General features: G+C 45.5%; 2 protein-coding genes, 1 non-coding gene and 1 pseudogene across 3 annotated transcripts; all 4 read right to left on the minus strand.

Annotated features, from left to right (window-relative positions):
* Positions 1 to 13,733: 13,733 nt before the first annotated feature.
* On the minus strand, positions 13,734 to 18,350 carry LOC123138599 (uncharacterized). Its single transcript, XM_044558559.1, has 7 exons — positions 18,272 to 18,350; positions 16,817 to 18,171; positions 16,617 to 16,703; positions 16,051 to 16,124; positions 14,424 to 14,547; positions 13,994 to 14,073; positions 13,734 to 13,905 (listed from the first exon to the last, which is right to left on the minus strand). The coding sequence occupies exons 1-7, from the start codon at positions 18,348 to 18,350 to the stop codon at positions 13,734 to 13,736; spliced, it is 1,971 nt and encodes a 656-aa protein (XP_044414494.1).
* LOC123133121 (disease resistance protein RGA5) lies at positions 17,961 to 22,831 on the minus strand. Its single transcript, XM_044552656.1, has 2 exons — positions 22,008 to 22,831; positions 17,961 to 18,989 (listed from the first exon to the last, which is right to left on the minus strand). Exons 1-2 carry the CDS (start codon positions 22,820 to 22,822, stop codon positions 18,767 to 18,769), a joined length of 1,038 nt encoding a protein of 345 aa, XP_044408591.1. The 5' UTR covers positions 22,823 to 22,831; the 3' UTR covers positions 17,961 to 18,766.
* Positions 22,832 to 35,238: 12,407 nt separating this feature from the next.
* Positions 35,239 to 35,368, minus strand: LOC123140386 (small nucleolar RNA Z247). The gene has a single exon (XR_006469968.1). It is a non-coding gene; the product is annotated as a small nucleolar RNA Z247 (small nucleolar RNA).
* A 1,690-nt stretch (positions 35,369 to 37,058) lies between these two features.
* On the minus strand, positions 37,059 to 44,313 carry LOC123138600 (putative disease resistance protein RGA1; annotated as a pseudogene).
* Between the last annotated feature and the right edge of the window lie 27,776 nt (positions 44,314 to 72,089).

Below are 72,089 nucleotides of genomic sequence, written 5' to 3' on the forward strand. Positions count from 1 at the left end.
TTAGAGTGAAGCATGCAGGAGGGTAGTCATTTCCGGTCTTCTTGGCCTTTTTGCCTTTGCGACGACTTTCCGTGTCCTGCTTCGCCTCATCATCATCATCATCATCATCATCATCATCATCATCATCATCATCATCATTAGCGTGAAGCTCCTCCCTGATGCCCATTGATTTCAAGTCTGCCCTTGCTTTCGGCCCATCTTTGGTCCTCTCTGGCATGTTGAGCAGGGTACCAAGCCGACTCTCACACACGTTCTTCGTGATATGCATGACATCAAGGTTGTGAGGCACACGGTGGATCTTCCAGTACGACAAGTCCTAAAAAACAAACCTCGTTTTCCATACCTTCAGCAGCGGCTCCGGCGCCTTTCGCTTCTTTCCCGGCTCTGGCGCCTTTTGCTTCTTTCCCGGCAGTGGGCAATCTTTCCAAATTTTTCAACAACTCGTCTATTTCCTTGCCGCTTCTCGTACGCGGGCGTCTTCGGGGTTCGGTTTCACCATCGAACAGATCCTTGCGTTTCCTCCACGGGTCATCGTCGCGAAGGCACCTTCGATGTCCCGTGAACACGGTTTTCGAAGACCCGGGATCTCTATCTAGCTGGCGATACGTTGTGTCATCCATGCACCTGACGCATCCAGAAAATCCATGGACCACCTGCCCCGCGAGATATCCGTAACCGAGATAGTCATGCACCGTCGTGAGCAGTGCGGCTCTCATAGGGAAATATTCTTTCTCTGCGGCGTCCCATGTATTGGCTGGCGTTTTCCACAGCGTGTCTAGGTCCTCTTTCAGCAGCCCCAGACACAGATTGATGTCGTTCCCTGGTTGTTTCGGCCCTTCAATTAGCATACTCATGTGAATGTACTTCCTCTTCATGCACAACCAGGGGGGAATGTTGTACATCCCCACAAACACAGGCCAGGTGCTATGTGTGCTTCTCTGGCTGCCAAACGGATTGACTCCATCAGTGCTCGCACCTAGCACGATGTTCCTTGGATCCTTCCTAAATTCTGGGTGTTCAAAGTTCAACGCTTGCCACTGGCTCCCATCCTTAGGGTGACTCAACATCTTATCTTTTTTGTTTATCTCTGGATCATTTGGGTCATCTTCTCGCTTCTTCTCCTCCTTATCCGCGTGCCAACGCAGGAGCTTTGCTACCTTAGGGTCCGCAAAATACCGCTGCAGAGGAGGAGTGATCAAAAAGTACCACACCACTTTTTGAGGAGCTTTCTTCCTCTTCTTGTATCGAGTGACGCCACACATCGGACATATGGTAGACTCCACGTGCTCGTACCGATAAATGAAGCAATTGTTCATGCACAGATGGTATTTCACGTGCGGTAAATCCAGAGGACACACGATTTTCTTCGCCTCCTCGAAACTGGTCGGGTGCTTGTTCCCCTTGGGGAGACATTCGTGCCAGAATGACATGTTCTTGTCGAAGCATGCGTCGGTCATTTTGTGTTTTACCTTCATCTCCAGAGCCATGAGCGTTACTTTCAGGCGGGTATCCTCGGGCCTGCATCCTTCATACAATGGAGTAACCGCGTATATCTCCAGTTGATCCAGCTTGGCTTTCTCTCGGGCGGCAGCTTTTGCGTTATCCATCTGCTTGAGAAGCAGCTCTTGAATATGAGGGTCCTGCACCCAGCCCATCAATGGTCCATCGTTGTCTGCTCCACCAGCATCTTTATCATCATGATCATGCCCTTCGTCTGCTCCGGCACCTTCCTCATCATCATGTCCTGCATCTTCTACATGATGAATGTGTACAGCATCACTGTCGTGATCATGTCTTGGAGATTCTTCGTCTTCTCGCCCGCCCGAGCCACGGTGGTTGTCTTGCTGCCCTTCCTCATTTCTTGCCCGGCCCCCATGGACGACTTCATAGTCATCTTCATCACCTTGCCACCGATAGCCATCCATGAAACCACGCAAGAGCAGGTGGTCCCGCACCTGCCCGGAATCCGGGTCCACAATAAGGCTCTTCAGCTTGCATCTTCGACACGGACATCTTATCTCCGTCTCGTTCTTTTGAAGCATCTCAGCCTTCGCGGAGCTCAAAAACCTATTCACGATGCCTTCGGACATCGTGCGGACCATGGTCGCCTGCGGGGTAGAGCAAAACGATATTTTAGAACCAAGAAAAAATTTGGCATGACTTTCCCTAAAAATAGGACCAATAAGAATGCATAGTACCAAAATTCTCGCCGAAACGGAAATGAATCAACAGTCCGGCAAAATATTGGCAACTATCGCATTTCAAATACCGGTACCTGCAAACACAAACATATATGCAACACCACAAACATATGCAACACCACGAACATACATACATCTAGCTAGGCCATAAAAAGTGCATGTGCACGTTGTTCGAGGGAGAACAGCATAAAGATAGCTTCCCCCTTACTTACCTATCAAAAAAAGGTAATTTAACCACTTAATTTGGATGAATCTATGGTGCAAATGAGGTGAGGAGGAGGAGGCAGCCGATACAAGCTTGGAGGAGGAAGTGGAGAGAATGAAGTGGGGAAATTGAGTGGGTAGGTGTGGCTGTCCAAAATATCTAGCTGGTACCAGGTTACTAATGGCGCACCACCTACAAATGCGCCATTAGTAACCCTGGTTACTCATGGCGCACCTGCTGGTGGTGCGCCATTAGTAGTTTTGCAAAAAAGAATAAAAAATATATATATAGTAGTGGCGCACTATGTGGCTGGTGCGCCATTACTAGTTAGAACTAGTAATGGCGCACTGTGCCCTGGTGCGCCATTAGTATGTTTGGAAAAAAAAAATTCACTAGTGGCGCACCATGTGTCTAGTGCGCCATTAGTGTCTTCCACACTAATAGCGCACCAGCACATGATGCGCCACTGCTACATGGTAGTGGCGCACCACATGTCAGGTGCGCCATTAGTGGCCATTTCATCTATAGCCCTTTTCCTAGTAGTGGAGAGGGAGATCGAGTAGAGCACCATCCATGGCGATGGCCAAATCTGCCTTGGATGCAACCACTTGCACTTCCTCGTCGGGACAGAGCCTCATGAGGACAGGAGGTCCTAGGAAAAGCAGTAGTAGGTCACCTGACGTCGTCTAGGGTTTCGGGCGTCGGCTCCAACTGCAGCGGCCACCGGTGAGTTGCTGCTCCTACTCCTCTCTATCTCTCTGTTCCTTTCCTAAACCTTTTATCTATTTTTGTAGAAGTAGCAAAGAAGAGGTGTGGGGAAGAGTTGGATGGGGAAGCACTATCACCATGGACGACTTCATCCCCTCCAGGATCAGCATCAGCAATGGATGGAGAGGACAATGACGCCCGACAGGAACAGCCATGGCTTGATTTTTTTTTTAATTTTAGTAGTAGCAAGGGTCCAGACCCAAGCTACAGATAACTAGTAGTAGTGCGGGTGGCACTCACCAAGTATTAACAAACGTAGTAGTAACGCGGGTGGCACCATGCTACTACTACCAGTTAGCTATAGCGTCCTAGTAGTAGTTGGGCACCCGCGCTACTATTAGTCTGTTGTTCCGCGCTACTAGTAGGCTTTTTCTTAACCGTGGACCTTTGTACAGTACAGGTTCGCGAGTGTCTTCAAACCAATCAGCGCTGCACTGACTTCGGCTTCTTCCACCGATACACAATCATTCAGCGCTTACGCCGAGAGAAAATCACCAAACCTCTATGGTTCCTCGCGACCGTGCCTGCAGTACTCCTGCCGGTTTCACCGACAAAGGATGCATCTGTATTTACTTTAGACCACGCCCTGGTCTGGGGCTAGCCACTGTTTGACTGAACTGAGATTTTATGGACTGCCTCCATTGTGAGCCATCTGTATTCTTAATTTATTTTATGGACTGCCGTACGTGTGAACTAATTGTTGTGTGAATTGCTTAAATATAAACTATCTTGGTGGAGTAACAGGATATTAATAAAATATATGAGAAAGAATATAAAGCAATGAAATTTGCTTGCCCTGCCAGACATGAAAGATATATAAAAAAGAAATCATTCGGAACTAGCTATACGGGGATATGGTGGTTGATTGCTCTGCTGGAAGAGGGCCTCGAGTGGGCATCTTGGAGCCCTTTCCAAAGGACTCAACACCGCATGTGACTGTTTCTTTCGTTGTGCCTCCCATGCTTATTGGCTCTAAAAGATTCTCCCTTGCAGAGACAAGGAGACCAACACCATGCCACCGAGTTTCTTGTATAGTTTGAGCATTGTGTATTTACTAGGAGAGTAGAGTGTTTTTTTGGCACAAATAAAGATGAACAATGTTTCCTTTAGGATGAATGAGGACCCTCACATGTGTGTAGTCACCGAGTCCTCTTATACATGCAATGGATGTGGTGCATTCAACCCCTAGTACTACTAGTACGTTAGTAGCTATGTTTGATAAATTGATGGAGCTAATTGCATTTGCTAGCTGCTATATTAGTACCAACTCGATGATCATTTTTTTCTCCATCTTATTTCTGCATTGTTAAGCCCTGAAAAATGATGGGTGTGCTTCCAAGGTGTCACCCATTTAAACAACCAAAAGCTAACATCGAGTAATTTGTGTTTGTGTGCCAGGCATTTATCCTTGTATGATCCTTATTGTGTTTTACTAGAATACAAAGTAATTTGTGTTTATGTGTCAAGCATTTTGCCTTGTATGTTCATAATTATGTTTACTAGATAAAGGAAGGCATTTGACATGATGTACTGTTGTAGTTTTAAAGGGGAAAACCCCCATTATATTGTTGTACGAGATGCATCATTTTTATTTCTGTATGCACACAAAATTTGATATTTGGATTCTTAATGTGGCAAAGATTTATTCCTATGCCTAATTATGGCATGGCATAATCTTTTATCACGGCTAGATTCCATTAACCCGGTATAAGGCCGGGATGTGTTTCACTGGAACCTCACCAAATCGGGGTCTCAGACAATAGACTCTATGTACCGTGCGCTTATGCATTCCGAGGTACCAATGAGTAGAAGTCGGGAAGTTGAAATTCCCACTTAATGTAAAAATCTTTATGTGGTATCTTTGTAGGGGAGTTCTTCTAACGAAAGACAACCTTGCACGGCGCAACTGGCCAGGGAGTAAGAAGTGTTGCTTTTTTGCTCATGACGAGACAATCAAACACCTCTTTTTCCAATCCAAGTTTGCACATTCTACATGGTCAGTCATCCAAATAGCGTCAAATTTGTGTCCGCCAACAAGTATTGCCAATATATTTGGTCATAGGTTGGACAGAATTCCAAATAGTTTCATAATGCTAATAAGGGTGGGGGTGTATGCCTTACTATGGTCACTTTGGCTATATAGAAATGATTTGATTTTTAATGACAATCTTGCTTCCTCTGCAGGTTATTTTCCGTTGTACACACTCGCTTCATACGTGACCTACACTACAACGGGCGGAGCACCAACAGTTGTTCAAGGCGGTGTGTACGCGGTTGGAGCAGGCGGCTATGGAGGTTTTTCCCAACATGGGTGCTAGCATAACCTCTGGATTGATCCGTTGCCAAGTTCTACATAGGCAAAGTGTCGGTCCATAGGACTCTACTATTGTCAATTTAGTCGGTTTTCTTACATTTTCTAGTGTCCGACTTTTGGTGTTTGGCTATGTGCATCCTAATTATGCAGAGGCCGGGTGTTATTCATAGTGTTTTGTATCCGTTTGACGCTACATTTGAGATAACAAAATCGCCCTTTATCGAAAACCTAAAACAGAAATGCCACGTGCAAAGAAAAACAAGGATATCTTGCATGGATAGTCAGTTGGTCACTAACAAGTGAGCTTAGCTTCACTATAGCTGCGCTAGCTTAAGGTCGAGCCATTTCTAAGTGGCACAACCTGCTATTTAAAACTGTGATTTCTCCATTTGAATTTTTCTCTCTCTTCAATTAGTCAAGGATATCTTGGTTGGATGGTCGCTGACAAGTGAGCTTAGCTTAGCTCCACTAGCTTCTGGTCGAGGTGCCATTTAATGGCATAACCCGATACTTAAAACTGTGATTTTCTCCATTTGAATTGTGCTCTCTTAAATTAGTCAGGGATATCTATCTGGAAATTTGGGGTAGATCACAACTGGTCTGTAAATTCAACATTGAATAAAGCTCTGCAATTCAAAATTAGCCAGCTTGTATCTCTGGATTGTCCACAAGCGTCTACAATATGATATTCTCATATTATTGAACAAAATGGCATTCCTTTGTTAGTTAATTACATAGATCAAAATCCAGTTGGTGAAATCAGCAAGTAAGTACCTTCCTTGGAAGGGTCTCCTCGCTTGAGGCCCGACACACAAAGAAGGAAGAGGATATCTCATGGTCAGAGTACACATCAGGTATCCTCCATTTGCATCTGCACTCTGTCCTCGTACTTGCACATGATATTCAATCCTAGAGTGTCGCACAGTTTGCAGGTGGCTTTGACAGCAGCACAATTCACGTGTTTCGGGAGATCAAGGAAAGAGAATGGCATTTTCTTCCAGTGGGATCGGCATCATCTGCAACAAAAGAACTTACCGCAGGCAGGAACTGATAACCGCTAGTCAATGTACAATCCATTATTATACATCAGTTGACATGTCTCCTTGACCAAACACGACTCGGTTCATCACTGATCAGTTTTTATTGTCACATAATTGTCCTATTCTGATCACTCGTCTGTATGTTTGCTCTAGTGTCCGATATTCAAATAGCTTAGCTTAGGATAACATTGATCAACCATGCCACAATCACATAACAACACATTGTAGCATGGAAGATCAAAGGGATTAATAAATGCATCTATGGAGCATAAGAATTTCAAGTTGCCTGAGTTATTAGTACTACTACTACTTTGGGTGGTGCAATGTCAGTTGTCGATGGTAGTGGTTATATGAGATCTGTGAGAAAATATGTCATCTCTGTGGTTTGTTAGGAGTCCCAACTTTGAATTGTGTAGCTTATTCGTCTAGTTTGTTAAGAGGCTCAACTGTGAAGTGTGTAGCTTTGGCTAGTATTCTTGAATTGTTGGCTGTGAACTGTGCCAATGTACATGTGAATAGTGTTATGAAAATTAATGTGCAAACTAATGATTACGCTTATGTATTGTGTTCCTATATTTTGCTCAATTTTGAATAGAAGAGAGATAGTATATTTCGTGGCTGATGCTGGGGAAGCCTCTGTTTCACTGAATTGTACATCTACGTGCTTGTTGTCGTAGAATTTGAACGGCAAAATGGTACTCCCTCCGATCCAAAATAAGTGTCGCTGGTTTGAACTAAGGTTAGTTTAACCTTAGTTTGAAACTACGACACTTATTCTGGATCAGAGGGAGTAGCATTGGCATTCATTTATTCGGAACGTGAATGCGCTGAGAAAAGTGACTATCAAAATAGGAAAATCTGCGAGAATAAAATTCTTGCCTGAAAAAAAAATGATTCAACATGTTTCTTTATTGACGCCACTCATTGGCTCATATTGATAATTTAACAAAACAATATCAGGAACAAGTAGCTGGTAATTAAGAACAGCCTGGCGCAGGAAACCAAACAAAGCTGAAACTGATTCATGCAACGAATAACACCCTAGGTGACTCCAGATTGTTGAACCTTACAAAATTTTAAAAGAAATGTGTAGATATACAACATTCATTTTGACGAACTGGTTGCCTATATATAGCTGGTCCTTCCTTTCCCTATGTCTCCCATACCTAGATTAACTAGAAAGGGATGAAGATAGCACAACTAGGAGTAGTTAAGAACATGATTTACTTCAACTGTAGCTACCATGCGATGGAAGGATAAGGAATGAAGAAAGTTGGCTAGAATGGAGAGGTTGAGAAGCTGCAAGGAAAGTATACAAGGAAGTATAATGTGGGGCCTATGATAGGCGGGGGCGGGTGCGGGGGCGGGGGCGCCAGCAGGGGCGCGCACAGGGCAGGGGCGCAGCCGCGTGCAAGCAGGGGGTGCGGCACTGCGTCTGGACGCCTGGACCTGACCGGGCGGGTGGGAAGCCGGGAAGGGGAGGCGGGAGCGGGGAGCCTCCTGGGCGGCTGGGCTCCGGGCTCCGGCCGGCCGGAGACCTGCGAGGACGAGAGGAACGGCGCGGCGGCTGGGTGTCGGGGTGGAGCAGGGGAACGGCGAGGCGGCTGTGCACGAGGGGGATGACTCGTTCTGCTCGATCTGGACAGACAAGCCGTGGTTTGTGTTACTCGCTGATGCGGTTATTGGGCTTTTTTTTCTCTCCGGCCCAGATAGAGGCATAAGTATATAAGGTGATCCAAAATCCCAGGGTGGGCCGCGGCCCACCCTGGCCACCCTGTACATCCGCCCCTGGGCCTATCCACTTGTTGTCCACAACCAACATCAATCAGACCTATTGCATGCAACTATCTCTTCTCTTGTGTTGGATGATACCATTACTGCTCCATGCGTTTGCTACACTAGGCCGATGCTCCATTACTTTTGTTGGTGGTTCATCAACCATCACAATTTTCGGTATCCTATGGAGGATACACCAACATGTGTTGCCGCTGTTGGCCAACAATCGTTGACCAGTCTCTCCTCTAGAGCAACACAACCACTATTCCCGGTCAACGAGTACTTCCACTGACCAAATCCCCAGGACCTAACACACGAGTACTTTCAAAGGTAGCACAGGAAGCAAGCAAGCTAGAAGCTTGATTGACTTTGCCTGGAACAGTGCAAGCTAATCCCTCTGATCAAAGGGAAGTAACGCTTAATTGATCTTATCAGAGGGAAGTAGCTCTTGATCAATAGGATCTAGTCGATCTCGATGGAACGTTTCAGCGAGTGCTCCTCGTGAACTTGCGAACAACAAAATTGAACCGAGGTAATATTTTGATAGTGCATATAACTTGCACCTTTTCGTCGGTTTTCTAGCTAGTTAGTTCTTGTGTGTCTTTTGTGAGGACAAAATAAAAAGGAAAACAAACAAAGCAGCAAGTTGCATTCCTCCGTAACACGACACTATCTTTTGTGTCCTTAGGTGCTCGCCAGTTTACAATACAATGCACTACTAAGGCCCTGTTTGTTTGCACTTTTGCTTCTGCGTTTCCAGCATCTAGCCCCCTAAAAGCACAAGCCCAAATAAACACCCTAATTTTACAGTTGCACTTCCTAAAAGCCCATCCCGAAATTGCACTAGCAAGCAAAAGAACCTCCAGGCCAGCTTCCGGCAACCCCACTGGTTTCTCATCGCTCCGGCAGAAGCATGCCATCGAACTTCAAGTTATTTATAGCCAAAATGCCACCGCCATATAACAAGGCAACGCTTCACAAATTCATCTAGTCTCTTACCCCGACCTCATTTTCCCCCTCCTACCCGATAGGGTAGGAAAGACTAGGGCGCGCTACGGTTTCGGTCACATTGCCGCTGGCACCATCTTCGGTCCCTCCCTGGGTCGGATGCCGCCACCCTGCCGGCCGAAGCTTACCTGCCCACCCCCCCCCCCCCCCCCACAACTCGTCCCCGCTCCCCGGCCTCCTCTCGGTCCCTCCCGAGTGAGGGCCGCCATTTTTGACCATGCTACTAGACGGATCCGACGTCTCCAGCCTGGATCACGCCACCGTCTCTCTTTCCCGCGACATCCAACCATGTTACTGCAAACCAGGATGTGGCCGGCGTGGCCTGTGTGTGCTTGGCGTGCGTTTGACTTGTGTGTGGCCGGTGTGCGTGTATCCTGTGTCTGCAAGTTGTATTCTTGCTTTCCCACTTTTAATTTTGTTGCTATTTATAAGGTGCACAATTACTACAAATCTGGACGTGGTTGTGTATAAAAGGATGATTAGTATGAGTATTTTGATGTGTGTATGTGTATAGAAGACATGAATAAATTTGACTATGAATAAATTTGGTTCCTTTGCTTCATATTAGTAGTTCATGGGATGTGTATACAAGGATGGTTCCTTTCCTGTGTAAAATTTCATTGGTTATGTATAAATTTGACTCATGAATGCGAGCATGACGGAGAGGATGACTAGTTTGTGCACAAATAATTATATTAGCGACTGGTTTTAGCATTATTTGAGCCAATTTAGATACATTAAAACCGAGCATTTTTTTCAGCCCTCTCAGACCATCGGCGTTCTCGGCCGTCCGATCGTCACTTTTGAGCCTTTTCAGTCATCAGATTAGCTATGAATCGCGTCTAATCTGACTCAATTCGCTAACAAGGATCGCTAACCGTCCTGGACCGCTACTCTGGTAATTTTTTTGGGTGTCGATGGTTAAGTTTGGCCTAATGGGCATGTAGCCTCCTCATACGCGTAGGGCCTCAAAAAAAATTAACGCACCGGCGTTTCCTCCCATTCCACCCCGACCTTTTTCTTCTCTCGTTTAACTCCCATCCCAGATCTCTCGTCTTCTCGTCGGTGAAACAGGTTGCGCCGCCACCGGTGCCATTCCGTATGGCTTGCAGGCAGCTGCTCGCGGTACTCCCTTCATGGTGGAACAAAGCCTCCATCTTAGCCCAATCATCGATGTCCTCCTTCTCCGCTATTTCCCTGAAGATGTAGTAGGGAGGGACCCTGCCTCGTGGCAGAGGCGAGTCCACTTTCTGACCAGCGGAGGCACTACACTGCTGCAGCCTGGACCAGATTTTTTGTACGAATCCTTGGGTTCGCCATCGCCATCTCGATCTCCCTATCCTATGATCTATATAGTCCTCGAGCACGACACCGCCAGATCGAGCACCCTCCGTAAGTACTCGCGGACATCAGGGAAGTTTTGGCCAGGGCATGCATCATTTTGCTGGACAGGTTTGTTAATCTATGCCGACCAATTTTGTACATCACAATAAATCTGAACAGGAAGTTTTCAAACTTGAGTAACTGAATTTCATTGATTCAAATGATAATCTTGTAATCTATACAGATTTCCTGTGATTTCTTACCCAACTCATCTCCATACAGACGTCCTGGACTGATTGTGATTCTATTTCGGAAGAAAATATACAATCCATTGTTTCACTATTAAGGCTAGCATCAGGAGGTTGTTCTTGTCATCAAAACATGCAATAAGAATCCGGGCCCAACGGAAATCAGTTATTTTTGCATTAACCGAAAGTGTAACTAGACTGCAGCTTCGAGGTATGAAAAGCATGTCGCCTCATACACGCAGTGCTTAATCGATCTATCAATTATATCCTAAAAATATGGGTTTACCAGTGTACGAAGTTCATCTTATTGGGATTTAAAAAGAAGATCATCTTAGAGTGTTAGCCCCCTAATTTATTCTCTATGGAATCCTTTCTTCAATTAAGGGATGGTATCCTTTAAATGAAATGTATGACATGGAAGGTTGAGTTTGTGTTCTTTATGGAAGTATCATCACAAATGATAGGGAAAATTGATATTGCCAGCACGTAGACCAGAAACCGTACCCACTAAGAGAGCCGCCCTTAGATGTCAAAAAATTATTATTGTCTTTAGTGTGAATGAAAATTGCCTTCTTACCGGAATCTTTCCATTCTGCAATCTGTTTCCGCTTAGGTTCATGTTACCTGCACATATATCATATTCAGGGCATCTACAAGTGCAAGCTGCAAGGTGTTCAGAATACAGCAATAAATAAAGGGACACTTAGAGAGTAAAAGTCCCAAGAGCAACACAGGTTAAGATATATGAACAGGTTGATCATTTTGTAATAAATTTTTGGTTCCTCCCTTGTAGTTAGTCCGTAATGTTTTGCCTGTCTTGCCCATGACATACCAGAAATGATTATTACCTTGGATATACTCTTTTTATTTCATCCTGTCAAGTGAATCGAAAAAGTTTATACTATATGTAAATTTTATGGTTCTTTCCCTATTTGTAGGAAACAATAATAAGTTGAATGCAAGGTAATAGAACATGCATTATTATTTGGAATGAAGGTCCCCTTGATTCTTAAGACCATTAGATGAGTGCTTGTTCAACATTTCATGGGCCTTCATTTCTAGAATGGTCTTTTCCTTACATTATATTTTAGAATAAACAGTTGCTACATTTTATCGGAATTCATGCAAGTTTAATGCTTGAAGTGATCGACATTTCTACAGTTGTTGTTCAGGAACCCATGTTTGCATTTACTTGACTGTTTAATGCTTCCATTCCAACATGGATGATATTTTGGCTAGCTGAAAGCAGATAGTGTATGCCCCATGGAGAAGTTCCTTTTGCTTTTCTGGATCAGCAAATACTATTAAATAATTGTGCCTACCTTCTTTGTGATAGCTCGCTATCGGTTAGACTCAGTTTGAACATTTTATGCAAGTTTTGGTAGACATTTTTCTTATACATTGTATATTTTTGGTAGACATTTTTCGTATACATGAGAAACATTTTATCTATTCATATTTAACATTTTTCAACCACTTGGTTAATTTTATTTCTAAAATCTTATATGTAAAGTGTTTTGTACAAAAAGAAAAAAAACGAAAATGAAACACATAAAAACCCTGAAAAAAGAGCAGGTTGTGGACTGGCGCCTGGGCTTCACGCGAGGCTGACCTACGTCTCGATTTAAGGGGTGTTTGTTTCCAGGGACTTTTTGGTGTAGAGACTAGAAAAAGTCCCTCTTAGAGACTTTTTAACCAAACAGGAGAGACTACCAGGGACTAAAAGTTGCTTTTTGAGACTAAATGAAGAAGACTCTTAAGAAGAGTCTTTCTTGGGACTTTTTGGGACTTTTCCAACAATGCTCCTCCCTGCACCTATTGCCCCGCTGCCCCATGGTGTTGTTTGGTTGTTGTTTTTATATATACTAAGGGTAACATGGTCATTTGATAACCTCTAGGTAGGGACTAGGGATTTTTTAGTCCCTAGAAACAAACAGGAAGGGACCTTTTAGAAATTAGGGACTTTTTAGTTGGGACTAGAAAAAGTCCTAAGACTTATGAACCAAACAGGGCCTTGAGCGAGAGATAGGGTCGCCCGTCAATGTGTGTAGGTGTTGTTCTCTGTCTCTGCCACCTGATGGGCTCTATGAGTCGGAATGTGATAGGCCTTCGTTGTCCGGCGAGGCGGCTCAGTTTCACCTCAACCCACTTCACCCAGGTGGCATGCCTCAGAAGAACAAATAAACCTTCACCCAGTGGCCGGAAGAAAGGAGCGGCGCCGGCGACCTCAAGTGCCCGTCCCAGGCGGCGGCCGCCGACACTTCATCGTCGCCATCTCCCGACCGAGGTCAGCCTTTCTCCTTCCCCTATTTCTTCTCTTCTCTCGCGACAAACCCCTCAGCCCTACCTAATCTTTACCTGTGGCGGCAGCGGTAGGCGGTAGCTCAGATGAGTGGACTCCGACAGACAGCCGAGGAGATCCCCCACCGGTAAGAGTAAGACCATCCCTTTCCGTTCCCCGCCATCCTGTTCCATCTCGTCATGCTACAGGGGAATGCGATGTACTGAACTACTGATGTTCTGAACCCTCTGTCAGTTGTCTGGTTTGGTAAAACTGTGGATTGATCCCATGGGCGATTTCAGCAATAATGAAAATGGAAATATGGGATATGAATATGTACACATTTTAACCTGTAATGCTGTAGCTTAATTTCCTGTAAAGCTTTTGCTATTTGGACAAAAAAACACATATTGCTGGACCAAATTCAGTATTTTGGACCAGTTTGTTGCCTTGTTAGTGCATTTGATACCGACGCACACTCAAATCAGACGGACATGCTTGTAGATTTACAATAACAAGCACAAAACAGAGTATGCTACAGCTCAGACTTTATTTTTCTCATTGTCGTCTCAAGGCTTGCGCGAACAAGTAGCTTTGTCGTGCTGCCTATTCTGCGCCGGCACCAGCCGCCTGTAGGTGTTGGTGCTGAGGCTGAATGAAAACGAGGCGTTTAGACTCCCGGGCGCTGTCGTTTGCTGCGAGCAAGGTAAGTGGATCAAAGATTCAGTACATGAATGGAAGCTTCAGATAAGGAATGCACCAAGGGCATCAGTAACAGAAAGGACCTGCACACGGAAGTGTCTTCTTTGGAAATGCCTTGAGAGATCACTTGGCCAGCATTGCCAAGTAAGAAGATGGACTTATGTTATTTCCATTGCTAGCTGCTGCACGTAGTGTCATCACCGCCACCTGCAGAAATCAACAGACAAGAAGTCTTTTTTAGCAAACACAAACATCCATATATGGATAAATACTTGTGACCAGCTAGAGTTGTACACTTCACATGGACCGACAATGTATATTAAGTACAAGCATGGACAACCATGGCTAATCGAGCGAAAATGCTCAGAAATCGATGAGGACGCAAGCCAAGTCAATATTTGAGCAGATCAGAAGCTAGTTATACACCTCGCAGAAAAAAAGAAGCTAGTTTTACTATCTGTACATCAATGGTTGTGTGCATCATGATGATGCAGAGGCCGGGGTCAATGCCCCTTTTCGAAATAAAAAAAACTCTCTGTACATCAACAAGTCATTACTGTTTGAGACCTGTATATGCTGGGAAGAAGAACTGTATATGTTGAGTAATCTGCTTCTGCTGCAGGATTGTGGTTCCACTTTTTCTGCAGATAGATGCTTCGTATGGCATTTGCAGAAGCCACTCTGTAAAATAACAAAGACACTTCTGAAAAATGTAAGCTTGGTTTGTTGCTGATGTCAAGATAGTGGTCAGACAAATGCAAGCTTGGCTTGTGCATGCCAGTGTTCTGTGCATGGCTGTTCATCAGTTTGCAACATCTGGCTAGCTAGCAATGCGGCACGTCTGAAACTAGATAGCAATGCGTACGTTTGAAAACCACTTCAAAATATGTAGGAGCATAAAAACTTGCTAAAAAGGTCCACGGTATTCTCAATACCCCAAAATACTCTGTTATGTCAAAACCACAGTATTTTGTACCTACAGGGTGTAGTTTTACAGTACTTTAGTTTTAGAAAGAGAAACATTCTTAGTTGCAAACTCAAAATTCCTTGTGTAGTACTCCTTGTTTCCCAGAGTAGTATATATTATACTCTGTCTCAACAACCCAGCTTGAAAAGTTGAGGAATATTGGAGGACTAACAATTTTTGAACTTAGAATTTATTACGATAGAAAGAAAGAAAAACCAAATCCTTTGGTCCTACAAATCTTCGTTATCCTTCGCAACTTCGATACGCTTCGAATCCTTGTGTAGCAGAAGCTAGAAAAGTACAGTGTATGGATCACGTATATACTATATATGCTGTAACTGATAATCTGCATATACACAAGCAAGTTAGAACTTGAACAATAAGACAAGGTATAACACAAGCAGCCGGCAGGAAAGCAAGTAAACGATTCCTTCAAAGAGGAGACGCACTGCTTCATAGTAAAGTCCAAAATTGTGCTTCATATAGAAGATTGAAGAAAAAAGAATACATGTATTAGTGAGAAACCAATGAATAAATAGCTTCGATATGACCGGAATAATAGAAATCTAATGAGTTAGTGTCGTTACTCACAGTGATTGAACGCCTCAATGGAGATTCATTGGCTTGAACATGCAGACCTTTGATACACCAAATATTTGTTTCATTATCTAAAGAAAAGGAAGGTAGCTCTTTCTTCTGAAAGCAACGGAACAATATTTCTCCTAAATGATTCTTTCATTTCAACCATGATTGGTAAGTCAACAAAACATATATATTATCATCTAAATGCACATGTGTGGCCTCTCCTCCTTTTTCCGGGCTTGAGACCGGCTATGAGATTATAAGTGTCATCTTACAATGGCATAGGCGGAGTTCCCCACCCACCCTCCCAAAGAAGAAAAAAAAAAGAAAAAAAAACAAACCTAAAAAAATAATGAAGACATTTTTTTTGGTTTTTGTATTTATCAAATAAGTGCTGGACATAAGCTACAAACATAATAAGACTTTTTTTTCATTTTTGGTACAAACATAAATTTGTAAAAAAAAAACTCCCTCCCACCTACCCTCCCCCCACCCCCAAAGAAAAGCACTATCTCTAAATAAAATAAACATTTTTTATTTTTCGTGTTTTCGAATACTTTTTTCAATCCTTTTCTTTTACAACCCAGTCTAATGCTAAAGGAGAAACCTATTTTCTTTTGTGATTTTCTTCGCACCGATTGACGAAATAAGCTGATGTCTTCCAAGTGGCGACAGTAAGTCCATAGAAGCCTTCAAGATGGCCACCATCCTGTAAGCAGAAAGTTTATGGGTGGATTCCTAATTAAAAAGGTGAAACTGCACAAATGGATTGCTATGTATTTCTTAATTTGTTGATTTCGAATCTCCAAAGAAATTTTGCTTGCAAAATCAAAATTACATTGGAGAGTTTCTTAGAAAAATTATCAGTATTAATTTGTTAAAATTCGAAATGAGAAGAGTAATTAGTTGTGTGGCATCCCGCCAGATGCCAATATAAAGAAGTGGGCGTATGTGGATGCAAGTGGGAGAAAATGAGAGACATGGTTTATTACCATATTGAGATACTTGGAATGACCGAAGGAAGAGATTCATGGTTGGCTGCCACCCTCCTCCTCCTGCTGATCCCCACTGCAGGTGGCTTCACCGTCGTCTGCCTGGAGATTAATTACGCATAAGCCAGCCGGCCAATCAGTCATCAGTAACATGATATGTGGTTTGTAGCGTGTGAATCAACATGATGGAATACTGTGTACGCACATACCTCTGCTTGGTCGATAGCATCGTCGTCGTCGTAATAATAATCTTCATCGTCATTGTCCTCTATATCTGTGACAGCACTCTTGCCCGCCTGGAGATCAATTAGACATAAACCAGACAACCGGCCATCAGCGACATGATATGTACACATGTATAAATACAGAGATCGATCGATCGATACGATGGACAGTGGTATGTACGTACCTCAACCAGGTCGGTACCTGCATGATCACGTATCTCTTGTTCACCGTACCTCCCAAGGTCACGTATCCAACTCTTGAATTTGGTAACAAGGTCACGTATCTCTTGTTCACCATACCTCCCAACTCGAGGCTCCGCAGCATCACGTAATCTTCTCTCCAGTGATCTAATCATGCGACGTGTCCTTTCTTCCTGGTATGCAGCAGGACGGCCCACATCCAAATCACGTAGGATCCACTCGAGATTATCAATGAGTCTACCTGCCGCCTCATCGTAGTTTTCTTCTTCTACGTTGACATCGAGATCCTCAGCATTGGGATGGGTTGTAGCAGCCTGTCTCAGCGCTTCCTTTGTTTGCTCTACTTCCCTGTAGCTGCTGTTAGTGCAGTCAAGACAACAGGTGACTTTCTTCAGCAAAGGGCAGCTATTTCTTCTCCAGGGCACGAAGCTGGCAGCGTCCTTTCTTTCAGCGCTTGCACTGTATCCCAACCCTTCAAGCATCGGCAATGCTCCTTCTCCAACAGCGATCTCTATCTTCTTCGTGAACAACCATCTCAGCTTGTGAAACTCATTGCTGCTAAAAGTATATGATATGTTCTTTTCATCCTTACTCCAGAGAACAAGGAAGAGGAGAGACGGCAACCTGCCGATGGTTTGAACATCCCGAGCTTCTACCGCATCCACACGCAACCATAGCTGATAAAGGAGTGGAGTACTTAAATGATTGATCCATGATGGCACCCTCGGTATAGCTATGCTAATCATATTTACCTCGTACAGCTTTGTACAGGGTTCTAAGTCTTCCAAACTATGATTGAAGACAACCGAATACTCAAGATCATCACCATCATTCACGACTGTCAGACTATGGATGTTGTGCACGTTGCACAGGGATTCCATCAGAGCCTTGCCTGCAGACTCCTCTATATCACCGAAAAAGATCTTGAGCACCCTTAACTTTGTCAGCTTCCCCACGTCTGTGGAGAAGTTTGGGCACTTCTCCACCGAATATAGCTCCAGCTCTTCAAGGCACGTCAGCTTTCCTATCTCGCCCTTCATCACTGTACCTTCATCAGCCCACAAGCACCTCAAATTCATTAGCTCACCAACAGATGGCGGCAACTCACTTATCAAACCTGCCCTTACATCCAGTATCTCAAGAAACTTCAGCTCATGTCCTATTCCTTCCGGGATCTTGACCATTGTCTTCACTACTCCCAGGTACCTCAGCTGCACCAACTTACCGAGATGCTCAAGACAGCTACCTTCGGGGAAAACACAGTCCTCAATAACTAGCACACGCAGTACTTTAAAGCTAAAAAAGCAGGGGCATACTATTGGCACTGCACTCGACAACACTAAATGACCTTACATGCTCCATTGCAATGCTAGCGCTGTGTTCCCCACTTCCATGAACTGCTAATTTGCGAACCCAGTGGGTTCGTTTTCCTCGTGAACATGTGCCATGCTGCTCCATATCATGTATTGTAACAAAATTTACATCATTTGATATGGTGCGGATGAGATCGAGCACCATGTCATGGACACGACAACCACCTCAGAAATCATTATCTTCAGGATCTATCCACCGTATCATGCTCTTGTTTACAAGCTTGTTGAAATAGATCTCTCCAAGTTCAAATGACTCCATCCCTTCTCGATATGGTATAAATCCTTCGGCAACCCACCTCCATATCAGTGATATTTTATCAATTAAACAATCTTCAGGAAACACACTAAGATACAATAAACATGTCTTTAGATTGGAAGATAGATCATAATAACTAAAAGATAATATCTTTCTTGTGTTACGAACATCATCATTCTCTTCATGCCCAAAACCTATGGCATCATATACCTTAGACCAGTCCTTCCTGTGTTTAGCAACAAGCAAGCTAGCTATTGTAGTGATAGCTAATGGCACGCCACCACATTTCTTTAAAATTATTGTAGTCACTTCAGCAGGTCCTTCACTACCAGATGTTCTTGTATAGAATAACATTTTGGAGTAATCTTCAGAAAGTGGTTGCATGTGGTAGATACCACAGCTTTCGTGGCAACATCAACAATACGGGTAGTTATGATTAATCTACTTTTCGGATGACTATCCACGAAAGCACACTTAATTGTTTCCCATGTTTGTGTATCCCAGATGTCATCAATAACAATAAAGTACCTATTCACACGAGAAGAAAAATGTTTAATTAGCAAACTATCGAATATAGTACCCGGCAGAACAAGAAGCACAACAGTGCACCCAACCAAACATGTCATGAAAAAGATAAGATAAAATACATCTCAACTTTAGAAGTGTTCATGTGATGTAGAGAGTCTTGATGAGTAAATAGCATAAAACCACCACAGTTCAGGTTGGGGTTCCAAAAAAGTACTACTTTTTAATATATTTTTTTTTTGAAAAAGCTACCACAAAGATGGCTGGCCCTCTAAAAAAACACTTATTGTTTATACTTGGTTAAAGTTAAGCATGATTATGACATGTTTTGGACCCAGTCATCAAGGCCAGGTGGCAACTAAATTCAACATGTTAAGTTGGACTAGGGTGCCGTCCCATCTCTTCTCCCCCATATCTGTCCACCACCATCCCTTGCCTGAGACGAGCAACGAAGCTATCAGAGCCCAAGAGCCACCACCTTGAGCCACCACCTCAGGCAACTTTTGAGTAGTGCTCCGATGAGCTGGGGCTCCAACCTGAGTGAGCTCATTGCTAGTGTTGGTGCTCCGATGCGGACGACCTAGTGCTGGACATGGACGTGATCCTCGCTAGTGCCCTCCATCCTCTCTTCTCCGACGCGGCCACCAGATCCTCACCATGGACCATGCTGCAGTGGTGGGACCTTGATTGTGAAGCCATCCGAGTGCGCCTCTCCCACCACCACCTCGGGCAGCTGCTGGAACCAAGGGCGTAGCCAGGCCGTGGCCTGTCACCTGTGGCGTGGAGGGAAAAACCTTCGTTGACTCGCACACTGTAGCTATAGTGCACACTGTAGCAGTGAGGATGGCCCGAAGCGTACAAATATTCTGGCTATGGCACGGCTGGAGCGAACCAGTAAGGCATGGCATGTCCGCAGCCAATAGGGAGTTGGTGCCCCGGTGCTATTTGTTGGACGACGAGCTGCTCGCTAGTGCCCTCCAAGTAATGCAGCTCCACCTCACCATGGACCCAAGCCGCCCGTGCTCCCTTCCGGTTCGAGCTCGTGGTCAACCATGGCAGGGATGAGCTTGCCGACAAGGGCTGAACAAGACTGACGCCGCGGGGCCGGGCAGGATGACGCCCACAAGTGCCCTTGGTCGGCTCTGGTGATGAGCTCACCAGCGGCGGGCTATGCGTGACCGTACTCCACGACTGTAGGATTTGCATGACCTGGTTGCTTTTGAAAAATAAATTGTAGGGACCCGATTGCTTTAAAAAATATTTGGGCCCTATCTGTCATTAGCTGTCAACGGTCAATATAATGCTCAAAGTTAAGGGTGTTGACTTTTATGCTACGTCAGACCCGAGCTGTCATAATAAGGCTTAAAGCTAACTAACATATTCATCAGTGTAACATGGTAGTTTTATTGAAACAACCAACCATCTTTGTGAGTGGTTTTCGGAAATTTTTAAATATTGTGGATTTTTTCAAACATTAGCTCAAGTTGTGGTAGTTTTAAGCTATTTACTTGAATCTTCCTCTATCATTTTTCACATGGTTATATTCCGGATAATTGAATGGGTATTATTTGTAGCTAAACTAGAGATAGTTGACGGCCTAACTAAACTAGAGATAGTGGACAGCCTAACTAATCCGTGTAACCAATCACTTAATGTGACTGTTTGTATTAATCTCGAACTCAGCCAAATAAAAGAGGTGCCACGTATGTTCTAATGGCTACATTAATTTGATTTTCTAGAGGTTTGTATTGATAGCTTAGCATACGAGGTATACAAGGATTATGCAGCCAATACCTGCAGAAATGTTTTCAGGAACAATTCAAAAATTCAAACACACTACTAGAATCATCAATTTTGCCGAGTTTCAAAGAAACTGCAGAGCACATATTAAACTTGGCGATCTTCGCCGAGTGCCACGCTCGCCGTAACGCACTCAAGTGGACGGGGCCGGAAAATCATTAATGCTGCCGAGTTCATTCTATCGCGAACTCAGTTGAATATTTAAACAATGTTTGTTGAGTTCCTCCAAGAAAAAAGTCGGCGAACCACACCGTCAGACGGGACGGGCCATTAACGGCAGTGCCACATGGCCCAATTCTTCGCCGAGTTTTGTGCAGATATACTCAGCAAAGCAACACCAATTGAAATAATCCACGTGCCAGCACACATTGCCCATTACAAAATACCAGCCAAGTTATTTTTTCAATGGAACTAGGCATTTTTTTTGCCAGGTTCCAAACTCCGCGGTCCTATATCCAATTAGGGCCCGTCGCGTGGCACATCAATATTACCCAGTGTCAACTAAGGGACCCCTAGAATATCTGTTTAAAAAAATGAAAAAGAGATTTTTTTTACGGAGTATCCGTTAGACGAAACTCGGCAAACAAAGGCTGCTGTCACAGCTCCGCTGCCTACTGCATAGCATGACCTACCTGTCAGACTTTGCCGAGTTCTTTCCGTCAGGAACTCGGCGAACTTGATATTCTGCTGAGTTTTTTTGTTTGCCAAGTCATTTTCAATTAGAACCAGGCAAAACCAGAGCTCTGCCGTTAGCTTATCACTGTCGAGTCCAACTTTGAATCAAACTCGGCAGACAGAATTTCGCCGAGTTCCCGATAGAATGAAATCGGCGAAGTATTGAAACTCGGGTCAAAACTAGATTCTAGTAGTGACATAGCTTCCCAATACACATGATTAACTGAGAGGCGACATGTGCACAAGTTGGGGACCAAGGATAAAACGTGTGTGTGCTCTGGGTGTATTCCTTTTGTTTTGGCCCTGTGTTTTATTCAGTGTGTTTGCCAAATGTAAATTATAAATCGTTGTGTCAAAACAAAAAGAGAACTAACGGTAAGTTGTTTATAGAATTGGACTAGATGAATCAAAAGCAAAGATAGAACTGCCTTTTGCCTGCAAACGAAAAGAGAACTAACGGTAACTTGATATAGTCTTCCTCAGTGTAGCTGGGCATAGGTGACAGAATGGAGTTATTGGCTAGCATACAGGGAGGTTAATGCGTACCTTTTGCCTGCAAGGACCTTTTGCAGCTGGTTGATCAACTTCCTTTCATCCATTGTGGCTGCGTCTCTGTATAGCTCGGTGTTAAGTTCAAGCAGGATGTCCCTGAGAACTTTCTTCGTGTTTGGATTCTGACCCACTGGAACAAAACCTTGACACTGATATGTTTTGCTAAGCTTGTCATACAATGCTTTTGCAAGAGTTGTCTTTCCCAATCCTCCAAATCCAACAATGGAGACTATCTTGAGATTATTTTCAAACATCTCAACCCCATCGGACAAGACCTTCACTAGCTCATCAATCGCCTTATCAATACCAACAAGGTCAGATACCTTGTTGTATAGAGATGAGAGACGAGGATCAACTGTAGTTGTTGCAAGATTACCAACAACATCATCGATCTTGTACTTGTCGCGCCGTTCCTTGATCTTCCTAACTTGGCTCTCGATATTTTTGATGTCATTGGCCATTTCATGCCATGCCTTGAACTTGGTGAGCTCACCGCGGGCCGTCTTCAATAAGTGCTTGATTTTGGTCTTGGTTGGCTCAACACCCTCAACACGCGTCACGAAGGAGTCAAGGCTGTCCTCGATGGCGTAGGACAACTCCCTGACCTCATTAGCCCAAATTTTGACCTGCCGGTCGAGTTGATCCAGCGGCACGCTGGACACCTTGACAAGGGCTGCTTGCATGCTCTCAAGCTCAGCCTCGAGTTCTTCTATCCCCTTCTTCACACTCTCCTTCAGCTTGTACTCCTCCTTGAGAAGCTCCCCCAGCTTGGGGAGGAGAGAGCTCATCGCCCCCGTGGCGAACTCCATGCTCGACCCTCACCCTTTCCCCCTCTCACTTTTGCTAGCCTGCCGGCTCCTCTCCTCTCTCTTTTTCTCCCACTCAGTTTCTATCTCCTTTCAGAAGTTCTTTGGTGCGGCTGTGGCTAGGTTGCTGCCGCTTGTATGAATATATGGAGTACTAGCTTGTTTGATTGGCTTTGAAGCATCTTTCCATGTGCAACTGCAAAGTTTGTCCAGATCTGTGCGAAGTTTCTTGTTATATGTAGTTTCACACCAGGCTGGCCCTTTGTTTTTAAATACCAACGATGACTTAATCAGTCTGCAGCCGGCTTGGCTTCCAAGATATACCTTTGTTAATCAGAAGGGGTTTCAAATTTTAATTGCTCAAAACTGAAGTGTATACATTTGAAATCTATAACTGGTTTGAGCTGCTTCCAATCGATTTTTTTGGGTAGATGGACGCATTATTGGTTTAGAGCAAGGATAGACCAATCTGTTTTGTCAGCTCGCTGTGGCGTGCATGCATTAGCTTTCATCGAGTCTTCAAGTAAATATGCATGCATGTGAGGAGCAGTTGTATGGAATCTTGCCAACTTATGTCGACCTACTTGTATAAATGGAGCTGTTGTACGAAATATTACTTTAGTTTTTATTCCCTCCGTTCCATAATATAAGAGCGTTTTGTGTAAAAAATGCTCTTATATTATGGAACAGAGGGAGTAGAAGGTTAGCCGACTCAAGAAATTAAGCTAGCTGCAAGTTGGCTTAGTAACATGGGAGGAACATGGATGGTCACAAGAGTGGGTATGCTGCATGGGCTACCAAACTTAAATCTTAATTAGCAGCTAACATGCCAAGATTATTTTAGTAACAAGCCTCGTCTTTGGGGTCAAGAGAGCTAATTGGCTTGGGGCAAGTGGGGGAGAGCTGGTACGTTTGAACAGATCAGAGCAAACATTGTAGGTTAGTGACAATCGTGTAATTTTCATTCATATGGTATGCAGTTAAATCAAAATACAGTACAAAATTAGTTACTTATAACCGCACAAGGAATTGGTCAATATATACAATCCAATTTGTGCATCTAGTATATGAAACAGGGCGTGCGTTCAGACGTCCATGTCGATCCACCAGCCATGATGTAACACAAATTTTAACTAAGCTTGAAGATAGTACAATATATATGAAGGACGACTTTTGGGGGGCATTCGATTGCAACCGGCTGAACCGTACATTATTGCTTCGGATATATACAAACCTCCTAAATTTCTTGGATGCTTCATCCATACAAAATATATGTATAACACTGTCGATCTAGCTGGTGTGGTACATTGCATGCATACATTTGGACGAATTCCTCGAGTAATTTTACATGCATATTTAAACAGTGCCAACGTGATCTAGAAAGCCTCGACTTGCTGGAGCATCCAATCCATCGAGTCTCATCTGAATAGCTACCATGAAACAGTTCGTCCTCATAGTTAATTTAACAAATGAATAGTATGTTTTCTTAGTTCTTTTTGTATGCAAGAGTTTTTTTTTTGACACACTAAATAAGGATTACATCATCCGCTAAAAATTGAACAAGAAAATCAGGGGTGCATCCGCCCAAACAGATGGGTTGTTCGCAAATCCCCATCTTGCTAGTTCATGAACTACAGCATTTGACTATATACACTACACAATGCTCAACAGTAACCTTCCCTAATTCACTCAAAATACTACAACAATCATCTAACACCGGCGCTGCTACCATGGAGTGTCTTTCAATGAGATTCATAGGGTCCACCATTGTACTATTGTCCATTCTCACCATCAGATTATAGCATCCAATACTTCGTGTTAATTTTAATCCCTCAAACAATGCAGCTGCTTCGGCCGAGACGACATCAGCTATGTGTTCCATCCTTGCCAGAGAAGTTTTAATAAAACGACCTAGATGATCTCGTACAATTGTACCACAAGCACCAGTATTGTCACCAACAGAAAACGATGCATCGACGTTGAGAACCTGCTGTTCCGCAAGAATCATCGGCGACTTATTAAATTTTGGAGCAACCAACACTTTCCCCGTGGCATGAACAAAATTAAGAACCAATGCAATTATAGCAGGCATTGTTCACTCCGGTGATTACACGTCATCACCTCTGACAAATTTCCTCCTTTGCCACCAGAGGTACCAGCACAGAGTGGCTACTAGCTACGGGAAATCAACTGGTCCCATATAGGATCTCCGGTATGAGTCGTCGCACAGTAAAAGCTCAAGTACTGCTGCAACCGAACTATCAGTGTGAGTAGCAAAACAAATATCTGGTATGATCCCAAGTGCACCCCACACTGCCTTCGATTGCACAAAATTGAAGAGCATATGAGAAATATCCTCCGCTCCCGATTGACGGATTGGGCATTGGGAGATGTTCCCAATGTGACAATTTTGGAGAACACTGAAACATTGTCTGGCACTTTGCAAGCAGCGCCAAAGATTTTTTTTTCTTTGCGGGCAGTTTTATATTCCACTACATGCACTAAACCATGTGTGGCGCCAAAAAATAGTGCATCATCTCCATATTGTCCGGCCGATCAAAGCAAGAAAGTTCCATACAACACTGAAATATAGGGATATGTAGGCCACGCTCCGTCAATGTGCCATATTTTTTTTTGCGAATTAGCAATTCATCCCATTCTCCTGACATTGCAAAGTAGCAAAAAATTTGTATGCAAGAGTTATCAAGTGGTCTGTGAATAAAATCAAGCTAGTAATATCAGGTTATTATTTAGATAATATTAATTTCACCATATTTAAATTTAGAAGTAATTACTACTAATTGCCATTTTGTAGCAACTAAATTACATATTTAATAGGGTAACTACTGGTTGAACCTTTGTGTTAAGGAATCAAAGTACATATTATATTTTGGAACAGGTTCAATGCAAAATTACTTTCATTTATTTAAGATGCACACCAGTTAGAAAGAAAAATTGCTCACCGAAATGAATTGTGCTTATTGTGAAAATAGGGTGCATTATGTAAACATGATGCTAAAACTAGTTTTTTTTCAGAACACAATACAGACATAGACGCTCACATACGCATGCTTACATCGTACCTCTATGAACGCGCGTGCGCGCGCGCCGCGCGCGCGCGCGCGCGCGCACACACACACACACACACACACACACACACACACACACCCACCCCATATTCGTATGAACACATGCGAGAGAATAACACGGCAAATCTTAAGATTGATGGAGTCTCCATAGACACCACGTGCTCGAAAGGCCTGTTTCTACTGCTGAACCAATAGTGCCAAAAATATTGGCATGAATCCAGATAAATACGAACACCCATGTAAAGTCTATGGCTTAAACCCTGATGAGAATGTTCCACCACAAGGAGTTACGCTTATATTGACTGCTTTTAGGGCTCATATAGTTCGCAGTATACATCACTTGTTTGAAATGAGCATATCTGATGCCAACTCTGCTTTGACCGGATATATACAAACTCTTTGGTTCATCCATCGATCCTGCTGATGTGGTGTTATCCATCGATACATGTGTTTGTTGGTTTTGAAACGCTAGATGGATTCACCCTAACACGTACGTGCAAACTAGCTAGAAAAGCAAGCAAGCAGGTAGCTTCAACTAGCGATCGAATTCGATCAATAGTCTCTCGACAGAACATCTCGGCTTCTCTCAGCGTAGCGGAAAGCACCGAATCAATGTATTACCACACGCACGTCTCATCCTCTTAAGATTTTATTTCTTCTCTCTATTTTTGTGATCTTTTTCGTTGTTGTTTGCAAGGAGGTTCAACGTATATATACTACTAGAGCTAGGTACCTTAGCTAAATCTACTCAGGTATGAACACCATGTGGTGCTTATTCCTGATTGTGTTTATTCCTGACAGTGTTTCAATCAAATCCTCGAGTCTATTTAATTTGTGTCGTCATGATAGGGGCCGGCCAGCACAGCAGATGCGCGGTCATGTATGTGTAGCGAATAATGCCAGCTTGGTTTTACCTACTGCATACAATTGATATTGTATAGTTGGATTGGAAGATATGATTCACCAGCGGGAATCATTTTTAATTTCAGTGGTCACAGAACAATTTATTATGCAAGTGTGACCAAGTCATTATTTCCTAAAGAAATTGTGATGGCTACTGATGAGGTCACATCCTGATCCACTCACCGAGTGATGGTTTTAGCAATAATGCTAGACCTACAAAAATTTACAAATGTTTTACTGAACTTCGCAGACCAAACCTCTTCTCCCCTCGGAATTCAACTGGAATGGACCATTTCATCCCCTATTAACAATCACAATCGTTTTGTAAAAAAATTATGTAACGCTTTGTAGATGTAGCATTACCCCCTTTTTAGGCATCCCAAGTCATCCAGTCATATTAGTTAATCTATTCTGACTAAATTCTACACACTTGTACGTGTTCAAAGACTTGCTTGTACACACGAACTGTACTACATAAGACTCCAAACTACGGCGTCATTATGTATGTATTTTCAGCTGGGCTGTTACCATGTACTGCTACATATATTCAAAATTGCATGATTGAACAGAACAAGATTGCGTTTATTAACTGGTACTCCCTCTGTAGAAAAATATAAGACAGTTTTTGTAGGCTAGTCGTACAGAGGTAGTATTCGTTTAGTTAATTGGAAGGTAGCAGTATTTGTTAGGGTGTCTCGATCCTTAACAACGTACGTACAAAAACGCCGAGTCAGATCGGTGTGACCTCTCCACAATACTCTACCAATCAATCGACCCATTTGTTTGGTTGAGTTATTTTATGACGAGCATCCAGTCGTCACATTTGGGCAGCTAGTAGCAATGTAGAGACTAAGTCGTTGAGGGTGTGGACGAAGCGACTCACCGAATCATATAGATTATACTCCTTCCGTTCCAAAATATATAACCCAACTTTGTACTAAGTTGGGTCATCTATTTTGGAACGGAGGGAGTAGTTACTTGTGCGATGATAAAATTGCATTTCTTAACTGACACTTCATTGTTGTACTACATGCGCGCATGACAGGGGACGGCCAACAACCACACACTCATATCCTTAGATGATAGATCGACTAATAATCTGCAAAATAACAGACCAGATTAATTAAGAAAGGTGACAACAGAAAAATTACATGCACACGACATGGATTATTCTCGCGTACATAATCACTTTCGTCTGGACTCCAAAGTGGATAAAAAACCATGGTGTGTACACATAAGAGCTGCAAGATGTCTGACATTATCTATCACAATGATTGTCACCAAGCTGCGAATGCATATAGGCACACCAAACGACAATCTCGGTGACTTCGTGCAACTATTTCCTCTTTTAGGGGTTGTGCATCTGTTTCCACGACCACAATGGCTGGCTTTTTGTTACTGGATTTTGGCCATCTAATGCCCAAACCGTATTCGACACTCTTGGCACCGTTTTTAGGCTTTTTCGCCAACTGGCACACATTCTCATTCGTCGTTCGATTCATCTGGGACGGTCACGTTAACCGTCTTTCGAGCAAAAGCTCTTTTCAGGTTGGGAAGCTTAAGGCTAGTTTTGTGATGCTTCTTCTGGTCAGGGTTTTTTCCATGTGGTTTTGCTTTGGCTTATTTTTTTTCTTTTTCAGTTTCTCACGCGGGTTTGAACTTTTTTTTTCTTTTTACCTTTTTGTTTTTGGTTCACCCTTTTTCATATTTTTCCAATGAGAGAACTTATACTAAATTTAATTTTTTTTCCAAATTTGTGAACATTTCTTAAATTTGCCAACCATTTTAATTACCAAATTTAAATTTCTGAACTCTCTAAATTTAAATTCATGAACTTTTTCTCAAATTGAACTTTCTTTCAAATGTTGTAAACTCTTATCAATTCCTGGTATTTTTTCTTAAAATATTGTGACCTTTTTTCCAATTTATGTACTTTTTAAAAATTTATCATCTCTTTCAAATTTGTGAACCTTTTTTAAAAATTTATGAACCTTTCCAATATGGCAAACTTTTGAAATCTTGTGAACGCTTTTAAAAGCGGAACTATTTAAAAAATTTAGATTCATGATTTTTTTAAAGTCAACGGTCAATTTGGTCACTCGTCAACTGGTCAAACATATTTTTAGGCAAGTGGGACAAGTGTGATGCTAGTTTTGTTCCTAGCGCTACAAGAGCATTTCCTATTCGGCGCGTTGAGTGGTCGTTAGGGGGCATTTCGTAACATGGAGCACACCCAGCCCCCATCAGCTCTGGGCCTGCCCATTTACTCTTTCTTGGAAGTTTCAGGCCGTTTTTGGGATGCTTCTGGAGGCTTACGGTCCTGCTTATTTCTAACTTTTTTTTCTATATGGTTATTGTTCGTTTTTTTTCCTTTTTCAGTTTCTCACTTGGGATTGAACTTTTTTCCTGTTTTCATTTATGTTCTTTGTTCATCCTTTTTCATATGCATGAAATTTTACCAAACTTGTTTTTTTTATATTTTTAAACTTTTTTTTAATTTGTCAACCATTTTGAATAACCAAATTTAAATTTCTGAATTTTTTTAGCAAATTTTGTAAAGTTTCTTTAAAATGTTATAAACTTTTATCAATTCATGAACTTTTTTAAAAAAAATATGATCTTACTTCAATTTCATGATCTTTCTTCAAATTTATGAACTCTTTGAAATTTGTGAACCTTTCTTAAAAATTGACAAATCTTTTGAAATTCACAGACTTTTTCAAACTGAACAATGTTTTCTAAACTCATGATTTTGTTTGAATGTCAACGATCAATTTGGTCACCGGTCCACTGGTCAAAAAAAAGGCAAATGAGCGAGGCGTGAGCACTAGTTGTTAGGGCATACTTCTCTCTAATGATTTTCATGATTGATGACAATACGTTTTACGGACTACCCTTGTGCATTGAGTATTTTAGATATTATTATATGGTCACCACAAAAAGATATTATTATATGGCACAAGACGGTTTTTCTCCTTGGTGAAAGTAAGAGTGAAGACGGTTTGTCTGGTGTTTCTTTTCGGTAGATTCAGTCGTAGGAAAACCATACTATTCAGAGGGGTTGATACGTTTCCAAGGTATCTATAATTTATGAAGTATTAATGTCATGTTTGCAACAATTTTATATGGTTTTGGTATGAGTTGATTAGAACTAACCCGAACTAACGCTGTTTTCAGCAGAATCAACGGTTCCTTGCATCATCTGCACTTATACCAAACCAACAGTTCCTTGCATCATCTGCAAACTCCGGCCACTTTCTCTCGATTTTTCTCCACTGTGATCCATCAGCGGGTACTCTCAACTTCCCGTCTTTCTTACGGTCTTCTTTGTGCCATTGCAGCAACTTGGCATGCTCTTTGTTTTGGAACAAACGTTTCAACCATGGTATTATAGGAGCATATCACATCACCTTGGCAGGAATCCTATTCCTACGGAGTTCGCCCTGGCTGATCTTATAGTGCAATGCACCGCATACCACACATGCATTTAAATTCTCGTACTCCTCGCCGTGGTAGAGGATGCAGACATTTATGACATGCATGTATCTTCTGCACCTCTAATCCTAGAGGGGGTAGACATCCTTCTTTGCTTCATGTGTACTGTCGGACAATTCGTTGTCCTTTGGAAGTATCTTCTTTAAAAAAAATTAGCAACTTTTCAAATCCCTTGTCAGATACACCATTCCCTGTTTTCCATTGCAGCAATTCCAGTGTGGTACATAGCTTTTTCTTGTCATCTTCGCAATTTGGGTACAACAATTTTTTGCGATCCTCTAACATGCGTTGCAACTTCAACTTCTCCTTTTCACTTGCGTGGTTTCTCTTTGCATCAGCAATGGCCCGACCAAGATCATTAGTGAGCTCATCTGATGCCTCTTCTTCAGCTTCTTCGCCCATTGTAGTACCATCGTATTTAGGGAACCTAGGATAGTTGTCATCATCCTCTTCTTCTTCATTCTCTTCCATTAGAACCCCTCTTTCTCCGTGCTTGATCCAACAATTATAGCCGGACGTAAACAGGTGGACGTGAAGGAATATTGAGCTAGAGTAATTCCTATCATTCTTACAGAGACCACATGGACAACACATAAAACCATACCGCTTGTTTGCCTCAGCCGCACGCAGAAAACTATGCATGCCATTAATGAACTAGGGAGAGCGTCGGTCATCATACTCCAGAATTCCAGATACATTCAACACTTCTCCCTCCTATTGATAACAGAATGACTGAAGTACTAACAACGGAATTGAAACTGCGTGCTCAGGCACCTGATACATTCAAGGCAATGTTTGCCTGAATGAATGGTTCAAGTTTACCATATGAGGAAGCGTAGAACCCTTTGTCTCGGGCCGCAATGTATATGTATGGCCAATGCCTTGATGTACAAGTTTGAGAGATCGATAGAGATCGACTATGATCATCTCGGGAGGTTACAGGAGATAAGGGAGAGAAGAAGAGATAGACAGGGATCCAAGTTAAACTACTTTCCTATCCCTATACAACTTGTATTCTAACACTCCCCCTCAATCTAAACCCTATTTACCAAGGTTGAGATTGTACTTGAAATCATCTAACCTCCTCATTGTCAGAGGCTTTGTGAATACATCAACAATTTGATCACCTGTTGGAATAAACCTTATATCAAGCAGTTTGCGTGTCACTCTTTCTCTGACAAAGTGAAAATCAACTTCAATATGTTTTGTCCGTGCATGAAAAACATGATTAGCTAAAAGATAGGTTGCACCAATGTTATCACACTATAATCTTGCAGCCCGTGGAACTTTAATTCCAAGTTCATGTAACAATGTCTGAATCCACATTACTTCAGCTGTTGCATTAGCCAAAGCTTTATACTCAGCCTCAGTGCTTAACCTTGAGACTGTTGCCTGTTTTCTTGCACTCCATCACACAAGGTTTGTTCCCAGAAATACAGCAAAACCACCTGTTGACCTTCTATCATCAGCACACCCTGCCCAATCTGCATCAGAGTAAGCTGACACAAGCACAGATGAAGATTTGACAATCTGAAGACCAAGTCCCTCTGTAAACTTGAGATACCTCAAAATCCTTTTGACCGCTGTCCAATGAGAAGTAGTAGGAGCATGCAAGTATTGACATACTTTGTTGACAGAATATGAAATATCAGGACGTGTAAGAGTCAAGTACTGTAATGCACCTACAATGCTTCTATAATTTGTTGCATCATCTGGCCCAAGTGCTTCTCTACTCTCAACAGTAAGTTTTTCTGAAGTAGAGATAGGTGTACTGACTGGTTTACACTTTTCCATACCTACCCTTCTAAGAATATCAGTGGTATATTTTTGTTGTGTAAGAAGTTGCCATCCTTTACCTTCTTGACCTCAATTCCAAGGAAGTAATGCAGATCTCCTAAGTCTTTAAGAGCAAACTCCAGCTTTAAATCCTTAAGCAGACAAGTTGTGGCATCTGGGCTTGAGCTGGCAACAATTATATCATCAACATAGACAAGAACAAATATAGTAATATTGTTCTTATGGTAAAAGAATAATGAGGTATCTTCCTTTGATGGTGTAAACCCAAGCTTTTGTAACTATGTACTTAGCCTTGAATACCAGGCTCTTGGGGCCTGTTTTAACCCAAACAACGCTTTGTCCAACTTACAGACATAATGTGGTGTATTTTTGTTTTCATACCCTGGTGGCTGCTGCATGAACACTTCTTCCTCAAGAACACCATGAAGAAACGCGTTCTGAACGTCTACCTGTCGTAGGCTCCAACCTCTGGAAATAGCAATAGACAACACAAGTCGAATAGTAGCTGATTTAATAACAGGGCTAAAGGTATCCTCATAATCTATACCAAACCTTTGTTTAAACCCTTTTGCAACCAGTCTAGCCTTGTATCTGTCTATGCTTTCATCGGCTTTTTTCTTAATTTTATATACCCATTTGCAATCAATGGCATCTCTCTTTGGTGGAACTAACCGCCAAGTTTTGTTTTGAATAAGTGCATCATACTCAACATCCATAGCCTTCTTCCAATCCTTGTGTGCAAGAGCATCATGCAAATTTGTTGGTTCACCGATACTTGTGAGAAAAGCACGCTTAAGTTTATCATACCTGATTGTACCATCTGAATACTTATTTTCCTTAAAAATACCTGACCGAGACCGTGTATGACGGAGGGGAACTGGTGTTGCTGCAGGTCTGACTGCAGAAGATCCCGAAAAATCAGGTTCTGCAGCAGAGGTGTCGTCCACAGAAGATCCGACCGGATCCTCATCCGACACAGAAGCCGGCGAAGCAGGCGCGCTCTCCCCCTCGCCAGCAGCATCGAGATTCGGGGCACGAGGCGAATCGTTCCCATGCAAGTTGGTGGGCTCTGCGCCTGGGGAGCTGTTGGTGGGCTCCGCGCCTGGGGAGCTGTCGGCCACCCGGTCGGTTGCCGCGGGAGACGCGAGGCGATCCTCCTGGGATCCCGCGTCCGGCAGTCTGCGGCGTGAATCCGCCTCGGATCACGTGGCTGCCTCGGATCGCGCTGGTGCAGGCGAATCTGCCTGGGATCCCGTGCCTGATCCTGTCTTGGCTGTATCTAGACACATAAAATCACGCCCTGTTGCTGCACAATCAACACCAGATTCAAAATTTTCCATGGAATTTTCCACATGATCAGTCCTAATTAATTCACCCCCCATGATCAGAAGAAGACAAAGAATCGGAAAGGAGGGAGATTTCAGCACGCAAAAGAGCTCCGGCATTAGGATGAAGTTTAGCAAATGGAAACAATTTTTCATCAAAAATGACATCACGAGAAATATAGATACGTCCTGATGAGATTTCTAGACATTTGTATCCTTTATGAAGATTGCTATAGCCAAGAAATACACATTGGGTGGACCTAAACTCAAGCTTATGACGATTGTAGGGACGCAAATTTGGGTAGCAAGCACACCCAAAATTTTTGAGAGAACTATAGTCTGGTTTTTGATGAAACAAACGTTCCAAAGGAGTAGTGTTGCCAATGACTCGACTAGGCAGACGATTGATGAGATAAGTAGCCGTGATAAAAGCCTCATCCCAATATTTGAGTGGCATTGATGCATGAGCTAAAAGAGACAAACCAACTTCCACAATATGACGATGTTTTCGTTCGGCTAAACCATTCAAATATAATTGATTGAGTTTCTCATACATGACGATGAGCATGAGGGTAAGAAACATGATGAATAATGCCAATGCTACGAAAGAAAGAGTTGAGTTTCTCATACTCTACTCCCCAGTCACTTTGGACTGCAAGAATTTTCCTATCAAATTGTCTTTCAACAAGTTTTTGGAACTCTTGAAAAACAGAAAAGACTTGAAATTTGAATTTAAGCAAGTATATCCATGTGAATTTGCTATAATCATCAATAAAACTGACATAGTATTTCTTTCTACCAAAAGAATCTCTTGCATGACCCCATACATCACTGAAAATAAGCTCTAAAGGAGCATGAGAGACACTATTTGACAAAGGATAAGGAAGTTGGTGACTTTTTGCACACTAACAAGCTTCACAAACTGACTCACTTTCTCAACTACATGACAATGAAAGATTGCCTTTATTGACTACTTGCTTGACTATATTTAAGGAAGGATGCCCTAATCTTTGGTGCCACTTGGCTAAGGAGGGCTTGATAGCAGAATGAACTTGACGATGACGCTTTCGATCAAAGACTCTTGATGTGATGGGGTATAATCCTCCGATGCATCTACCGTGATGGATGAGCTCCCTCATTGCCCGATCCTTTATGAAAAAATAGGTAGGATGCGTTTCAAAGAAAACATTATTGTCGGAGGTTAAGCGAGACATGGAAGCTAGATTTTTATTGGCTTGTGGAACATGAAGGACATCTCTAAGGACAAGATCACGTTTAAGACTAGGGGAATTAATAGAAGATTGACCAATGTGAAGAATGTCCATACCTCCACCGCTTGCGGTGTGAATCTGATCATTGCCATGGTACCTCTCTCGGAGGGCAAGCTTCTCTAGCTCGTTTGTGACATGGTCAGTAGCTCCAGAATCAGCGTACCATACCGTATCACCATCAGCTCTGCCGTGCTCCCGCATGGCTGCAGCAGCCTGCCGTGCATCGGGCACGAAGTCCTCATCATATCGGTGCCAGCAGTCAATGACTTCATGGCCCGGTTTCTTACACAGCTGACATCTAGGTCGACGACTATTGTTGTTGTAGCCGCCGTTGTAGCCGTTGTTGTAGCTGCCGCCGCGATCACCACCGCCGCGGTCACCACCACCAGAGCGAGCCTGGCCCTGGTTACCACCGCGCCCGCCGCCGTTGCTGTTCCCGCGTCCACGCCCCTGCTGTCCAAGCCCACGGCCACGTCCGCGGGAGGCAGCGTTGACAGAGGATTGGCGCAGGTTTCCTCCTTGAAGCATGCTGAGGCGGGCGCCAAAGCTCAGGAGCTGACTATACAGCTCCTGAACCGTAACAAGTTCGACCCGCGCAGCCAGAGCCGAGATCACGGGGTTGTAGTCGATGTCGAGGCCAGCTATGACGTGGGAGATGATCTCGGCGTCTCCGAGCGGTGCACCGGCGCGGACAACTTCATCTCTAAGGGTTTTAATTTTCCCGAGACATTCTGCCATGGTTAGATTACCTTTCTGCAGATTGGTGAGCGCCATCCTTGTGTTGAGCTTCTGAGCTTGTGTTTGCACAGAGAACATGGCATGGATGGAGTTCCATACCTCAGCCGGCGTCTGGACCATTGCAACTTGAGCGAGGACCTCTCGAGACAGAGACCCCATGAGGTACCCTTGGACTTGTTGCTGCTGCTCAAACCAGATCGACCTGGCGAAGTTGAAGACCTGCTCTTCCTTCCCATCGTTAGTGATGGTGATGGTGGCAGGGGGCGCCGGACTTGTGGCATCGAGGAAGTGCTCCATCTGTGCCCCCTTGATCTGGGGTAGCACGATAGCCTTCCAGAGGAGGAAGTTCGTCCTCGTGAGCTTCTCTGATGGAGGCGGACCGAGAGATGGCGAGCTGCTGTGGGTAGAGGATGATGCAAAGGTGGAAGATGCGGACAAGGTGGACAAGGTGCTCATGGTGGATGCGGGCGTGGTGGATGCAGCGGTGGACGGCGTGGTGCCTGACATGATTTCCTCTCTCTCGATCTCGGTTTCTCTCCTTTTTCTCGATCAACTAGATTGATTCCTTCTCGAGGGCTAGACGTACGAGAGGAAGGGCTCTGATGACCATATGAGGAAGCGTAGAACCCTTTGTCTCGGGCCGCAATGTATATATATGGCCAATGCCTTGATGTACAAGTTTGAGAGATCGATAGAGATAGACTATGATCATCTCGGGAGGTTACAGGAGATAAGGGAGAGAAGAAGAGATAGACAGGGATCCAAGTTAAACTACTTTCCTATCCCTATACAACTTGTATTCTAACATACCATTTGTTCATGCATGAGCGTACAAGTATTAAAGTCGATTGTCAATGTACCAAAAGATGCTATGCCAATAACACGGATCTTCATTTGAGCATGCACGCCAACGGATAAGCAAAACAGAGGCAGAGAAGAAGAGCATAAGCACACTGATATGCACCACTATAACAGTATTCAAATTCAGCAGAACTGCCAGCACTACTACAGGTGTCGAATAACCTCAAATTCACTCAGCACAAATCACAGCAAGGAAATTGCTAAGAGTCTTTGCATCAAGAACAAGCACACAGAAAGGAAAAAGAAATCTCACACATTCAACGTCAAATTATCTGGTTTCTTAACGTACATTACACAGCACACTTAATAGATAGCAGCAATCAAAGTACATACTGAATAATTTTACATGCAAGAGCACAAACAAATCTCACACATCCAGCGGCCTGGCGTTGTCCCTTCACATCTTCTTGGGAGGCCTATGCTATTGTGTTGCAATTGCAATCCAATCTGATTCATTAGAGTTTTCCTCTGATGCAGTTCCATCCATCGGCGAAATCAGGAGTTCAAACTTGTGATGTCAAATAAATGTGCCCGTAGAATGTTACATTAATCATTGCTTGACTTCTACATGTATGTGAAGGTTTTGCCAAAATCATGTAGTCAAATGAATTGACTGCACGGCGCCCTAGACCGCAACTCATCCCAGCTTCTGATGCATGTAGAAGCAGAGTTAGAAAGAAAACAGAGTATTTTTTTATGGAAGAAACAACATTCTACGAATATAGAATACAAAAATAAGGCGGCAAAAGGGATTGCAGTCTTACATGTATGTAGGTGCAAATTCTTTCTTGGGGATGTGCTTGATCTTTAGCCAGCATGGATGCCCCACTGTTTGGCAATTCTTCCTGAACTCGGCGTCACCGTAATTTACACAGAACTCCTCAAGAGAGTGGGGCAGTGTTGGAAGCGCCTTGATATTCACGCAATGATGGATTATCAGTAGCTTTAGCGATTTGAGTTGCTCCAGATTGTCAGGTAAGGCGTCCCAGATGCAGTCATAAAGAACGAGCACTCGAAGACAAGGGAAGGCCGCAAGTTCAGGGCCAGGTCCTCGCGGGCCGCAAAATGAGAAGCGAAGTGTATGCAGTTGCGGGTCCTTTCGCTCACCATTCTGGGCACTCAACATCCAATCTGGGTAGCTTGAACCTTTGAAGTGCTCGATATCCAGTACTTCAAGCCCCACGGGATGGCGTAGGCCCTCAAGTACCTCTGCTTCAACTTCTGGACTGCACCTTGTACTATCATCGCCCCCATGCCATTTCAGTTTAAAATAAGTGAGCCCTTCCTTGGCAGCTAGATTGGCTTCAAGGGCTTCCTCCTTGCTTGTAACATTTTCAAGGCCACTGATCTCCAATCTACCACGAAGCTTGTTTAGGTCACTCACCTGCTTTACCTCATACCCTTGTTCATTCCTTACTTCAAAGGTAGGTACTGTTTGGAGCGAGACCAGCCTTCCTATGTTAGGACATTTCACTTTTGTGCGGAGGAACAGGTGCCGCAAGTTGATAAGGCCAGTAGAACCAAATCCCAAAAATTCACAATCAACAAAATCTAGCATCTGGATATGGTGAAGTTTAGCTAGTGCGATTGGTAAAATCACCATGCATGAATATGCTATGAACGAAAGATACCGTAGGTGCTTTAACTGACTAATAGATTCTGGCAATGAGAAATTGGGCCCCGTATTAGCCCAGCTTAAATCAATGGCCAGTACCCGCAAATTTGGCAGCATCTTGCATATGCACTCAATGAATTTTTCGTCAACTGTTGTATCCTTTCCACCATAATAAAGAATGAGAGTGCGCAAATTTTCCAAACCAAGGATCTTATCAGTAATCAATTCTCCACCATAGATCCGAATAAAAAGATGGCGGACATCCTGAGGGATATCTCCTTTCCAGCTTTTATTTCCTCTCTGGCTCGTTTCATTCTCGATTCTGAAGTAATCACTTCCAGTTACCTTGTCTAATAAATCATGCAGCAGATCATGAATTGTAAAGTCACATCCGAAGGAACCATCTACTACTGGTTGCAGAAATGAGCATGAAAGTAACTCTTGAATGTAGTCCTCGGCTACATCTTCCATGTCCTTTTCTGAACAAGATGTCTTTACAAACCCTCCTGCTATCCACAGACGAACTAACTCTTGCCTGCTGAACCCAGATCTTCGAGGGAAAATATTGCAGAATTCAAAGCATCGCCTGATGTCTGGATTAAGCAGCTGATAGCTCCACCAAAGAGCGCCCCTAGTGTCATTCAACATGTCATCTTTTGCAGTGTTTTTCCAAAAATGGATATCTGGAATTGACCCAAGCGTCCTGCCACTGCTACTGCTGTGATAAGTGATCTATGTAGCTTCTGGGCAATTACTCTCCCCACTTGTATGAATTCTTCATTATGAAATCTACATGTACCATGCAGTGCATAATGCCTAAACATCTGAAAGTATTCCTCCTCATCCAAATCAGGCATTTTAATAGGTTCATCCACACACAGAGCTCTAACTGAATCAATTCTTCGAGCCGTCACTAGGATTTTGCTGCCTGTCAGCCCAACACTAAGTGGAGAGAGTAGCTCCACCAGCTGTGGATTATTCTTGTTCTTCACCCATAGATCATCCAATATCAAGAAAAAACGTTTATCACGCAACACTTCCTTCAATTTCTCTTCCAGCTCTTCACGATCTGAAATATTGGAGTGCCGTTCTTTGGTAATATCTTTCAACATTTCATGAAATATAGCATGCACGCTAAACGTCTCTGACACATGAATACACATGATGGTGTCAAAAAGTTTCTCCTCCTTGCATTCCTCCTTTATGTGATCTCGAAGATATCGTGCAAAGGTAGTTTTCCCAGACCCTGCAACACCATATATGCCAATCACAGAGTAACATTTACTAGCACTCGAGCTTGGTGCAGCACCTTGTGCTCTCTCACGGAGTCTTTCCATTATATAATTACGCAACGCCCCTCGACCAAATATTTTCCAGTCACTATCACTTGTAATATGGCTCCTATACTTGTTGGCAATATCATTGTACTTGTTGGCAATATCATTCGGTGTGTTGTTGCTTGGCACGCCCAAGAGTGGTGAATTCTTAACTTCCATGACGATGTTTTCTACCTTCTCAATTCTTTTCTTCAAATTCCATTTTGAGATTGCAGTAAGGATAAAATCAAACGCAGTGGCATCCTCCTGCAAGAAGCAAAATCCAAAATGAGTAAGCCAGTCGTCTATCAATTAGCCATATGTGACTATAATGCAGAATAAATTAGGCACCACTGGTGGAACAAAAAATGGCCATGTGGAAGAAAGACAAAAGTCATTTGTAGATCAAAATAGCAAACAAAAAGATCCGGTCAGGAGGAAAAAGATAACTGTTCATTAATGACAGCATATCTAATACAAAAAAAGGTAGGTATGAAAGGAATAAAGTATTATCATTAAAGCCAATATGATAAAGAAGGAAATATATGTATAATAATGACAATACATATTGTTTATATTTGAAATCTGATATGTTGTGCATATAATGCTTCCGTGCTCCGACTACGAGGCAAATACATCAATATTTGGCGATTACACTAGCTACCATTTGAAACCGACATGCATATGAGATTTGACATGTTTGTCCCCAGAACATACATATATCTTATATCTTATATTTATTAATTGGAGGCACCATATAAGCCACCACGTTAATCCTCATAGTTAAATCACTGTTTACCGTTGGATGAAAACATGAACGGTTGAGATGACTCCTTACACCCCGTCAAAGAAAAAAAGAAAAAGAAAAAAAAGAGGCGAGCCACCACAGGCAGTGCATCCTCCTCTGCCTATAATTTTCTCTATATACGGTCTGATGCCTATCTCCTTTCTTTTCATGTTGTGATGTTTTTGTCCTTTCAATTACCAGATTGGTTCTAGGCCCTCCTCTGCCTCTTTTCTCTCCACGATCTAATGGGGCTAATAGTTAAATTAATCTACAAACATCGACCGAGTGGAGGTTTGATTGGGGAGGTTGTGTTCCTGTATCTTCAGGTCAACCAAGCCGGCCTTCTTGCCGGACCAACTATGCGGAAGCATCGTGCATGACCATGTTCAGAAAGAATCAAGCCAACTTGCATCATCAGGGTGCCACGGACGACGGTCTGCCTCCGTTATGTGGTCGGCGACATTCGACTTGGCGGAGGAGCGGAGCATGAGGAGTGCAGCCTACGGGACAGCAGACGCACCCTGGAGGAGGGGTGCAAGAGTTGCTTCGCGTACCGACCCTGTGTCAAGTGTTGCTGCCAGTGCCCGACGATGCTGCATCACGGCGAGGTGTACACCGCGCGCCAACGGGGACACGACCAGGCGAGGAGATGCCATACGACAGGATGTGGGTGGGCTGGGAGATCCGAACGATCTTCTCCAGATCATAGTGAGATGGCAACGTATCTGCTGCAGAAGCCTAGACGTACAAGAGGACAGCATGCACATATATATGGCTACAGGTGACAAACAGTACGTACTACTTCCTCCGTGACTGCTGCTAAGACTGGGACTTCCTAAGATTGATGCTTTTATTGCCGGAGAAACGTAGCAACAGCAGCCCATCATCCATCTCTATTCATGTCGTTGACAGTTTTACACTCACAACAGGTACTCCCTCCTTTTCAATACCTGTACAGAACTATATATATATGAATGAAACTAGGATCACGCACTACATGCATGCCTCATGGGTTCATGGCTATGTATATCTTCTATACCCATGGTCTGTACTGCTATTTTCTAAAATATAGTAACATTGTGCATCAGATCTTTTTCTCTTCACTAGGGCATTTAAAGACATGAACTGATTAAAAGTGAACATGTGTCTTTGGTTCTAAGTTCATTCAGATCACTAATTTTGTTGTTGCCACTATGTGCTAAATTGTGCATGTTAACTTCCAATAGAAAAAGATATGCAAAATAAAAATCTTCGTACAGTAAAATTTCTAGATTTATATTGACCTCATCGCCATTCCAATACTTCTCTGTTCCTGTGCAATGAGTGATATATTGTTGTTTTGCATGTCTGCTATGTTAGTTGGGGTGGGACATTCATTTTAACAGGCTTGGGACTGCTATTTTATAGGTATTAATGCAAATTGGTGTCTTAAAAATAATATACTTAGTATGCATAATTACATCTACTTTTTCTTTAACAATGTTCACTACTATGTACTTGCTGCAAATCTTCAATTTGTACAAGTACTTTCTTAAGGCTAAGCTACCTCCCAATTATTAGCTGGACCGAATTTGATATGTTTATATGTGTGATTTCAAGTGTGACTCACATCTCTATGTTATGTTTTTAGCTTCTATATCATTTCTAACTGAGGCCCAAATCAGTTTCAAGCAGATATGATGGTCGCCGAGGTAATACAACAGACTGCTCTCAGCTGTTCCGTCACCCTCCTCCTATCCGTACAATGATAAGCACTATATCTAAGAGAGGGTTCAGCGATCAGTGACACGAGGTCTCTGACAGTAGTATCACCTGGCATTCGGCGGCCAATGAAGCACATCAGCACAAGTGGCGTCATCTTTGCTTTCCAGATGTTCAATTATTTTTACTACTCACATCCAGATAGTCATGTCTTATTTGCTGCTTTGGCGTAAAATCTCGAGGGGCCCTTGGCTGACCTTTATTAGATAGGGAGAAAGAAAGTACAACATTGGTACAGTCTACTTGAAATATACTGAAGCCCAAAGGGTACACCATTGATGCTCTGAACAATATATACCGTATGTAGCCTTCTTCTAACCTATATACATGCACCACTCATTATTTTCTTATCTGATATTTCGATGTACACTTAATGTAGTTGTCCAGTTTTTCTGCACATTAGACTGAAAGTTGTATCAAATTTATATGTTAATTATGTTCTGAATATCTTTATAATTGTTGTAAGAATAGTCATGATAGAAAATCCTTATGGTTGTCCAAATAATACTTAGCTAAAGAAAACAATTTTCAAAATTCTTTGGATGAATATATGAATTTTCCCACATTGTTGGTTAATCTTTGTTGTTGGGGTTTTAATTCCCTTTCTCTACCATAACAGGAGCATGAAAAAGAAGGTGATGCGGACAGTGTCATCACACAAACCTGATTCTTCAAATTTAGACCTCATTTTTCTTAACATCAAAAGGTGTGTCCTCTTTCCCTCTAACTGATTATGTAAACTCCGTTACATGAAAATAACTTCTTGCATATTTAGCATTTATGGGTTTATGCTAAATAATTATTAATTATTCTTTCAGTAAGGAAAAAATGAATAGTCAAACTTCAATTTATAATGAACAATATGTTTTTAACCATTATCACATACATGATGTCAGTAATTCTGATGCCATTTTTTCCCAACAAATTTACAATAAAACGAATATCATACCAAAATGATAATATCTTACTCAATCCCCTTTGAGTTGTTTAGCATATTGATGTAGATCTTCTAACTTGACAATGAACTATAACTTTTCAAAACAATGTTCTAAATAGTGATAATATGTAAACAGAGTATTTAAATATTTATTTCATATATTCCAACTCATTACAAAATTGTTTTAATATCCATATTTTCCTAAAGATTGCTAGCCTGTGCAGCTGCACGGGTTGATGACTAGTATAATTTAATTTTAAACACATGCTAATAAGAGAAAATTAAAAAGTAACCATTTTACATGTACATAATTAAAGGGCATATGAGATGAGGAGTGGATTGTACCTGCTTACTTTTGATGCCAACTGCCTCATAGGACCAGTCTCGATAAAAGCGGGCAACATCAATCGCATGAACTAGCCAGTTGACTATGAACCTACAACAGTTCTTCGATGAGTCGATAGAGCTGCACAAGCAAGAGAGCCACCGGCCAGAGGATGCATCCACCGGAAGAGGCTCGTCAGAGGCTGCACCACCAAAAGTCGCCGGAACAACCACATGATCGGACGGCGCAGCGGCGGAGACCACAGTATCACAAGTCACTGGATTAGGCTCGCCGAGTGCCTCAACACCGCTAGTCACCGGAACGTGCTCATCATCAAAGGCCGCAGCACGGGCAGCTACTGGATCGAGTTCATCTTCATCTTCATCATTGGAGGACGCAATATCGATGGTCACGGGCTCGCCTGAGGCCTCAACGCTGACAGTCACAGGAGCGGGCTCCTCTTCTGACCTGCATCGGAACCACCGACACAAGGAGATGTGCATCAGCCACCCCATTAGCAGAGCCGATCCCTTCCAGACGATGCACGGAATAACCCCCAAGCAACGAGCAACGCAGGTCTCCAAAGCGCCGGTGAGGCGACGCGACTTGATGTCATGAGCATCGTCGAAGATGACATCCACATCGTACTGTGCGTGCCTCAGCCATCCAGCCATCTCGTCAAGCCTGGAGACGTGGTGGGGTACTTCTCCCCTCTGCATCATCCTCACCTGATCTACATCACGCAGCGTGTTCTCCAGCTCCGGGATGATGCGGATCTTGAGCTCCCTGAGCTTCTGCTCCGCGTCAAAGCCGAGGCAGGCAAAGATCTTGGGCAGGATCAGCGTGATGATGGGCGACACCAACCAGCCAACTATGGTTATTACCGCGGCAACGTTCCATTCCAAACCACCGGCCATGAGATCTGTGGATTCTCTTACCCGGAAAGAAGAGTGAAGCGTGTGAGATGGGGAAAAAATTATTTGGCGGACGCAACGAGGTTAGAGAAGTGATGTCTGGTTACCTTGTTAACGATGAAAAAATCTTTCCCCAGTAGCCGGTGTAGAAGTCGCTGTCCGGCCGCGTTGGAGGACGGCAATGGGGGTCGCGCCTCGCCGGTGGCGGTGCGGGATCTGGCTGGGGTTTAGGCGCTGCCTCCTTCCGTAGATGGGGTTCTCTTCTTGGTCCGTGGGGGAGAATGCGCGTGGGGTTTGCAGCTGGGAATCGGAGCGGAGCGGGCAATCATACAAGAGAGAGAGAGAGAGAGAGAGAGAGAGAGAGAGACTAGACCTTGATCGGGGCATGTGATGTGAGCCCACCGGCACCGTCCTACACCTCGGCGACGGTGGGATGCCGAACGTTGGCTTTTGCACCCGTGACTCCGTGAGGTGCTGGCTCGTACGCATATCGCATCTTTCTGTCGAGGCATGCCTGCCAAGACTGACCACCCCACCACAAACCACGCTCAATCAAGTCATTGCACTTTTGACACGGGACTACTCGCAGCAGGTACAACTACCATGTAAAACTCTCTAGCCTCGCCACGCTCCAGCATATTTTTACTCTAATTCTTAAGTTCTTCTACAGCCGGGCACCTCAAACCCGCCTTAATCGACGGACGGACCGGTCAGAAAAAACCGACCCAGTCGGGTGCATCAAACCGCCGTCAGACGCTCGGGTTGACCAGCATACCTCATATCCAACTCAAATATGATGCAGCTATGGAGAGGCCCAGGAGCATCCGCCATGCCGGACCCCCCCCCCCCCCCCCCCCCCCCACACACACACACACTGGCCCACTCAACCCCACATATATTTGTCCCCATCCGGTACCCTGGCAAAATCCTAGCCACTTCACTCCCCTTCCCTCCACCCCCACCGCCACCCAAGCCCCCAAACGTCGATCTCCGGCCTTCTGCGGCATGGCGGGTAGCGGATATGAGTCCTGCACCTCCAGATCTGTCAACCCCGAGGAGGAGATGACCACCCAGCTTGTGCTTCGCCGGTCCCGGGAGGAGGCTCGGACTCCTTGCGTCAAGAACCCATTGCGTCTTCCTAAATGGCACATGGACCTGCTGCGAGGTGTTTCGCCGCTGCCTCACTGGACGGCGATGCGGTCCATCTGGCATTCGAACATTGTGGCGGGCGGACAACCCCTCTGTTGGCACACTGAGCACGAAGTGAAAGCATGGGCAGCGTCCGATGAGAACATGGCGCGGCGTGCCCGCCGTGAGAGACAACGGGAATAGTAGACTGCGGCAGCCCTCACAGTGGTGGAAATTGGAGAGGAGGAGTCGCACTCTCCAGCGCATCAACGGATGGCTTGCAACCCCGGGCGCCGCAACCGCGTCATAGTGAATGTCACCGACTCCTCCTAGGACGGATCCACCATATATCACACGTCCACCGGCACCGTCAGGGTTCTGGGCTCAGATGAGGAAGAGTAGGGTATGTGTCTATACTATATTTCGAATGGAAAAGAAAAAAAAACCTAAAAAGCGGATAAATAAGTGTGCGGTAAATTAATCCATGTGGTATTTTAATAGAAATTCATGTAATACTCTCTGGGTCCAGCTTTAGAGATAAGGTCCTAATGGCCAAACCGATACAAGGTGATGATGAAATCCTCTTACAAAGTAGGTTAAAATGGAATTGACATCCAAGAAATAAGCAAAACAGGGCACAAACTCAAAATCGAGCATGAGTATACGAGTAGCCACACCCCACTGAGAAGAGTAAATAGTATAAAACTACCACAATTGGGGCTAGGATTCCAAAAACTACCGCTATTTGGAAAGTTCCTAAACACTACCACATTTGTGGTTTGCTATTTCAAAAAATACTAGTCGTTGAATCGTTAAGTTTTGAACAGTTTAATGACAGAGAGGGCCCACTTAATAAGCTTTGAATGTTAGCATCATAACCGTTTACCGTCAATGATAGGAAGTACCCACCTAGCCCGTTAATAAGAAAAGGCCAGTTCACGAGCACCATTTACTCTCTACAAGTCATACTTGCTCATATTGATACAAATATACGTACCTTGTGCTAGTTAGAATTGCTTAGTTGTTCCTACACTTTCATATCTAGTGATATACTTTGTGCTTGCTAGTTTCCTTTAGTTCTATCTGGTTTAGTATAGATTGCTAGTGCACTTAATTGAGACTAGCATATTTAGTATTTGTGCTTAAAAAGTATCAGTTTAGTTTAATTCCAAAACGCGTACCCCCCCCCCCCCCCCCCCCCATAGTCGTCATGTAGGTCCTTTCAAAGTGATAATAGTGGTAGATGGGAGAGAGGTGTCCTCCGGTCTTCTGATTTTCATCTCTTCTTTCCACAACAATTCCCAACGCAACCCAGTACGACCACCAATACTGAGATCTGGTTACACCCACGAAATGTGGACTACCAAAATTTTCTCCTACGGGAAAGGAAATGGAGGTGTTCGCTTAAACAAACGAACGAAAATGTGAACATCATCAACATATTTTTCACTCAAAGTCTATATATCTTCTTGCGCTGCAATCCGGTCGGGGAGGGTGTTGGCAGCCAAAATCACTGTTTTGGATTTAAGGGCGAAGGTTAGCATGATTTAACCGTGGTTTGGTTATCATTTTCTAGATCAGACATTTTTGGTACTATTGTTGTAGTATGGGGTAGGGTATCGCTGACTCTCACCAAGGTCGATGGAGGTACGACTCGCATGTGTTGTCATGCCGTTCAGCCGTGGATAAGTTACTATCGCCAGGGCAGATAGCGGTAGCCCATTGTACCTTAATGCCAGAGCCCACGGGCGGTAACCCAGTAATACCCTACCCGCCCTTCAAGGGCCTACCGCCAAGGAGCCTGGCGGTAGGGTCTTGTAATGCCAGAACGACGTGATGGCGCAGGCAAGTCCTATCGCCATTGACCTTGACAATAGCAAAAGGGTCAGACTTGATTTGTCATTTCTCTCAACCGAGGGTCGAATCTTGCTAATGTATGATTAAAGGTGCAAAGCAGTGATTTTGGCCAGTGTGGGCAGACGTGGCACACGAGTACTCGACCCTACTTTTATTTTTGACAGGACACATGAGTAGTCCACTCTACTTTGCGCAAGCAGCTGTAGGTTGTGACATATCAAGCCAGCTTTGCAGCACTACTCTACTTTGGTGGCGCCGCAATGCAAGACCCAAGTTACACTTTTCACACGGGCCGCAGATACTACGTACCACATGAACCCTTTTCTGAACGTATTAGGGTACTATATATACTAGTACTCCCTCCGTTCCTAAATATAATTTTTTAGAGATTTTAATATGGACTACATATGGATGTATATAGATATAGTTTAGAGTATAGATTCACTCATTTTACTCCGTATGTACTTCATATTGAAATCTCTAAAAGACTTATATTTAGGAACGGAGGGAGTAGTACTTAGGTGAGCATTGTCTGCATGCAGGGGCGGAGCTGGGCCCGGGGCACTCAGGGCCTAGGCCCGGGGCGTGAGTATTTTTTCCCAACTATAACCTAGGCAGATTTTCGAATTGGCCCAGGGTTCAGCCCACCTGCAGCTAGGGCTGCAAACGAGTCGAGCTTGAGCGAGTTAGAGTTGGCTCAGCTCAACTCATAAGAAAAATTCGAGCGAGCTCAAACTGAGTGAAGCTCATGATCAAGCTGTAGAATATAACTCATGCTCAGCTTGTAACGATCTCGAGTCGATCTTGAGCTAGTTTCGAGCTAAATGAGATGGTAAAAATTATAAATCTATGGATGAAAAACAAAATAATTAAGGCAAATATGTTGGGAACCTTTGCCAAAAATATAGGATAGTTAATAGATAGTCGACCACGTGCCATATTAGCCCTAAATCTCTCTGCACTTAATTAAATTTTCATGTTTGTTGGTCAATAAAATGGAGAAAAATTATGAACAACATATATGGTAATAAATTATCTTATTTCATTTAATATATGGTATGATCATTTAACATAATGATATTCTGTCGAGCTATCGAGCTAAAATTGAGCGAGCCAACATTGGCTCAAGATCGGCTCGTTTCTCAGTCGATCTACATAAAGTGTTCAAACTCAGCTCGTTTCTTTTCGAGTCGATCTCGAGTCGAGTCAAAAAACGAATCCATCTCGAGTGGCTCACGAGCCTCGAGCTTTTCTTGCAGCCCTACCTGCAGCCAAGCACAGCCGAGTCACGCACGACCTTGCTCGCGCGGTTGCGCCGTGCAACCGCCTCCCTGTTCGACTGCCCTCGTTCCTCCGCCGGCCACGGTCAGCCAACAGCCAACCTCTCGGCGTCCCCACTCCTGCGCACACCTGCTCCCCGTACTGTCGTCCTCGCGAGTGCGTGGCACCGGCTGCTGGCTGCCGACGCCCTCCACCGCCGGCTGCCCTCCCTGGGTCTCCCCACTCCCCAGCACGGTAGACGCAGCAAACCTGAACCGACTCCATGGGATGACTCTGAGGCTCTGACGGTCTGGTCTCGATGCAGGTATTTAAGAGCTCCATTCATTTTTATTCGGTTCGCTGATTGGGTTTGGGTCACCTATTGTCATATCTGCCCTCTGATGTAGAATTTCTGTCGTGTTTTTGCGAGTGTGATTCAAGGAACGAGAGGTAAGACGTGGCAGCAGCGTGAAGCAACATTTATTAGAGCGCGGCGTTTTGGCTCCTAGGTGCATATGCAACCATTGTCGAAATACACATTTCGAAAAGTTGAAAAATTCGGAACAAAAATCTCATGTGTTTATCCGGACATTTTATGTGCGTTCACAAGGTTTCGATAAAAAACGACGTTTTTTGTGGCTTGTGTAAAAAGATAAAGAGATGCCTCGTGAATAGTTAGAATGAAGCACCAGAAATTGTCTTTTTTACACAAGCCACAAAAAACGTCATTTTTTACTTAAACCTTGTGCACGCACATAAAATATCCGGATACACACGCAGGATTTTTGTTCGATTTTTTCAACTTTTCGAAATATGTATTTCGACAATGGGTGCATATGCATCTAGGAGCCAAAGGCAATTAACGCATTTATTCCTTCTTACCAGCTTGTATATCTGGTGTGTATCAACTACTCCCTCTGTCCCATAAAATTAATAGAAAACAGGGAACTAGTCTTGGTTCCCGAGGGCCTGTAGACCCGGTTCTGAAACCGGGACAAAAGGGTCGGGATTAAAGCCCAAACCTTTTAGTCCAGATTTGCTTACGAAATAGAACAGAAGGGGCTCCACGTGGCTGCTGCGGGGCGCCCAGGCAGGAGGTCCTCTAGTCCCGGTTGATAACACCAACCGGGACCAAAAGGCGGCCACGCGTCAGCAGCTCGCAGGCGTTGGGGTTTTTTTTTGAAAGGGGGGATTTAGGGGTTTTGGAGGGTTAATTTAGGGGTTTCATATATTGTGTTAGCTAGCTAATAGAGAGAAGTGATCTCTCTTTCTCCGTGCTTGGTTAGCGCTAGCTACTACATATAGAGAGAACTCGACGCTAGTGCGCTAGTAAGAAAATGAAGGAACCATTAATTACACAAAGTCGTCATCAACATATACAAAGAGAAGTGACCTCCCTTTCTCCGAGATTGGTCGAACAACAAGTTTTCGTATATCTATCTGACGCTGCTATATGTGTACAATATAACATCTCTTACAATCCCTAACATCTAAAATCCATTTCAACTTCCACATGGCATTATCCGTCTTTATGTATGATGTGGTCAATAAAGAATCCCTCTAATTCCGCATCTGCCACAACTAATTTAAAGAAGGGGGTCAATACATATATATGAATGAAACTCAACACAATTGATGGTAATAAAATAAATTGTGAATATTGTTTGCGTACTTCATATTGTTTGTCAGAGTAGCCCCGATGAGAGCTCGAGTTGTAGATGAACTCGCAAGCGTAGTATCCACATAAATTATGCCCGCCTTCCTGCCACAAGCACTTTACAAGAAATAGAGTTCAATCAAATTGATAATCAAGCATGATAAATGATATTGATGAAACTATAATCAATGAGAGGTGCACGGAACTAGCTAGTACTACTTACTTTGGGGTGTGTAAATCACAGCTCCCTCTGCAGCCCCGGAACCGTTCCGATGAATTCTTTCCAAACCGTGCCATGCAAAGGAAATGATTAATCGATATCAGCAAATGAACGAAAGTTGACGATATGGTGCGATAATGATCGACTGAACTTACTTCTGAAGCATTGCAGTCATGTTCGCATAATCCTGGGGATCTTTACGTCTCGAGTCTAAGACAGTTACCATTCCCCCGTCAAGCTTAATCTCTAGCAGAATAAAGTACAAGTTGCGCACACATAACTCATTAATTACATTACTATAACCTCGAGTGAGCGAAACTGAATATGCATAAGACAGTAACACTCACTTGAAGTTGTAAGGAAAGAGTATTCTAGCTTTGTTTTGATGTCGAAATAACGATTGTAGCAAGTTGTCCTCAGTATCTTTGACTCTATTTTTAACCGACCATTCATTTATGGTATTTCTATTAATGAACCCAATGTCATAGGTGTGTCCTTTTTTGCATTCGATGATCTTCAATCGGCATAATATAGTGAGGATAATTATATATACATGCAATGTAAGAGCTGAGCTATAGAGACTTAATTACAGAAGTAATACTTACAGAGGGTAGCAAGTGATGAGTTGTTTGTCGGGGGCATCTTGATTGAATAATTGAAATAACTCCACAAATTCACACGAAGCAACTGAACTCCAATGAGGCCATGCTCATTGAGGGAGTCCTGGATAAGGGGGTATCCGGACAGCCGGACTATCGAAGCGTGAAGATGCAAGACTCAAGACTTCGTCCCGTGTCCAGATGGGACTCTCCTTTGCGTGGAAGACAAGCTTGGCGATCCGGATATTGTATTTCCTTCCTTGTAACCGACTCCATGTAAACCCTAGCCCTCTCCGGTGTCTATATAAACTGGAGAGGATAGTCCTTAGAAGGCCGATCACAATTACAATCATACCATCATAGGCTAGCTCTTAGGGTTTAGCCTCTACGATCTCGTGGTAGATCTACTCTTGTACTACTCATATCTTCAATATTAATCAAACAGGAAGTAGGGTTTTACCTCCATCGAGAGGGCCCGAACCTGGGTAAACATTGTGTCCCTTGCTTCCTGTTACCATCAGCCTAAGACGCACATATCGGGACCCCCTACCCGAGATACGCCGGTTTTGACACCGACATTGGTGCTTTCATTGAGAGTTCCTTTGTGTCGTCGCCGCAAGGCCTGATGGCTCGTCTCGTTGTCAAGGACGACATCATATCTGGAGGAACGCTGGCTGTAGGCCAGACTCTCCGGCTTGGCGGCTTCATTATGGTTGCCCCATTGGCTGTCACGCCAATGATGGCCTCTTGGGTCATCACGCATAACCTCCGCATCAATTCGGTGCTTGCCGAACAAATGGATCCGATAGAGCTCTCCTCTCTTAATGAGCTCTTGGATCGCATCGCTGCTTTGGGAGTCGCTACGGACTATGACTGGATTGGGCTTAAACCCGACCAAAGGGACATTAGATCCCCGCCGGCCACCCATGAGATAGCGGTAGTGGAAGAACCACACGCGGGTCGCCCCTCAACTTTGAGGACGAATTATGACCGGATCACCGAACTCAGTAAGCCGAATACCTACTCAAAGGAAGACATAACCCGAGTCCCGGACTTAGAGTCGGGCATCGGGCCGAAGAGATCGACTGATGCACCGGACCTCGAACTATCGGGCTCGGAACCTTCCGTGCACCCGGGTGCCAGATCGGATCAAAATCCGGATTCAGCCAACAACACTCGCTCGGACTTAAACCGTCTCTCCCGCATCAGGCAAGAGCCCCTAGAGAAGGTACACCGTTACTGGGCCAGATTCCTCCTTGCGCTTAACAAGGTCGGGGACCGCCATGAGGAGGACGCAGTCTCACTTTTCTGCAAAAACTGCACGAACAAAGGACTCCTTAATGCTATAAGACGCCGTGACATAGCACAGTTTGCGGACTTAGTGACCATAGTACGGAAGTACTGTGCGATGGAAAGTGCCTGGAAAACCCAAACAGAATTTTGGGATAGTACGGCCCTCACCAGAACCCTGGTCCGAACTAAACGGCCGAACTCTCGCAAGTCGACCAATTCAATTCCCAAGAAACCAAAACCCGCTCGAGGGCGTGGAACCGTATTGGAAGGATGGCTCAATGGGCCATGTAAGCTTCACATTACGCCGGATGCAACACCAACCCATAGCCTTAGGGCATGTTGGATACTCTGGTAGGTAGCTAAAAGTGGCGAGGATCTCCTCGAGAGCCATAAAGCCGAACAACATCCCGCCAAGGAACACAATATGGTACTAACGGTCTTCGAGACTTCCGCCTCAAACAATAGGCGCAAGCGAGCTCATCGAAGCTCTGCTGAAATCTGCCGTGTGGCAAAAGTAAATCCGTGGAACGACACTACTATAACATTCAATTTCAGTGACGAACCCCAATTCCAGACCGCCCGGGCACCAGCCGCTTTGGTCCTTAGCCCAATAGTGGACGGCTTTTGGCTCACTAAAGTGCTCATGGACGGCGGAAGCAGATTAAACCTGATCTACGAAGAAACACTCAAGAAGATGGAAATTGATAGAGGCCGCATTGATCAAAGCGGCACAACCTTTAGGGGAATTATCCCTAGTCGGGAGGCACGGTGTGCGTGGAAAGTCACACTCGATGTGGTATTCGGCACCCCAGAGAATTACAGGTCCGAAGAAATCGTATTCCAAGTGGCCCCTTTCAGCAGCGGATACCACGCCCTTCTAGGGCAGGACGCTTTTGCAAGCTTTCAAGCTATTCGCCATTACGGGTACATGAAGCTTAAAATGCCGAGACCCAATGGAATCATCACTCTAGCTAGTGATCCGGACGTCGCACTCCACGCCGGAAACAAAACCGCAATACTAGCCTTGGAAGCACTGTCCGAAGCCCTAGCAGCAGAAGAATTAACAATGTTGTGCGCCACCGTGGACATGGACGATGTGATACTCGACAAACGACCCAAGTCCACCTCATTTAAACCCGCAGATGAGATACTCAAATTCCAAGTCCACCCTACGGACCCTACGAAGACAGCCTCCATCGGGACATAGTTAAGCCCTACTATGGACGCCGCACTGCGAGATTTCTTACGCGAGAATTGGGACATTTTCGCTTGGCACCCATCGGACATGCCGGGCATCCCGCGCAAATTGGCCGAACACAGCCTTAACATACTAAAGGGATACAAACCCGTCAAACAGACCCTAAGGCGATTTTCCGAGCCCAAACGGCAAGCCATGGGGGAGGAGCTAGCCAAGCTACTTGAGGCCGGATTCATCAGAGATATTAAACATCCGGATTGGCTGGCAAACTTGGTAATGGTACCAAAGAAGGACAAATCCTGGCGCCTGTGCGTCGACTTCAAATACCTTAACAAGGCTTGCCCCAAGGATCCCTTTCCCCTCCCTCGCATCGATCAAATCATCGATGCCACAGTAGGACACGACTCGCTGTGTTTCCTCGACGCATACTCTGGATAACATCAAATAAAGATGGCAGAGTCCGACCAAGCTGCAACAGCTTTTATAACGCCATATGGCCCTTTCCGCTTCAACACTATGCCTTTCGGGCTCAAGAATGCTGGAGCAACCTATCAACGCATGATTCAAACATGCCTGGAAAAGCAAATTGGCAAAACAGTGGAGGCATATGTGGACGACGTAGTCATAAAAACAAGACACGTCGAAACCCTAATAGATGACTTGAGGATCACGCTCGACAACCTACGAACATACGACATCAAGCTGAATCCGGAGAAATGCGTTTTCGGCGTTCCCTCTGGAAAACTGCTGGGCTTCATCATTTCAATAGAGGAATTGAAGCTAATCCGGGAAAAATCCGAGCTTTGTTGCAGTTGGCTATACCAACAGACCTCAAACACATCCAGAAACTAGCTGGATGCGTGGCTGCTTTGAGCCGCTTTATCTCGAGGTTAGGAGAAAAGGCATTGCCCCTTTACCGCCTTCTTCGACGCACCGAACACTTTGTGTGGATGGATGCAGCCGCGGCCGGACTCGATGAAATAAAGACCTTATTAGCCAATAATCCAGTCCTAATAGCGCCAAATATCGGCAAACCCATGCTGCTATACATAGCTGCAACACATCAAGTTGTCAGCGCAGTACTTGTCGTCGAACGAGAGGTTGAAGGATACAAATCCCCGCTATAGAAGTCGTTTTATTACGTATCCATGGTCCTCACCCCATGCAAATTCCGATACCCACACTATCAAAAAATAGCATACGCGGTCTTCATGGCATCCCGAAAGCTACGACACTACTTTCAAGAATGTTCGATTACGGTGGCCTCCGAAGTACCACTAAACGATATAATGAACAACCGCGATGCCACGGGCCAGATCGCTAAATGGGCGATTGAGCTCCTTTCGTTCGACATAATATACAAGCCTCAGCGGGCTATCAAGTCGCAAGTATTAGCTGACTTTGTCGCCGAATGGACGGAAGCCGAACTCCCTAAAGAGTACGGCGCATACTCCAACTGGATCATGCACTTCGACGGCTCTAAAATGCAGGCCAGATTGGGAGCAGGCGTAGTCCTGACGTCTCCCACCGGAGACACAGTCCAATACGTCCTCCAGATATTATACACAGAATCCAACGCCTAGAGGTGCACGGGGATTCAAACCTCGCAATATTCCAAATAAACGGAGACTTTGATGCCAAGAATCCGAAAATGGCGGCCTACCGTAATGCTGTCCTTAAAATGTTAGCTCAGTTCGAGGGGCTCGAATTTCACCATGTGGTTCGAGAAAACAATCAAGAAGCAGATGTACTTGCTCGCATCGGCGCTAAACGCGACCCTGTCCCACCTAACATATTCCTGGAAAGGATGTTCAAGCCATCCGTGACATCGGAAGGGGAGTCCGGCAATACCAGCACGGATCCGAATACATCCCCAGATTCCGAACTATCAGACATAATCGGAGGCTCTACCACCGAAATAACATCGTCAGCCCACGAAATAATGGCTGTCATCTCTCCGTGGACTGAACCTTTCTTGGCCTACCTAAATAGGCAGGAGCTCCCCGAAGACCAAAATGAAGCACGCTGCATCGTCCGGAGTTCTAAAGCTTACAAAGTCCATGAAGGGGAACTCTATAAGAAAAGTGCGACCGGAGTGCTTCAAAGGTGCATCTCCGAAGAGGAAGGGCGGCAGCTCTTGGCTGATATCCATGCCGGACTGGGCGGGCACCACGCCGCGGCTCGAGCACTAGTCAACCAGACCTTCCATTCAGGTTTCTATTGGCCGACGACCCGAGCACACGCGTAGGACCTTGTCCAACATTGCGTCGGTTGCCAGCTCTTTACCAATCAGAGTCATATGCCCCGTACCGCTCTCCAAACAATCCCCATAACTTGGCCCTTTGCGGTCTGGGGGCTGGACATGGTTGGACCCCTTAAAGGGGGAAGCCACAAGAAAAAATACTTATTGGTCATGGTAGATAAGTTCACCAAATGGATAGAAGCCAAACCAGTGAAAACGGCCGAATCCGGACTAGTAATCGACTTTATATCCGGGGTCGTACACCGATATGGTGTCCCCCACAGCATCATCACCTGTAATGGCTCAAATTTCACGGCCGATGAGGTGAAATCTTGGTGCGGCAAAATGGGCATTAAGCTCGACTATGCTTCTGTCTACCATCCTCAAACAAATGGCCAGGTCGAACGGGCAAACAGTCTCATCATGAGTGGCATCAAACCCAGACTAGTGCGATCCTTGACAGAGTCGGATACTCATTGGGTCGAGGAGCTCAACTCCGTACTCTGGGGGCTGCGGACCACGCTGAATCGCACCACCGGATATACACCATTTTTTATGGTGTACGGTGCGGAAGCAGTACTACCTTGCGACATAATACATGATTCACCACGCGTACGCGTGTACGAAGAGAAGGAAGCCGAGTTAGATCGGCAGGATAACTTGGACGCCTTGGAGGAGGAGCGCGATGTCGCTAAGGCCCGTTCCGCATTCTATCAGCAACAGGCTCGACGATACCAAAGCAGAGAAGTAGGGGCCAAAACTTATAATATTGGCGAACTCGTTCTATGCTTACCGGAGAAGAAGAAGGATAAGCTCAAACCCAAGTGGGAAGGCCCCTTCGTCATCGACCAAGTTCTCACCGGAGGAGCGTACCGCTTACGTAATGCGTCCGACAACAGACTCGAGCCGAACCCATGAAACGCGGCCAGACTCCGGAGATTCTATGCCTAGCGCCGAACTCAGTGGTTGTCTCCTTACTTCCACCTTTTTTTTATTATGCTCCCTCCCTCTTCCTTTCTCGATCCTTTTCTCTTCACACAAAGTATTTCATATAGTACGGACTCCCGGATTATTCCGGCCGCACTATGTGTGTAAGCAAAATAAAAATTACTATATGGAAGCTAAATAAAAATTACTCTCAAGGCTTTTTGCCCATCACACATGAGTTTCTTTTTTTTCATGTGTGCCTTTTCTTGACCATTATATGCATCGATATGATTAAGACGTGGCCAAGCTGGGTTGCCTGGCTCCTGTGTTTATGCCCTACGTTCCCATTAATTTGGCTAGGGCATAAGGGGAGCACCTCTGCGATTGTACTGCCGGTTGAGCCAGATGTGTACCTCAGACTGGGTGAAGCAGAAAGCTAGTTTCCTTAAGAGAATATTCAGTTGGTGAACAAAAGATGTCTTTGTTTATCATAACATAAATCCCCAGAAGTTTTGTGTCCTGCGCCTTCGTTCGCAGTCCGGACATGTGCTTTGCCGCATGCATTCCCAGGGAAAGGAACCCCTAACGGAACTATTCTCCCTGGAAGATGTTTCTTACTATCCATGTAATACAACATAACTAGTTGGGTACTTGTCTGTTCAAGCACTTATGACCCCTACGCCTGGTCTCCACGCATACCCCGGTTTTTTATAACTGAGCGGGTATTCAGACACACCCCATACTATCGGATCCGGGGGCTGAAGCGAAAAGATCCGCCATGACAAATGATTTTAATCCGGCTAGGGGCTACTCATGCCCATTAAATTACACAGTCACTTGGACTGACTATATTCCTCCTCTATGCCATCCAGCAGGCTATCTAGTTTACAATCCTGTTGCGAACACTTAGTGGCTAATGCTACCTGGTCATATACCAGACTTGCGGGAATTTCTTGCCCATCAGGCCCCACCGGTCCTACTTCGGCCATATGGTTCGGGTCCAGCTTAGCGCGTCTTCACCATTGCCCAAGCTTCTCTTGCACCTTGCCGGCATGCTGATATCTTCCACAGCTAGAAGCACCGCCGGGCTCCTTGAAGTAGGTCCACAGGCTCCCTCATGCCATCTGCCAAGGGGCTTGATGGCCACAAGGCTTGAGCAACGACGTGCATCACCCGCCGAGCTCGCTCGTGCAACTGTGAAAGTTCTTGCAGTACATCACCTATAGATGAGGGCATATCCTCCTCGGGACGACCCGTTAACATTCCTAGAAGCAAAATTCTTTCAACACACTTCCGCTCCGAACTATCATACAGTTCGTCTAGGAACTCACCATAAATGCCGCGTCGAAGCCTTTTATTCTCCTTTACAGAGTCCGCCAGCTGGGCACGGATGACTTTTAACTCTACGTCCAGCCGGACATTGGCATCCTGAAGATTGTTCTTCTCCTGCCGAACCTGCGTGAGAATGCGCTCGCCAGCCTTTAGTTGCTTCTGGAGATACAACTCATCGTCTCCCCTGCCCTCCGGATTTACTGCAGGGTTATATACAGAATTTTCTGTTAAATTTGGCATACCAGCCAGTTGCTAATTGGTACATTTTCGTACAATCGAGATAAATGTTGCGCGTTGACGCCTTTTGGGATTCCTCTAGCTTGGCAACTGTGGCCCTCAGTTGGGTCTTGCACTCCTCCAGCTCCCGAGACAATTGCTCATTCTTATCTACAAGAACCTGCGCATAAATTGATCCTTAAAATAGTTGTTCCAACCGTTTCAAGTCTCAGGGGCTACTGCTATACATACTTATCACAATTTCTTACCCGTATATCTTTGGTATACTGGTTCGTCGCTTGGGCAAGCCTGCCTTGAGCAGCTCGGACGTATACGTCTGCCGAATTGAAGGCATTAAAGGCCTCTTTGGAAAAGATGTTGTTCTGAAGCACGGCCCTCCGACGCAGGTGATTCATGGCGCTCTCTACTTCAGAGTTTGTGGCCGAAAACATATCCGCATCCTCTGTCGGAGGAGTATGCGGTATTGGCCCTACGTCCCCCTCCTCTCTCGAAGTTGGTTTTGGTGCCCGACTGGTGGAGGCGTGGTTGGCAGGATCTCCGGGTATAGTCCGGATACTCCTCTTCCTGCAAGGATGTAAAGGGCGTTGTTACACTTCAAGTAACAATAATTACATGACAGGTCGTTTCCTTACCTCTGTAGAGGCGTGTCGGCCCTAACCGCCTTCCTCTTGAGCCTACCCAACCCAGACGCATGTGGCTGACGGGTCCCTAGGGGCTCGGCCCTGCGCTCCGAACGTCGCTTCTGCAAAAACACGACGCATCAGGGATAAAGCGTGATATCAGGAAAGAGTCCTCTTCGGAGGATCGAGTTTTTGGCTTAGCTTACACGCAACGAAGGTAGCAGTCCGGGATAATCAGCAGTAATAGCCACTGAGGCGCCGTCACGGCTTGCCCAATAAAATATCCCGTCGACAAGCTCCACGGCCGCATCCGGGTCTTCTTCAAGTCCTGGATCCAGGGCCCTTTTGGGGTCCTCTAGCTGTGGGGAAGGGCTGGAGATTCCTTCTACGGCCCTCCTCAGTTCCTGCTCGGAAATATCGAAGTAGGTAACTGAGGGAGTCACGGACTAGGGGTTGTCCGGATAGCCGGACTATCGTCACGGCCGGACTCCAAGACTATGAAGATAAAAGATTGAAGACTTTGTCCCGTGTCCGGATGGGACTTTCCTTGGCGTGGAAGGCAAGCTTGGCGATACGGATATGTAGATCTCCTACCATTGTAACCGACTCTGTGTAACCCTAACCTATCCGGTATCTATATAAACCGAAGGGTTTTAGTCCGTAGGACGAACAACAATCATACCATAGGCTAGCTTCTACGATTTAGCCTCCTTGATCTCGTGGTAGATCTACTCTTGTACTACCCATATCATCAATATTAATCAAGCATGAGTAGGGTATTACCTCCATCGAGAGGGCCCGAACCTGGGTAAAAACATCGTGTCCCTTGTCTCCTGTTACCATCCGCCTAGTCGCACAGTTCGGGACCCCCTACCCGAGATCCACCGGTTTTGACACCGACATTGGTGCTTTCATTGAGAGTTCCTCTGTGTCGTCACCGATAGGCTCGATGGCTCCTTCGATCATCAACAACGACGCGGTCCAGGGTGAGACTTTTCTCCCCGGACAGATCTTCGTATTCGGCGGCTTTGCACTGCGGGCCAATTCGCTTGGCCATCTGGAGCAGATCGAAAGCTACGCCCCTGGCCATTAGGTCAGATTTGGAAGTTTAAACTATATGACCGATATCCGCGGAGACTTGATCTTCGACGGATTCGAGCCGCAGCCAAGCGCGCCGCACTGTCTCGATGGGCATGATCTAGCTCTGCAGCCGAACAGTGCCCTGGAGGCCGCACCAGCATCCGCTCCGACCCTTAATCCGGAGCCGGATTCCCCGATCGAGGACGAGTGGTTGGACACCGCCTCGGGGGCTACAATCTCTACGGCGATTGAGCCGAAATCCATCCCTGTCCTTTGTGAAGACCTCGACTCCAGGGTGACGGACTCCTCTCCGGACTCCGAACCCTCTGCGCCCCTGCCAATCGAATCCGATTGGGCGCCGATCATGGAGTTCACTGCCACGGACATCTTTCAGCACTCGCCCTTTGGCGACATCCTGAATTCACTAAAGTCTCTCTCTTTATCCGGAGAGCCCTGGCCGGACTACGGACAGGAAGGTTGGGATGCGGACGACGAAGAAATTCAACGCCCACCCACCACCCACTTTGTAGCCACTGTCGATGATCTAACCGACATGCTAGACTACGACTCCGAAGACATCGACGGTATGGACGACGATGCCGGAGACGACCAAGACCCAGCGCCTACAGGGCACTGGAAGGCCACCTCATCATATGACATATATATGGTGGACATCCCAAAAGATGGGAACATCAATGGAACAACGGAGGATGACCCCTCCAAGAAACAGCCGAAGCGCCGACGTCAGCGGCGCCGCTCTAAATCGCGCCACAATAAAAACGGTGATTCCGGCACGGGAGATAATGACACCCCGGATAGTGCCGAAGAGAACCCCCTCCAGCAGGACTCAGCACATGAGGAGGGAGAAGCAAGCCCGCTCGATAGTGCGGCAGAAAGAGAGGTTGAGGACGATAATTATGCGCCTCCCTCCGAAGATGAGGCAAGCCTCGACGACGACGAATTTTTCATACCTGAGGATCCCGCCGAACAGGAGCGTTTCAAACGCAGGCTTATAGCCACGACAAGCAGCCTCAAGAAAAAGCAGCAAGAGCTTAGAGCTGATCAAGACCTGCTAGCTGACAGATGGAGTGAAGTCCTTGCAGCCGAGGAGTATGAACTCGAACGCCCCTCCAAAAGCTACCCCAAACGCAAGCCGTTGCCTCGACTAGAGGAGGAAGCACCCAAGTCACCAGTGCATGACATGGCAGACCGGCCACCCCGTGGCCGCGACAAAGAAGCCTCTCGGCCCTCCGCTCAAGCCACACCCCGACGCCGCTCAAAAAGTACCAAGGCACGGCAAAACACGCCGGACTTGCGAGATATATTGGAGGATAAGGCAAAACATACAAGATCTATCTATGGATCGCGGTGGCGCCCAGCAATGCGGGATGATTACCGTCGCGCCGGACACAGCAAAACCGGCCGGGCCGAACATAGTAGACAAAGCTCATATGAGCTACGTCGTGATATAGCCCAATACAGAGGCGTCGCACAACCACTATGCTTCACAGATGAAGTAATGGATCATCAAATCCCCGAGGGCTTCAAGCCCATAAACATCGAATCATACGATGGTACCACAGATCCTACGGTCTGGATCGAGGATTATCTCCTCCATATCCACATGGCCCGCGGTGATGATCTACATGCCATTAAATACCTCCCACTCAAGCTTAAAGGACCAGCTCGACATTGGCTCAATAGCTTGCCAGCAGAATCAATTGGTTATTGGGAGGACCTGGAAGCCGCATTCCTTGATAACTTCCAGGGCACATATGTGCGACCACTAGATGCCGATGACCTTAGCCACATAATTCAGCAGCCAGAAGAATCGGCCAGACAATTCTGGACTCGGTTCCTAACAAAGAAAATTCAAATTGTTGACTGTCCGGATGCAGAGGCCCTTGCAGCCTTCAAACATAATATCCGCGACGAGTGGCTAGCCCGGCACCTAGGACAGGAAAAGCCAAAATCTATGGCAGCCCTCACAACCCTCATGACTCGCTTTTGTGCGGGAGAGGACAGCTGGCTAGCTCGAAGCAACAACTTGGCCAAACATCCTGATAGTCCGGATACCAAGGACAGCAATGGCAGGTCACGTCGCAACAAGAACAAGCGCCGCATTAACGGTGATAACACTGAAGATACGGCCGTCAATGCTGGATTCAGAGGCTCTAAACCCGTTCAACGGAAGAAGCCATTCAAAAGAAATTCCCAGGGCCCGTCCAACTTGGACCGCATACTCGATCGCTTGTGCCAAATACAAGGCACCTCCGAAAAACCAGCCAACCACACCAACAGGGATTGTTGGGTGTTCAAGCAAGCAGGCAAGTTAAGTGCCGAACTCAATGACAAGGGGCCGCATAGAGATGACGAAGAAGAGCCCCGGCCGTCGAACAATAGAGGACAGAAAGAATTTCCCACACAAGTGCGGACGGTGAACATGATATACGCAACCCGCATACCCAAAAGGGAGCGGAAGCGTGCACTACGGGACGTATATGCAATGGAGCCAGTTGCCCCAAAGTTCAACCCATGGTCTTCCTGCCCGATCACCTTCGATCGAAGGGACCACCCCACTAGCATCCGTCACGGCGGCTTCGCCGCATTGGTTCTTGACCCAATTATTGATGGATTTAACCTCACCAGAGTCCTCATGGACGGCGGTAGCAGCCTGAACCTGCTTTATCAGGATACAGTGCGCAAAATGGGCATAGTCCACTCAAGGATTAAACCTACAAAGACGACCTATAAAGGCATCATACCGGGTGTAGAGGCCAATTGTACAGGCTTAGTCACACTCGAAGTGGTCTTCGGATCTCCGGATAACTTCCGAAGCGAAGAGTTAATCTTCGACATCGTCTCATTCCGCAGCGGCTATCATGCACTGCTCGGACGAACCGCATTTGCAAAGTTCAATGCGGTGCCGCACTACGCATACCTCAAGCTCAAGATGCCAGGCCCTCGAGGAGTAATCACGGTCAATGGAAACACCGAACGCTCTCTCCGAACGGAGGAGCATACGGCGACCCTCGCGGCGGAGGTGCAAAGCAGCCTCTCACGGCAATTCTCGAGTCCGCCCACTAAGCGTCCGAACACCGCCAAGCGTGCCCAGAGTAACCTACAACAAGACCACCTAGCAGGATTCAAGCACGAGTAGCAATCCGGCCCCAACCCCAGCCCTCGCGAAATTGTGAAACTAGTATTACACGTACATAATTACGCTCTGGAGATACCATGGGCATACGGGGAGGGGCAAGACAACGGCACGCCAAGAATGCGGCTCGACCGCACCAGGGGCTCCTGTTTGTGTCATTTCCTTTTTCTTTTTCCTTTTTTCTTCCTTTTTTTTACTTTCAGGACTCCGTCTTTGAGAAGTCCTGTCCGGCACTTGAATCGCCGAACTCACGTGTCACATCCCTAGTTCTGGCCTGACCTATGCTTGCTTCCATGTGTGCATCATGTTTAAATTTTTGAAAACTTGAACTGAGGAAATTTGGAAGCCTCAAAACCCTAAATAAAAGAAGGGCAAAAACCCTGAAATCTCATTCATTGTTCCAAAATGCTCCTTTAAATGTTTGATAATTTTTGGCAAGGGTTCTGGTCCCAAACAAAATATTGAACATTTTTAAGGATTTATTTTTGGGACTTTGAATTTAAATCATTAGCTATTTGAATTTGAATTATATTCATATAATTAGAATATAATTTCAAATACCCCTGAAATATTTTATGAGCTTTTGGAAAAGTCCATCTAGCAAAATAAAAATATTCAGAGGAGTTTTTGGCATTGTTTGAATTTGTTTAAATTTAAAACAATGGCAAAAGATATTAATAAAAGAAAACAGAACAATAAAAGAGAGAGAGAAGGACTTACCTGACGCTTATCTGAGGCCCACCCACCTGGCGGCCCAACACTGTTGGCCCAGCCCACCTCTCCTCCCCTGTTGTCTTCCTCCCTGCCAGGAGGACGGGCACGCGCCCGGCGCGCACGGCCACGCGCCCCGGCCACCTCCTCCCTGCCTGGCTGCCTCCTCCTCCCCTGGACGTCTCCCGCAACGCCACGACATCTCCTGGACCCTCCCCGCTCGCTCCCTCACCCTCACTTTCCCCCTGGACCCCTCTCTCTTCCCCACCGAGCGGAGCTCGTCGCCGCCGACGCCGTTACCGCGGCTACAGCCACCCCCTTGCTCCCCTGACTTGTCCAAGAGCTCCGGGACGTCTTCCTCATCCTCTCCACCAAGCCATGGAACTACGGACGCGCCACAACGTCGCCGGCATCGCCGTTTCCATCGCTGGCCGCCGAGGATCTTCACCGTCGATTCGCCACCATCGTCGCTTCCCCGAGCCCGCTTCGAAGCCTACTGGAACCGCTGTGAGCTCCTGATCCTCCTCCCCTTCTCCGTTTTCTCCCTAGTATGCCGTAGCCGCCGTGCCTTTCTCCCCCGACAGCACGCCGCCGCACGAGCTCATCGCCGATGAGGCTCCGGTGGCCATCTGGTCCCGTGCGTGCCTCCGTTGGGTTCGTGAGCTCTCATAGAACGCGTAGGTGCTAACCGTAGATCCTCCCGTGCACGGTGTCGTCGTTTTCATCGGCGCCCGAACTCCGGCCGCCGCCACAACCTCGCTTCCGGCGAACTCCGTCCACCCCGCACCCTTCCGTTGGTTCCCCTGGATGCGCGCGGCCACGGGCCACCTCCTGGTGCCCTTGGCGCGTCGATCCGTCGTCCCTGGCGCAACTCCGGCGAGCCACCGCCGCTCTGGGTCGTCGCCGTCGTCCAACCGCCGGCGAATCCGACGTGGCCGTCGTTAGTGACTAACCCCCCCTCACTAACCAACCCCCTAGGCCACTGACTCATGGGCCCCATGCCCCTAATTAATCACAGTGGCCCCACGCGTCGGTGTTGACCTCGCTGACGTGGCCTTTGACCGGCCCCACACGTCAGTGACTTATGCCAGCGGTGTGTCACTGACCAGTGGGCCCCCTGGTCAAGTTTGACCCGGACCAGCCCCTGTTGACTCTGCTGAGGTTAGCATGACGCCATGCTGACGCAATATCCCTTTTCTGGAATTTAGTTTATTTTATAAATAATCAGGAAAATTCCAGAAATAGCTAAAACTTCAATAAATCATAGAAAATTAACCGTAACTCCAAATTAAATAATTTATATATGAAAAATTATCAGAAAAATTCAAGGAATCCATCTGTACCATTTTCATGCATGTTTGAACAATGTTTGTCTTCTGTTTTGGACAAAACAAATAAAGGGCATTTGAATAATCATATATGGAGTTGGAATTTGAATCATGTATTCAAACCAACTTCATTTAAATCATAGCTAGGTGCATTAGCCCAAAACACATTCATATTGCCATGTCATAGCATGCATCATATTGTGCATTGCATTGATCGTGTTTCTTCTGTGTTTGCCGGTGTTGTTCCCCCTCGGTAGACGTTGTTCCGACGTTGTGATCGTTGACACTGATGAAGACTTAATGCTATCTTCAGAAGTGCCAGGCAAGCAAAACCCCCTTGTTCATTCCGATACAATCCTACTCTCTCGCTCCTGCTCTCTTTTACTGCATTAGGACAACAACGATTCAACTGTTACATGCTGCGGTAGTTGAACCCCTTTATCCTCTGCATGACCTGTCATTGCCACAGTAAATAGATGAAACCCACTAGCATGAGTAGGAGTTGTTTGAGCCTTGATGTGCCTACTCATTCATGCTTGTTTGTCATGCCTGCTACTACTTAGAGTTGAGTCAGGTCTGATTCATCGGGGATGAATCAGAGGCGTGTGAACATGTCCTACTGTGTGTGAGCTAAGTGTGTGAACACGATTTGGTAAAGGTAGCGGTGAGAGGCCATGTAGGAGTACATGGTGGGTTGTCTCATTGGAGCCGTCCTTAGGAACTGAGTTCTGTGTTTGTGATCCATGATTCAGCTACTACCATACATTGGGCCCTGAAATATGACTCCGCTCGACTTCTTATTCACCCAAGTTCTCTGTCCAGGAGTTGCAAGTAGTTTCTGGTGTTTGTAGTATGCTGGAGGCCGTGCACAGCGCTGATCGGAGGGGTGGGCTGTGATGCGGTAGGCACGTGGCCGGGTATACCGGGCGCCCGTTTGGTGTCACGGAACCCTGTTCACATCGTTTGGGGCTGTGAGCGAAACTCCGGCCGGATCTCCTCATGGATGGAACCCGAATAGGCGATAAACCTGGACTAGAGACTTGAGTGTTTAGGTAGGTCGTGGTCTACACCCACGTCGGCTTTCGCTTGAAGTCTGCCGAGCACATGTCGTGTGCAGACGCTAAGTGGTGGAAACATGTATGAAGAAGTACACCCCTGCAGGGTTAACATCATCTATTCGAATAGCCGTGTCCACGGTAAAGGACTTCTGGGTTGCCTATATCAGTTCATAGACAAGTGAAAGTGGATACTCTAAAATACGCAAGATAAGCGTGAGTGCTATGGATGGCGTTCTCGTAGGGAGACGGGAGCGGATCCATAGTGGTGTATTGATATGGTGAATATGTGGACTCGTGTGCGCCACCTCAAAAGAGTTGTTTGGAGTCGTAGTTTAGAATAGCCACCGAGTCAAAGCTGGCTTGCTGTAGTTAAACCCCACCATCCCCTTTGTTGATAATGATGCATATGTAGTTAGTTCTGATGTAAGTCTTGCTGGGTACATTTGTACTCACGTTTGCCTATTTTATGTTTTTGCAGAGAGACTTCGGTCTCACTGGTAGTTCCACGTGGACTTCGATGTTTAGCTTGTTACCTCAGCTACGATCTTGTGCCTCGGCAGGATTTGGTAGATAGTCAGGCTTCTCAGCCTTTTTCATTTATAGATGTCTGTACTCAGACATGATAGCTTCCGCTTGTGTTTGGATTTGTATGCTCTGAATGTTGGGTCATGAGACCTATGTTTGTAATATCTCGCTCCTCGGAGCCTAATGAATAAATACTTTGGTCGTAGAGTCATGTTGTGATGCCATGTTGTATTTGCACATATCGAGCATATTGTGTGTATGTTATTGAAATGCTTGGTATGTGTGGGATCTGACTATCTAGTTGTTTATCTTTAGTAGCCTCTCTTACCGGGAAATGTCTCCTAGTGTTTCCACTGAGCCATGGTAGCTTGCTACTGCTCCGGAACACTTAGGCTGGCCGGCATGTGTCCTTCTTCGTTCCTGTGTCTGTCCCTTCGGGGAAATGTCACGCGATGAATACTGGAGTCCTGTTAGCCCGCTATAGCCCAGTTCACCGGAGTCCTGCTAGCCTAGTGCTACAGCCTGGATTCACTCGCTGATGACCGACACGTTCGATGCTGGGTCATGGATGCCTGTCCCTGTAAGTCTGTGCCAATTTGGGTTTACGACTAGCCATGTCAGCCCGGGCTCCTTATCATATGGATGCTAGCGACACTATCATATATGTGTGCCAAAAGGCGCAAACGGTCCCGGGCAAAGGTAAGGCGACACCCGTGGGAATACCGTGCGTGAGGCCGCAAAGTGGTATGAGGTGTTACATGCTAGATCGATGTGGCATTGAGTCGGGGTCTTGAAAGCGTTGGTATCAGAGCTTGACTGCCTGTAGGATTACCAAGCCAAACTGGTCGAAGTTGAGTCTAGAAATTCCTTATTTATATAAGGGAATTGATTGTGGGATGGAACGTAAGGCTTTTTTTACTCCTTATACCTCATGGCCTTCTGATCTGAGTCAACCTCTTCTCTTCTACGGGGATTAAGAACTAGGCTATCTCTTCTTTCTATCAGGATCACGTGTTACTAATCCGTAGACTTATAAGATTGTTGGAATTAAGCTTGAGTTCAGTTCCTACAACTTCTGTATGTTAACTGTTGATCTCGAGACCTTGATATTGTGCTTCTGAGTGGCTATGCCATCATTTTTGTCTCAAATCTTTTTGAGCATTTATAGCCGTTATGCTGTCCGAGTCATCCCAGGTTTCTAAATAGTCTGATGCATTTGCAAAATCCTTTCCCTCTGGTTTCGATGTTCCTTTATGCCAGCTCAATCACACTAATTGTTGAGTTGAGGTATTCTATTGCCTTGACATTTATGTTGGAGTTACTATTATGACCCTAGGTGTCTCAGGGGATCATCTATTAGTCTAGTCATGCTTTGTGATCCCAGTGTGATGATTCTGGCCATCATTCCCAAAAGCATCCCGTGATGCCACTTAGTAGTAGGTATTCTACTTTTGGGTTTCTGAACCCGAGATTTACTCTACTTACTTCATGTTGATAGTGTTTGCTAGTTCCTTTAGGAAATTAGTAACTTTTGCATTAGTCCTCGAGGTCCATGGTATTTTCCTTCTTCCAAATACTATGAACGACTTATGGCAGAAGTTTGTTGAACCAAAAGATCACAACAAGAGTGATCTCGAAGAGTTCTCCATTCTATATTGCGACTCTGCCAGTCCTACCTCTCTGCATGGCTTATCCGGAAGAAACATGTTGAACTTGGTTCAACATACTAAGCTATGCATCCACAACTCAGAAAATCGTATGTTCCTTTGAGTTGTCCCGCTCTAGTTGTCTTCTGACCCTCGTCTATCAATTGATATTCAAGAGTATGCATGCATTCGTTTATCGATGCCTATTACTCTTGTGGTCCGTCAAGCCATTCTATCGCGGAATGACTTGGAGAAACAAACTCCAGTACCTCATCCATATCTAGGATTGGGTCAAAGCAGTTGTATTCCGCAGGTCAAATGCCAATCCAGCTTTTGGATCTGTTCTACCTTGGAGTATTACCCCCTTTATGTCAGCATTGTCATGAGAACTACACCAACTCTCATGAATTTTGACGTAGTCATACTTCTCACCATCATTAGTCATTCCTCGGTCTTCGTGTTGATGCAACCGGAATACCGACAAATGAATTGTGATGTGTGAATTCAATACTCCTAGCAACCTTGTTGCTTGGTAGTTAAAGGACAAAAATTTCATTCTTAGCGTGTTGGTTTTTGAATCATCCTTCTAAGACTGATCGTGCTACCTAGTCCTTATTTCGGTGCACCCTTCGATTGATGAGTTAGGATCTTGTCAAGTCCTCACTCATTTGATCATATCGTCTTGCCCTCAAAAGCGAGATTGTTCTCGAGCTTAGTAACTTACCGGTGGTTCGTGATTTTCTGAATGTCTTCTCGGAAGTATCACCAGGTCGTCACCTGACCGTTATGTTGAGCTCGTGATCAAGTTGGTTTCTTATGAACCACCTTCTCCCCAAGAATAGGTGTTGGGTACCCCTGAGCTAGTTGGCTAAGTTGAATAACAACTTGGAGGATTGGAAGATAAAAGCTTGCCTGGCTTAGTCATGTTAAGGGATATCTTTTTGTGTGTGTGTTGAAGAAAGATGATATCTTTATTGGTTGATCCTCGTGATCAATTGTTGGATCTATTATCTTACCCAAATCTTTGATTTGAGATCCTCGTGATCGTTCTGCTTCCATTGCAGTACCTTTTTGAATAAACAATACATAGCTTTTGCTTATTATTGCTCTACTTCCTTTATATATACATATGTTCATTTCACGACATGTTGCAACCGTACACTTTGGTACGGCCAATACACCAGGGGCTTAAGTATCCCAAAATTATGGTGTGATAAGTCCGAACACTTTCACAAGTGCGGCACCCCGAACTTATAGCATTATATGAATTGGCTCCGAATCATGTCTTGGGTATTGCCCCGCTCCCGTGTTTTGGTACCTTACATTCCCCTATATCGGCTAAGGTAGCACCGGGAGAACCACCGTGATTGTGCCCCAGTTATGCTGGGTCGAGCACCTCAGTGGAGAAAGCTAAAACTGACCGTCATGATAGGGCGAGAGCCGGTCGCTGTTCAAGAGGTTTTTTCGGGTCCCTAAAGACTTCTACCGCTTAGAGCAAGGAACCGGAATTGTCCGGCCAAGGCGTGGATAGCGCCCCGAACTCGATCTTCCGAATACTAGGGGCTTCGCCGAAATTTAAAATTATAGAATTCTATGGCTAAGTGAGAGTGTTCAAACATTATAAGTCCGGTTGCCTTGTTCGTTGTGTTGAGCGCCTCCCTAGATGGACCCAAGAATGGGAACAAGAGTGCTCAAGTTTATCCCGAACACCCCAGCACTCGTGACATGGGGGCTGAAGCCAACGACTTGCCATCTCTCAAATTCGATAAACGGCCGCACAGAAGGTAATATTTTAAATTAATAAGCGTTGCTTAGCGCATATGAACAAGTTTTCAGCGTACATGATAACAAATGCGAGTTTATTCAAAAATTACATCTTTGGAGCACTCATCCGCTATTCGGCGGGCACCCTTCAGGAGGCCCTCATAGTACATTTCGGGCGTGCGATGCTCATGGCCCTTCGGTGGCCCGTCCGTCACAAGCCTCTCCGCATCCAGCTTGCCCCAGTGCACTTTAGCACGGGCAAGGGCCTGACGGACACCTTCAATGCAGACGGAGCGGTTGATGACTTCAAGCCGCGGGCAGGCATCCTCCAGCCGCTTCACCAAGCCGAAGTAGCTCCCGGGCATGGCCTCCAATGGCCACAGTCGCGCTATAAGGCCCTTCATGGCCTCTTAGGTGACCTTATGGAGCTCGACCAGCTGCTTCAGCTGGTCGCTCAGGGGCACCGGATGGTCGGCCTCAGCATACTGAGACCAAAACACCTTTTCCGTCGAGCTCCGCTCCTGGGCGCGGTAGAATGCGGCAGCATCAGACGCACTACGGGGCAAATCTACGAATGCTCCTAGAGAGCTCCGAATCCGGGTATGTAACAGGTAATTGACTTTTACATTCTTGCTTTGCATAAAGAATGCCTTACCTGCCGCTATCTTCTTTAGTGCTTCAATTTCTTGGAGGGCTTTTTGGGCCTCGGCCTCAGCAGCTTTGGCACTCTCAAGAGCCGAGGCAAGCTCGGACTCTCGGGTCTTCGAGTCACGCTCCAAACCCTCGTGTTTTTTCACGAGAATCTGGAGCTCTTGCCGCACCTCTGCCAGCTGCGCCTCCCCCTTCTCTCGCTTGGTGCGTTCCGTAGCTGCTTTGTTTTCGGCCACGGACACCGCTTCCTTCAGGGTCTCCACCTTGTTCGTGGCCCCTATAGTACCCAAGTTATTCTTGTTATTTTTTGCAACCAAAACTTTCTCTATAAGGTACTTCTTTAATAAGGTATTACTTACCTTCCTTGTCCTCGAGCTGCTTCTTGGCTTGTCCGAGCTCGTTCTCGGACCGCTCGAGGTTCTGCTTCAATGCATTGACCTCCGCATTCAGTGCGGCAGAGGTCAGCAGCGCAGCCTGCATTCCCATATTGACATACTTATGTTAGACTCCTGCGCATATCTTTTTAGATCCTTAGTCCGGCTTTTCTTTCCGAACACCGAACTAAGCATCAGGGGCTACTGGCTATGCGGTAATATTTTTACATGTTTCAAACTTACCTCAAAGCCTGTTAGAAGGCTGGTACAGGCTTCAGTCAGTCCGCTCTTGGCAGACTGAACTGTCTGGATCACCGCACTCATAAAAGTGCGGTGCTCCTCCTCGATGGAGGCGCCGTTGAGCGCCTCCAGTAAGCTATCCGGTGCCTTCGGTTGGACGGAGGACACCGTCGTCTTACCCTTCTTGCGAAGGATCCACTATCCGGACTTCGGAACCGCTGATGGTTCCGGCATGGAGTCTGGACGAGGGTCGGGCTTAGAGCCCCTGGGGGTCTTGCCCCCCGCGCGCCTGGAGTCCGGGAGGTCGCCTTGTGGCACCTCCTGCGCTACCTCCTCTTGACCAAGCCCCCCTTGGGGCCCCACCGCGGCGTCGTCCGCAGCGTGAGGCGAGGAGGCGGTCGGAAGCGAAGTACTCTCCATTTCTGATGAGCCCAGGGACCCGCTCGATGAATCGGTGAACTCGCCCTTGGGAGGGCTGCACGGTTGTTCAACATTAGAGAACACTATACAATAATAAAAAGCCATGGGTATTCGGACACCTATGATCTCGCCAGGGGCTTGGCCCTTGTAGGCCAATCCTCCTCGTCATCGTCGACGTTGGTGGAGAATTCCGGAGGAAGGGTTCTTCCCTTCTTGGACCCTCCAGCCTCCCCTGTTGGGGCGGCCTTCCTTTTATTCTCCTCCCCCGCTGGGGGAGGAGCTTCTTCTTCTTCGTCCTCGTCCTCAGGAGAAGATTCTGCTTCAGAATCTGACAGCACCTGGCATCGGGAGCTCCTTCGAGTTCCCGTGGCCTCCTTCTTGGCCTTCTTCTCCGGCACCACATGGGGCGCCGGAGCCAGCAGCCCCGTTAATCGGGCGTCCTCCGGGTCTTCCGGCAAAGGAGCCGGACAGTTAATCTGTCCGGACGTCTTCAGCCAGTCCTGTCAAAGACTAGGGAGTTTTAGATCCCACGTAGAGTCAATCTATGAAAAAAGAGTCCCGTAAAGGGTAAAATAACTTACCTCGCCGGCTTGACGCTGCGAGCTGTATCCG

The sequence above is a fragment of the Triticum aestivum genome, chromosome 6B, assembly GCF_018294505.1.
Source record: "Triticum aestivum cultivar Chinese Spring chromosome 6B, IWGSC CS RefSeq v2.1, whole genome shotgun sequence".
NCBI lineage: Eukaryota > Viridiplantae > Streptophyta > Magnoliopsida > Poales > Poaceae > Triticum > Triticum aestivum.

What these genes read in the sequence shown, in the direction of transcription:
- LOC123138599 (XM_044558559.1), bottom strand. Translation starts at nt 18,350, where the DNA reads ATGGTGCTCGATCTCATCCGCACCATATCAAATGATGTAAATTTTGTT. An exon ending in CAGGTACCGACCTGGTTGAG is followed by an intron (nt 16,704 to 16,816) that starts GTACGTACATAC and finishes ATTGATCTCCAG; the next exon opens with GCGGGCAAGAGTGCTGTCAC. An exon ending in TCAGCTTATTTCGTCAATCG is followed by an intron (nt 14,548 to 16,050) that starts GTGCGAAGAAAA and finishes GTTATTTTACAG; the next exon opens with AGTGGCTTCTGCAAATGCCA.
- LOC123133121 (XM_044552656.1), bottom strand. Translation starts at nt 22,822, where the DNA reads ATGGAGTTCGCCACGGGGGCGATGAGCTCTCTCCTCCCCAAGCTGGGG. An exon ending in AAGGTCCTTGCAGGCAAAAG is followed by an intron (nt 18,990 to 22,007) that starts GTACGCATTAAC and finishes TCGTGTGAATAG; the next exon opens with GTACTTTATTGTTATTGATG.